The 60,948-nt window shown below is 36.8% G+C and overlaps 1 protein-coding gene across 1 annotated transcript; it reads left to right on the plus strand.

Annotated features, from left to right (window-relative positions):
• The first annotated feature begins 29,096 nt into the window (after positions 1–29,096).
• LOC122055942 (methionine aminopeptidase 1A-like) lies at positions 29,097–60,009 on the plus strand. The gene is made up of 17 exons (XM_042617638.1): positions 29,097–29,202; positions 29,572–29,658; positions 30,263–30,313; positions 30,553–30,726; positions 31,511–31,586; positions 47,446–47,493; positions 47,591–47,635; positions 53,429–53,528; positions 54,114–54,165; positions 54,255–54,296; positions 55,666–55,727; positions 55,806–55,904; positions 56,065–56,138; positions 56,215–56,284; positions 56,530–56,595; positions 56,676–56,764; positions 59,693–60,009. The coding sequence occupies exons 2-17, from the start codon at positions 29,585–29,587 to the stop codon at positions 59,768–59,770; spliced, it is 1,200 nt and encodes a 399-aa protein (XP_042473572.1). The 5' UTR covers positions 29,097–29,202; positions 29,572–29,584; the 3' UTR covers positions 59,771–60,009.
• Positions 60,010–60,948: the final 939 nt, after the last annotated feature.

Raw genomic sequence — 60,948 nt, forward strand, 5'->3', positions numbered from 1 at the left:
TCAGGATGTACGGGGTTCTTAGCACACGTAGTCAGCACCAGTCAGGACAAGGACCAACAGCTAGCAGAGGTCCGAGTCGTATGTGACTACCCAGCAGTTACCAGGCCTAGCACCAGACAGGGAGATCGAATTTGAGATAGAGCTCATTCCCGGTACAAATCCTATCTCCAAAGCACCTTACCGCATGGCTCCAGTAGAACTGAAGGAACTTCATGAGCAACTACAGCAGCTGCTTGACAAGGGCTTCATCCGTCCTAGTCACTCACCATGGGGAGCACCTGTATTGTTCGTGAAGAAGAAAGACGGGAGCATGCGCTTGTGTATAGACTACCGAGCACTGAACCAAGTCACAATCAAGAACAGATATCCTCTTCCCAGAATAGATGACCTGTTTGATCAGCTAAAGAGAGCAGCAGTGTTCTCTAAAATAGACCTCAGATCAGGTTATCATCAGGTGAAGGTTAAAGAAGGGGACATACCCAAAACAGCATTCAGGACTAGATACGGACATTACGAGTTCGTAGTCATGCCCTTTGGCATGACAAATGCTCCAGCTACTTTCATGGACCTTATGAACAGGATATTCAGAGAATATTTAGATAGGTTCGTTATCGTGTTCATCGATGACATCCTTATCTATTCCAGAACTCAGGAAGAACACGTAGAGCACCTGAAAACAGTATTGCAGACCCTTCAGCAGAATCAGCTGTACGCCAAGTTCACCAAATGTGAATTTTGGCTAGATCAGGTGTCCTTCCTAGGTCACATCATCTCAAAGGATGGTATCATGGTAGACCCCAGTAAGATAGAAGCTGTGAGCAACTGGAAAAGACCCAAGAACGCTAGTGAGATCAGAAGCTTTCTGGGATTAGAATGTTACTACAGGAAATTCGTAGAGGACTTCTCCAGGATAGCCTCCCCACTGACAGCTCTTACCAGAAAGAATAGAAAATTTCAGCGGACAGAGGACTGCGAGAACAGTTTCAGCGAGCTGAAAAGGAGATTAACCAGTGCACCTATTCTGACTCTACCAGAGAACGCAGATAGCTTTGACATATATAGTGATGCCTCGAAGTTGGGACTAGGAGCAGTGCTGATGCAAGATGGCAAGGTGATCGCCTATGCCTCCAGACAACTTAAGGATTATGAGAAGAACTATCCTACTCATGACCTTGAGCTTGCAGCAGTGGTGTTCGCTCTCAAGATTTGGAGACATTACTTGTATGGAGCTCAGTGCAGAGTGTATACACAGAGTCTGAAGTACTTCTTCACTCGGAAGGATCCGAATATGCGACAGCAGATGGCTAGAACCGGTCAAAGACTACGATATAGATATCCTCTATACCACCCAGGAAAAGCGAATGACGCCCTTAGCAGGAAGTCCAGCGCTACCCTATTATCTCTAGCGGCCATGTCACCGCCCCTACGAAAGGAGATCTCAGATTTCGGTCTCGAGCTCATAGTTGGACAGCTCTACTATGACATTAGAGTCTACCTTGCTCGGTGACATCCAGACATGAGCAGGATCACGAAATTCAGAGAATCAAGCAAGGTTTAGCGGAATCGGAAGGTGGAGAGTTAGAATATCGATAGCGGGGTGTTGTATTTTGGTGACGGACTATGTGTTCCGGATCGGGAGGAACTACGGAGGAAAATCCTAGACGAGGCTCACAAGACTCCCTGTCGATGCATCCGGCTCCACCAAAATGTACAGGACATGAAGAAACGCGTTTTGGTGGCACAGGATGAAGAGACATCGCTCGATATATGCCTAACTGTCGGAGGGTTAAGGCGAACATCGAGACGAGGGAGTTTTGCGGCCCGGATACAGAATGGAAGTGGGAAGACATTTCTATGGATTTTATAGTGAGATTACCGAACCACGAATGGTTTGATACCATCCGGGTAATAGTCGATAGATTGACTAAATCAGCCCACTTCTTAGCTATCGGGCTATCCTACTCCATGGAACAGCTAGCTCGATTGTATCTCAAGGAGATCGTTAGATTATATGGAGTCCCACGAACCATTATTTCGAGAGACAAGAGTTCACGTCACACTTAGGGTGTGTACGACTTTGGGCACGGTTAAAGTTTATGACCTTCCATCCAGACGGATGGGCGGAGCGAGTAAATCAGGTACTCGAGGATATGCTCCGAGCATGTGCCCTAGATTTCAAGGGAAGTTGGTGCAAATATCTGAGTTTAGCAGAATTTGCATACAACAACAGCTATCAGGTCACTATCGGTATAGCACCTTATGAGGCTCTCTATGGGCGGAGGTGTAGATCTCCAATCTGCTGGTATGAGAGTGGTGAACAGAAAGAGCTAGAACTTCAGACAGATCTAGTGGCAGATACCACAGCAGCTATACAGCAGCTCCGCCAGAGGATAGAGACAGCTCAGAGCCGCCAGAAAAGCTATGCTAATATACGGCGCAGACCTTTGGAGTTTTCAGTTGGCGATTCAGTGTTCCTTAGAGTAGCTCCCATGAAGGGAGTAATGCGTTTTGGGAAGAAGGGCAAGCTAAGTCCCAGATATGTGGGACCATACCTCATCAGCAGAAGAGTGGGCAAGGTAGCATATGAGCTAGAGCTACCCCAGGAAATGTCAGCTGCCCACAATATATTTCATGTCTCTATGTTGAAGAAGCATACCCCAGATGCCACCCAGGTGATTGAGCTCCAGTCAATACAGATCCGCGAAGACCTCAGCTATGACAGTCAGCCTCTTCAGATAATAGACCGAGCAGTTAAGAAATTGCGGAACAAGGAAGTACCATTAGTCAAAATTATTTGGCACAGTCACACAGCAGAAGAGGCAACTTGGGAGACAGAGGCCAGCATGAGACAGAAGTACCCAGAGTTATTCTAAGTTCGAGGGCGAACTTTTTATAAGGTATGGGGGATTGTAACGCCCGAAAATTCTCAAAACTATTTTAGAAATATTCTATGATTTTTCTGGAATTTTAGGATATTTTTACAGAATTTTTAGAGTAGCGGAAGTAGCAAAAATAAATAGAAAACGAAAATGGCCTAAGCGGGAATTGAACCCGAGACCTATGGTTTACGGATAATGTTAGTAACCAGTTGAACCCAGCAGGGCCGTACTGAAAGGAAAGGGAGGCAATTAAATTTATATTAGAGTTGGGCTGAAATTACCCACTTAATATAAATAGAAAATTTAAGTGGGGTTTGGTTTATTTTTAATTGGTTCGGCAATTTCTCCTCCTCACCCTAACCTCACGCCGCACCTCTCCCTCTTCTTCTTCCTCTCGGTGCCAATCCTAGGGTTCCCTCCCTAGGGCCCCAAGGTCATCTTCCGGTGACAACTCCGGCACGAGGACGCTCTTCTTCACGAGAGGAACGCATAGACGTGAGAAAATTGTCGAAGGGGTCGTCTCCACCAGAATTCTAGCGAATAGAATTGTAAGGAAATTAGCATACGAGGTAAGAAACCCCTCACCTGCAGTATAAGTAGCTTCCGTGTGAATTCCATGTTTTAGTTTAGTAATATGTAGACTTTCGGCACAAGGATGCGAATTAGTGCATACTAAGTGTTCGATTAAATTATTTAGCACAGAAAAATGCAACTTAGGCATTTTAATAGCTCAGTAAATGCAATAGAAGCATTTAAATAGTTTAGTTAGCCTTGCCACAGCATATATGGGACTACGGTCCAATGGGTGGGCACCCACATTCGCCTCTAGGTTCAGATAACCTAGTAGAAGCAAGGTAAATTAATTAGCTATGATTCAGTATTTTATTTTCAGTAGTGGCACTGTACAGGATTAGATATCCATTGGGTTGGGCTCCCATAGTCGGTCCCTAGGTTTAGATAACCTAGTAAACCTTACTAAAATTCGGGATTTGCAACCCCGGGTCTAGTTAAGGATGCGCGCATAGCATGTACAGTTGTCGGGCCCATTAGCGGTATGATTATGTATTTTAATCTATTATATTATAGTTTTTCAAAACTCACAAAGATCAGTTATGTTACTTGAGTTTGAATTCAGTTCCAGACTAGTTTAATTCATGTTCAGCTCAGTTTCCTTGTAGTTACACATTATAGTTATGGTTAGCTTTGTATGTCATGCTTTGGTGTTCATGTTCAGCTTTTATTACACATGTTTAGATGATAGTATGCCATGACTAGCTTTGATTTCTATGTATGATAACATGCCATGTTTCAGTCTAATCAGTGCACTTTCAAACAGCATGTTTTAAAAGCATATTGCATCGAATGCATGTTTTAGTGAGGTAGATGGTTTCTTACTAAGCGAAAGATTATAGATACTTTCTTTTCCTTATACTGCAGATAAAGGTAAAGGAAAGATGGACTAGCGGAGGCTGGAGGACAATGCTACGAAGATGTGTGTGGGCAGGAACTTGGAAAGAAGATCTTAGGGAACTCTAGCAAGCTTTGTTTAAACATTAGTACTTTTTAGTGTTTTAGCAATTTGCACTTTAGTATGTTGATTGCTATGAATTAGTTAACCATGCACTCTATTATGCTTAGAACATTGTTCTTTATGATGTTAGAATGTTAGTTGTGGTTGTTAGAGTGTTTCCTAGCCATCTTAGAACATGTAATGTGATTGAGGCACGAAATAGTGCTGAAATCAGGGGTTCTGGTTCGAAATCAGAAACCCAGATCGATCTACAGATCGATCAGAATTGGGTTGTGCCACTGGATCGGTCAGTTGACCGGATCGGTCAGCCGACCGATCAGTGAGCCACTGGATCGGTCAAGCCGACCGATCAGTGTACTCCTGGATCGGTCGGTACCGATCCAGCCGCATACAGAAGCAATATAGCTTATGGATCGGTCAGCCGACCGATCCAGAGTTTTTCTCCGTGCCGGTATCAAGCTGGATCGATCACTGGATCGATCCGACAGCCCAATCGATTCATGGATCGATTGAAATGCCTGATTACAGCTAGCAGGACATCCGAGAGGCATAGATTATCTTCCCTAGCATGTGTACAACTCCTAGGTACACCTAGAATATTAAGTTCAGATTTTACAGTAATCAGTTTAGTAAAATTTTAATCAATCCAGATTTCCGCAATAGTAATTTAGCACAGCATAATGTAACGATCGGCCTCACAGCCTAGTCAGTAGAAGGCGGGTCATTACAGAGTGGTATCAGAGCAGTTTCCATACTTCCTACACACACATCAGAAGGATAAGGAAAGGAGCAAGAATCCAGCTCGACCCAAACACAACCTAAAGGCCACGTGGGATGATTCGTCGTCCTCCGAATAAGAAGTCGAAGAATTCGCGGGGATCGCATTGATGGCCAACCATCAGCTAGAAAAAACGTCTAGCTCAGAGATGAGCATCGATGAAGGGAGAGGAACATCAGAAGAAGAAAGCAGCAGTGAAGGGGGAGCGTCACAAGATCAGGTAAGTAAGGTACGCAATCTAACCCCGACTCAGTCTTTTAAATTTATCAAGTCTCTGTCCAAAGAATTAGATCAATTAGAAAAAGAAAATGTTGAATTAAATAATATCTTAGATAAATTTAAATCAGAAAATGAAAGTTTAAAATTTGAAATTGAAAAATTGAAATCTGCTGCATGCTTAAATCATTTTCCAAAATCAAGGATTTATGGTAGATTTAATTGGTACATTAGAAACCATCAGGGTCAATTTAGAAAAGTGCCCAAGTATTATGTACCCCCTAAACTTTTGACTAATCCTGTAGGAAGGAACCTTTATTAGGTTCCAAAATTTTTGCTGGTTTAAATTTCTCTTTTAGTTAAAAGCTTACAGTGAGAAAATTAAACATTGAAATTCTTTATGGAAGCTTTGTCTAAGGAAGCGGTTGTTGCTCCAATAACCAAGAAGGCCTAGTGTCTCGCCACGACCTGAAAGCTAAAATATTGAAAAAAAATGTTTAATTAACTTTTTGAAAAAACATTAAACAAGAATTAAATAATGCTTTGAAAGTTTTTCAAACATTTTTGAAAAATTCAAAAAAATCGATTTTGACTTAGAAATTATTATAAAAAAGTCATAGATTTTTTGTTTCTTAGAATTTTCTTTAAATCTCAGTTATTTTAACTAAGAATTATTTTTAAAAAATTAATTTTTCCTTGGAAAATTCAAAAATTCATTTGACTTGAAATTTTTTTACTTAGAAAATCTTTTCAAAAACCTCATTCTTACTTAGAAATTTTTTTTCTGAGATATCATTTTTATTAAATAGAAATTTTATATAAAGTTAAAAAAAAATTTAAAATATTTTTTGAGTTATCACACCGTTTTTTCTGTGATCAAAGGGGGAGAGAAATGTTACAAGTTAAGGAGATAGGGACAAGTTAAGGGGGAGTTAGAAAGTTTAAAATTTTAATATTTTTCTAAAATGTGTTGCAATTTTATTTATTGCAAAACTTATGCTTAACATGCTAGTTTAGTAATTTTTCTTTAAAATTACTTTTTCTGTCTATTTTTACCCTAACTTGAACTTGGGTTGATGCACATCAAAAAGGGGGAGATTGTTGGTCCCCGTGGGTGTTTTGATGTGATCAACCAAGTTGGTTAGGTCCTGCTGTGTTTGATCCCTGTGTCTGAGTGTGCAGGAGCTTAGTGTTAGCTAGAGCCCTAGAGCCAATCATTTGATGATTGTATTTTGGACTTATTGTATCATATTCTATATAAATAAAGGCATTTTGATTTTGGTTATTATACTTACTTGTATTGGTGTCAAATAAACTAAGTATAATAATGTCCTTGAGTCGAGGGTCTCACCTATATCAATCGGTTAGTTGAACCGATAGTGAGATGATATAGGGAACACTGCTCTTAATCATTCCTAGTCGAGTATTAACATTCAGGGACAATGTTAATGCAATAAGACTAGCATGTAGGTCAACTCGATGACTTGATCTCACAAGTCATGAATATAGAGATATCAAGTTGACACATGGGTATACATTAGAGAATGTATAATGAATGACCCGCCATGAGAAAGTATCATGGATCGTTATATGAGTGTCATATACTTTCTCTTGTGGCTATTAGTATGACTACTAGTCCTTAGACCTGAAGTCACCATAGATCCCTACATAAGGAGTTATGTACTTTGGTTTCGTCAAACGTCACCCGTAACTGGGTGGACTATAAAGGCGATTACTGGGTATATAACAAATTATGCAGAGGGATGTGAGTGATGTAGATGAGATCTATCCCTCCCATATGACGGGAGTGACATCGGTATTCTTGATAGAGTTAGACCACGAAGTGCATGGCCATGCCCAAATGAGTCAACATGAGATATTGAGCTCATTTGATCGAGTGAGTCTACTTGGAGTTCAAGATTTAGATTGATTAGAGGATGACACGGTCTATGCCTCACATTGATCAATCTAGATGTCTAGGATAGAAGGACACTTGTCATATATTGTGAGGAGTCATAATTAGTAGTCACAAGGTGATGTTGGATCTCAACATTCTTGTAACTTGGGTAGTAATGATGTGTTGCTATATACCGCTCATTACTTATGCTCCTAAATGGGTTTAGGGCATTGCCAACGTTACAAGAACCTATAGGGTCACACATTAAGGACAATTAGATGGAGATTAGGTTCATATGATGAACCAAGAGTATTAGATTCATTTGATGAATCAAATTGGATTAAGAGTAATCCTAATTGGGCTAACTTGAGTTGGACTCAAGTGGATTCATGTATTCAATGAGTCTAATTTTGATTATGACTCATTAAATCAACTTAATTTAATGAATTAGATTCATTATATTAAGTTGGCTTGAATCAAATGGTTAGATTAGATCAACCATGGAAGAGATTTGGTCAAGTTTGACTTGACTTGAGAGGAAGATTAAAAGTCAAGTTTGACTTAACTTTATGTCACCTCATTGTGAGTTGGCATTGATGTGGACCAATGATGTTACTCCACATCATCATGGGTGCCGCCTCATGGAAGTTACAAAGCCATTTTCTTTAATAGCTTCACATTAATTGCACTTAATGCAATTTTTTGGGAGTTACACAACTTGAAAGTGGCCGGCCACTTTTGAATGGGAATCAAATTGATTTTCCTCATTCAAGTGCATTATTCCTTCTTCTTCCTCTTGGAGCTCTCTTCCTCTCCCTCTCCTCTTCTTGCCGTGACCTATCAAGGTGCTAGCACACCTTTGTTTAGGTCTTCTCCACCTAAGTTGTCTGTGTGGATACTTCTAGAGGAGTATCTATCTTGATACTCTTGAGATCTGGCACCGTTTGGACGAGCGGGAACGCGAAGGGCTTCGCTTCAAAGGTATAACTCTTTTCATGTAGATCTAGGAGTAGATCTAAGGAGAAACTCATACTCGTAATTTTTGTTTTAAATCTTTTCTTCGCACGAGATCTGTTGGCTAGGGTGATTCGGGGTTTTCGCGGCCCGAAAAACCCAACACTTAGGAGCGCAGGAAGTCGAGCGGAAGACGCAGCTAGCGAGAAGGACGACACGGGAAGGGAGCCGACGGGCTCGGTGCGTCCGAAGGACGAGAGAGATATGGAAGAGTACACCGGTGGGCGAGAAGAACGTGCGCGGCGTTCGAGGGACGTTAAGCCGGGGAGGAAGACTGCTCGAGGAGAAGGCCGGGAATTGGGTTCGGGTGAGCCCTATTCCGGTTGGCCGAAATCACCCAAAGGAATGGAGCGTCGAAAGCTGAAGAAAGCAAGCTGGAATTTGAGCTGCCAGCTTGGAGGCGCCTCCATCAGGCTTGGAGGCCCCTCCAGCTTGAAGGCACCTTCAGCCTTGTTGAAGGCGCCTTCAACAGGTCAAACTGATCGTTTCGAGCTGCGGATAAAGTTTTATCCGCTCACCCCTTGGAGGCGCCTTGGACCCCTATTGGAGGCCCCTTGGACCCTCGAGATCAGATTTCCAGAGGCTATTTAAAGGCCCCTGGAGCTAGGAATTCAATACAACTCAAGCAATCAATTGTGTAGTCATTCCTAGCAATAGTTCTAAGCTTCCAAAGTGTAAAAGGCTTCTCCGCCTTCAGTAAAGGAGATTCTTTTTAGTGCGCTTCTCATTGCCCTGGATTAATAACCTCCTTGGTTGTAACCAGATTAAATTCCTGTTTCTTTTTCTGTTTACTGCTTTATTATTTTACTGTTTTATTTACTATTACACTAATTGAGTTGAAAGTACGAGGAGGGTATAGTTTATTTTTGTTTTCAACAATTCACCCCCTCTTGTCGGCCTTCGCTGCACCTACAGAAATTTGTACGTGCCATGTGAAATGATAGAAATATATTATTTTGATAGATCATCGAAACTTAATATCTCTCAATAGTAAGGTTAAAATCTTGAGTCATGTTATAATTTCATATTTGATTGAAAAGGATTGTTCCAATATCATGTTCCATTATCATGCTGATGCTCCGATGCATGGTGTCCATGATAAAATAACGGTTGAAGGAGGAAGCAGATGAAGCAAAAGTAGATATTGTGCTTAACTGATACCGAATTTCGATAATTTACTATAATGATCTCTTTCAACTATTTCATGAGGGATGATACAAGATTTAAAATATACTTGGCACAAACTCATTCCTATGTTTCATCTGCCTCCTTTAACTCCAATATATTATCTGCATCATGCATCAAAATATCGACATGATATTAAAATAGTCTGGTTCCAATTAAAGACTGAAACTTCGACACAACTCAAAATTTTAAACCTTAGAGAAGACTAACTTTTCCTATCTGCTTACTTTCATTTTTATGCATTTTGATCACATTTACCATTTTGTGACCGAATGGATTATGTGACTTGCATGATATTCTTTAGGTAGGGGTAGTTTATGATTTTGATGAATGTGTTGGTTCTGCTATAATAGTTATTGTCCTTTGTAACTTGATTATGCGAAATGATTACAACTGTACTAAGTTTATAGAAATGTATCAATTTTCTGAATAGGCTAGAGAGAAAAGTATTAATACACTTTCTAATATGAATGCCATTGGGTTTGTAGAGATGTTTTGACCATGGTTTTATCACATTCAGGATCAATATTTGCTAGAGATTTGAAATTTTTTTGTTGGAAATAAACTCTAGCTTTAGAAGTTAATGGGAAAAATTATTAAGGTATCTCTATATCATTTGTGTTCATCTCGGTATGTTTAAATTAAACCCAATTCTTTTGCACTTCAACATTCTCTTTCAAGCAGTATTGTAAATCCTACAAATGCACTAAATTCTAGGACTTTATAAAAGATATAATGAGTAAATTTGCTAGTTAATTAGGATCTCCTTCTATTGCAATTTTTTGTCGTGTGCTTTATTCATCCTCATGAAAGATTAGATTGAAAGCAATCTGCAGGATAACATGATATTCATAATAATACTTTATTAATATGGTCATGGCATAAGACACATTTTTCTTTTATTTACTCTTGAAATATCATATAATATTTAAGGTTGCTTCCTATTAGTTATAATTTGAAGTCTCAAGAAATTGACTAATCAAAGTTTAAAAATAGTGATTTCTGGGCTAGTACTATATACTTCACCTTTTCAATTAGTCTTGTGTACTTCTTTGAATCAAATAATAATTACTCTTTTTTTTTTTACTTCAACTTGACATTAAAATCACATTATTCTTAACACATCAATCTCATGGAGCATGCCAAGCACTTACTTTGAGAGATATAGATTTCTCCCTATGCCAAGATAGTATTTTATGTTGCCAAGATTCTTAGTTTGGACATGCTTATATTGTTGGTGCAGGTATGCTTGAGTGTTTTGGATTTAAACCGTCATAATCAATGATAATATTATTTACATAAACAATAACAAATTAAAAGTGAGTTCCTATACTTTTGATTATCCCTGTGCAGGTACACTTTGATTTTTTTTTTAAATTAAAATAGTCATAATCAATGATGATATCATTTACATATACAATAATGAATTAAGTGAGTATATATTATAGTTTAAAATTTTGAACCGTGCTAGAATTTCAGTCCTGAAACAATACGATTTTGATATCGTATTACATTGTACCGATACAATTTCAGTAGTCTTTAATTCTTAAATATAAATATTAGACAAAAATAAATAAATATATTTTTCTTTAAATAAAATTTATACATTAATAATTCGAATTAAAATTGATACATCATAATAACCGTTCTAATACTAAAAGGAGTAAATGAATTAAGAGTAACTTGAATCAAATAGGAACATTGGCTCTTATAGTTAAATCAATTCACAAGTTTTTCAATACCTAATATAAATATTGATTTAGATATTTATATAGAGAATAATTAATAGATAAAAATTACTATGAATTAGTTAATAAATAAAAAAATTAAATTATTATTCAATTCATAAACAATTTAACAATTCTCCTCGTAAAATTTCTTAATATAACACTAATTAAATTATTTAAGTAAACATGTAATAAAAATTTTTCATATTTATATAGAGAATAATTAATAAATCAAATGTACTATTCCATTACTAGTTTCATAATAAGCTCATAGAATTTTTTTTCTTAGTTTTTTACTTTACTTTATATTTATTTAATCTACAAATATAATTTATACTATTTTAATTTATACAATTAATTTAAGATTTAATTTTGAATAAATTATCAATATGAATTCAAAATTTTCAATTTAAATATTTTTATTTTTATATTTTTAATAAAAATAATAAAATACAAATTTATATATCATAATTACATTAGTTAATTATAATTTATATAATAATTAATTATAAATTATATATATTTTAAATAATATATTACATATATATGCATATAATTTTAATTTGATTTTTAATAAATTAAAAATATGAATTTAAAATTTAAATATTTTAATTTTTTAAATATTTTATATTTATATATTATAATTATATTAGTTAATTAATAATTTATTGATTTATTTAATTATTAATTTATATTATATGTATAATTACCGTTTATATATATATATATAATACATTATATATTTTTATATATAAACAATATATTTTATAATAATTTAATATAACACTGTTATAATAATTTTAACGTTAACAGTAATAAGTTATAACATATAAATATATATTTTATTTAAATATAACGATTTTAATTAAAACATTTAGAATGAATATTTTAATAAAATCTTATTCATTTCTCTCGTGAATAGCGATTCTCCTTTCCCGATTTTGCCGTCCACTCTCCTCCTTTGCTCTCGCGATTCCGATCTCAACATTTCTTATCTACTTAAACTGACTAAGAAGTGTGATCGTCGCCTCATCGACTCGCCGCCTCTCGCGATCGATCGCCTTCACTGAGACACTGACCTAATCTGTGATTAATCGTTGTTGATGCTCTCAGGTAAGTATTCATCGTTTATATAGTTTACTAATCAATTGATTATTAATGTGGAAGGTGATTGTGATGGATTAGTCGCCTATTGATGGACGACAAACAACAAAAGATGTCTAAAGATTGAAGACTATACTCAATCGAGCTTAAAGGTGTTGGTTGAACATATTAGAAGACTTATCCGAGCCTTATTTTTTGTAATTCCTTATAATCCTTACACTTGTAAGAAGTTTCTCCACCTTTGATTGTGGACCAAAAGGGAGAAAATTAGTAGCTTTATGGGAGCGGTCCACTGATAGATCATAGGCCTATTTGACTATAAAGGTAAATAATGAAACCTTTCAATTATAGGTTTGGGGTGCCAGACTGCCAGTTGTTCAGGTTCGTAAAGTGTTATAATTCACGGCTAAAATAGGCAAAGCCATAAATATACAAAACGATAGAAAGGTGGGGGAAACAGTCTTTCTTTTCAGTGCAACAATGTAAGTTCTTATTATCATCATGGAGTAGGAGTCCAAGGACTACTGAACCATGTAAACACCCATGTTAGCTTTTTGATATGTCTATTTATATGTTTGTTTTATTTTCATTGTGCTAATTGTGTTCGACCTTAATAGTTCTATAGCAAGAGTGTTAGAATATATTTGTAGGTATCAATCCCAATCTAGCTCCTAGCACACCTTACCATTTCAACAAAATCACTATCTTTCTCTTCGTTGATAACCTCCGAAGGTTAAAAAATCTCTTACAACATGAATTACAAAAAGCTTAAGAGAGGAAGTCTTAAGAGATTACAATGTAAGAGACTTAGTATGATCTAACCCATCTATGTTTTTCCAACATTCAAATATTCACCTTGCTCTCATTTATATAGCCTTCAACTTCTATATTCTTTACTTGTTGATCAGCTAATTTATCATTGATCAATTAAATCCACCCTTAGTTGATTGCCTTCTTTGGTCGTTTCGACTTGAGTCTACCCATGGTTACCTAAATCGTTTGGATTTTATCATCAGTCAACATCAGTTGACTGACCACTATAGGTTGTAGTATAACTTTATCATATCAAATACTCCTTCTGGTCTTACTATAACATTAATTATTTATAATTCTTCCTCGATCGATTGATCATAGATCAATCTACTATCCAGCAAATTTTATTTGCTAATTGATAACTTTAAGTCAATTTCTTAGTTAACTCAGCTCTCCAACCAACTAGATTAAGTTCTAGTAAATTGGAACTCTAACTATGACTAAGATGCATACTTTATAGATTTAAGATGCTTTAACATTTTAGCACGAGAGTGGATGATCCCGTTTTCTCAACATTAGAACCATAAGGCCCACGACCTTTGTAACTACGACTTTCTATTATATTATATATGCTATTAAAATATTTAAAAGTATTGATATTTATTTATAACAAATAATATTTTTGATAAAAAGTATTAATAAAAATTAAATTTTAGCTTATTAGAAGAAATAGTCAAAATGATATGCTTATAATTTAATTGGCGCTCCTTAAGAATTTATAATGATAGGGAGAGATTCATTTAGGAAGATCGCTCAGTTAAAGCTGAATAAATTCTCATGATTTATCCTTTCTAGAATATGAGGGGCTGGTCATCTTAGAGGGATCGTTAAGGTGATAACTTCACCTTTTGCCACTAGGAGATATTATTATAATAAAAATAATGATAATTTTTCAAAGGGTGCACCTAAGATTTCTGAATGACCAAAAGACGCATTAAGATTTCATTCTTCCTACTAATTCCCATTTTATCCCTCCTGCCAACAACTGACGCAACTGACTCTTCTATTTCCTCTAGCCTTTGAAGGTAACACTCTCTCTTCTCTTGCTCTTTTCTTTGCATGTAACATCTTCTCTTCTTTGCATGAAGGGTCGCTAATGTGGCGGATCGATATATATTTTTTTTCCCTCTCCTTTGTATGTAACATCTTCTGTCCTTTGCCCTTAGGCAGTGGCGTAGCCAGAATTTACAATCAGGGGGTGGGGGCGAATTCAAGCTAACCATGGTACGCTGTTGAGGTCATGCCTGATCTCGCCACCTCGCTGCAAGGCCGTAGCCCAGGCAAAACCTCACAGCGAGGTCGCGGCCAAAGCGAGATCTCTCCCTATGACGTCGCTGCCAAGCTATCGCTAAGAGAGGAGAGGGAAGGGGAGAAGATCGAGCATACCGATGGGACGATGTATACTGGTGCTAGAGATCGAAGAGGAGAGGAGAGGAACATGCTAGAGATTGGAGAGGTGGTCGATCAGAAAGGAAGATTTTAGGGCGCTGGGAAGAAAAATCGAGAATAAAAATCTTAATTAGAAAATTAATTAATGATGGAAATGTAATTCAATCACTAAAATAGCAACGGAAACTTAGTTTGTTGTTAAATTAGTGACCATAATTTATTTCAATTTCTAATTAGCTAGGGAAATTAAATTTCATCGCTAATTGTGAGTTTCCTTGTAGTGAATTATATGATGAGTTACAATAAATGATATGATTTAATTGATCAAATTTTTGAAGGCTCGCCATGAAATTAATCACCTTCATATAACAAATCAAACAATGCTTGACTAGCAAATAAAAATATAAATATATGAAAAATTAACATTATATGTTTTTCCAACACTTAAATTCGTAATCGAAAGAAATAAAGCAAGAAAACTTTACCTTAATAAAAAAACGTTTGCTATGGAGTATCGGCGAAGCGACGATGACAACGCTGGCAGCAAACGATATCAGTGCTAGTGATAGCGGCGTTCGGCGATAACAACATGGACGACAACGACATCAATGTGCGGCGGAGGATTTTGAGGGTAAAATTAGGATTAGGGAAAGAGAAAGAATAAAAGGGGATTATAAGAGGAAGACGACCACGGGAGTGAAAAAAGGAAAGGGGATTAGAAGGAAGAAGAAAATACGGGAAGGGAGAGGGGAAAAAGTACAGGCAATGGGAAAGAAAAAAAAATATCGAGAGAAAGAAAAAAGTTGGCTGAGAGAAGAAAAAAAAGTTTGGATTCTCTTATTTGTTTTAATTGAACAATTTGTAAAAAAAATCTTGATATTTTTAGAATTTATAATTAAATTATTTTTAAATAATTTCACTGTATTAATTTTTTTCCTAAATTTCAGGGGGGGCGGCCGCACCCCCTTAGCCCTATGTAGCTACGCCCCTGCCCTTAGGCTTGGCACAACTGGTCAGCGTGTGGTACTCTATCCGCATTGGGCAGGGGTCGATTCCGGGTGGGATTTCATCTCCTGCCTAAGGCCCCACCATCGTTTGGCTACTGTGCTCCTGATTTACCTCCCTCCTAAAAGTGTGGCCAGTCATAAGGGGGCCGCTAATGTGGTAGATCCACATTTTTTCTTTCCTTTGCATTCTGTACGCCCCTAGGGCGTAGCGTAGTTGGTAACTAAGAGGCATAATTGCTTCCTTGGGCATGAGTTTGAATCGCAAGACAGCTACAGAATACCCTCCCTCCTAGGGGCCTGTTGTGTACCTAATTTACCTGCTTGTATTTTGTTGTGGGGCTGACAATACTAGACCACTTAAGGGAGCGAAATCACTTTTTGCTTCCTTCTCTCCTTTGCATGTAACATTTTTTCCTTTCTTATATTTTTTATTCCCCGATGATGCTAATTTTTAAACACTAACATCGCTGCACCATGACTTAAACACCGTACAATCGGTAGTTTTTTTTTTTAAAAAAATAGTAAGGAAAGACATATTTGGATTAGAAACCCACAGAAGTTGAAATGAGTTCAATCGGAACTCTTTAGGTCCATTAATAAATGAGTTTTGACTGAAATTTATTGATGGACCTAGGAGATTTAAATTTTCTGAAAAGTTGACATGTAATGGAAGAGGGCAATGCAGTGAAGGTATTTATGGTGTACATGTTCGATTCTGACATCCCTACAATAACAATTGCCTTAAAGTTGTAAACTTTGAAAACTTTTTCTTATCACTGCTGTTAATAATTTCAAGTTGATATCTCTGGGTATATATAGATTTCGGAGCACTTCAAATGGATCCGATCAAAACTCTCTAGGTCCATCATTAGTTTTGTCCAAAATCTTTTGATGGACCTAGGAGATTTGAATTTATGAAAAATTGATATGGAAGAGTTGAGTGTGGAGAAGGGAGATATGGTGTACAAGTCTCATCCCGAGCCTCATAAACGAAATTATGATCGTGTGCCAATTAACACACACTCTAGTGCTGATTTCGGAAGATCAACACTATAGCAACGCTCTTTCGCAACAAAGTGTTATATTCTTCTTGTCACGCCCCAGAGGAGTCCCTGTCCGAAGAAATTTCGGCAACATCTCCCCTGTACGGCGGACAATCTGAAACTTCTACATAACTCATATACCTCAGCCACAGGCGGCTGTAATAATAACAGTAAATAAAATCAATCACCACGCAGTTTATAATAAGTATTCAGCCTCTGGCTGTCACAACCACGCAGTTAATAAAATAAACAACATAGTAATACTCTGACTCGAAATCAACCCTACTCAACTACACTCGTAAAGCCCAAATCCGATTTTTCTTACCTCTTCTACCGTCCAGGCAGGCATGTAGTAGTATAAAATCGAATACAAATCCATCAACGAGACAACTTATATAATATCTAAGTATTCAACATCCAAATCCAAATATAGTCAAGTGAGAATCAAAAATAATACAAACGATAGCAAATAGCTGGAGGTCTGCAGGGGACTAGCAACTGGAACTCCCTCCTGACAGCATCAACCTGAAAATAACAACATTGGATGCGGGGTGAGTCCAACACTCAGCAGGTACAATTGATATGCAAAGTAAGGAAATAACACCTAGCACTAATCATGCGTACAGTCTCCTGATGAATAAAGATAAATACCAAACTGAAGTAAGCAGGAGAGAAACTGTACTAAGCAGGACCCGGTAAAAGGACAAACAGTCCGAAAGGTATAGAAGACCTGTATGCATGTCAATCAAGGTATCCAAGCAAAGTGCAGCATATAAGTGCAACAAACACAAATACAAACAATAAATGCATCATGCATATGATGCCAATGTCATGGTCACCCCTGACGCCAGTCAGCCGACTCACAACAACAGTGGGACCAAGTGGGTAGGGCTGTGACAACCGTGCACTCTGCATCACTACTCCTGATGAGTGATCGAGTGGACGGGATGCTGTCGGAGTACATACATACTCCTACCCCAAATCATAAATGGGGGAGCGCAATGCTCTCATCTCCCGGTACACTATGACGGAGAGGAATCTCTAACGTGCTACACGCTGCGTCACACTACCCATGAGCGGATCAACGGAGCACCGGAAGAGTCAAACTGACGTGCTACCACGCTGTGTCCCGCTACCCATGAGCGTCACAACGGAGCACCGAACAGTGATGAAACTGGCAAAGTGCTCGACAATAAAGGAGCAATCAATCACTCAGCATGCAATCATGCGAATGGTGCATGTCACTAAACATGGTAATATACTAAACCAATCTCTGGACATATCATAATGTGCACCAAACTGAATGAATCATATCAAGGTATCTGATCCTATAAGGTATCAAACCTAGGTCCTGACATGGTAAAATATGGTTATATCACTACCCATGAGCATGTGGAATCAGGTATATATCCATACAAGATGTAAACAAACAATCAATCAACAGGTAGCATGTATTGGGCAGTGATTAACCGAAACAAGTAAGAAACACAATTAATGCATCTTGTTAATTTAATTACTAAGCATATCAAAGACAATAAGTCAAAAGTACCCGCCTCCGAAAATAGAAAGGTTCAAATCTGACTCCGAGATACTCGTCTCGCGTCAAAGTCCTGTATCCAATAAATAAATATTTTATTTAGCTACACTCAAATGCATGACCAAATAAAAAAAATCCTTGAGGCTCAATTAGGGTAAAACCCTAATAAATCTAACCATCTAGTAATCCAATTTATCCATAATTCGATACATAAACCATACCTCAAGCTCAGCCAAAACGTGTACTGCCTGAAGGAGGTCCTTGGATTAATCCAAGGTACTGCTGGATCAAAGAGAAGTCCACAACACATAACCTTTCAACTCCACATGGCACAATACCTATACCTCACAGCCGTGTTTATTGCTCCACAACCCTCAGCTAGTTGCTCTTCCTCTCCATTGGTAAGAGGTGATGAACGATCTGGCAAAGATGGCAGATGATCCAGAATAGGGCACAACGTGACTGAACTAGATCAAATGGCTGGAACAGTGAGGTGCAGAGGTGTGGCAGCAGCAAAACTAGGGCACCGGCAGAAGAAAGCTTGCGGTCGCCAATCAGAATGATGGTCCAGAGCTAGTCCTAGGGCACAACGAGGATAGCATCGACACTGCCCTGGCGTCGGCCCACAATAGCTGTCAGCGGTGCATGAGTGCCGGCGAGGAGAAAACATTGGCGTCGGGGAGAAGAGAAGAAACTTGGGGCTCGTCACAGAACCTCTCCTTGGCCGAGGGTGACTCCGAGGGAGGAAGAAGCTTGCCCGACTAACATTGGCCCTTTCCTTCCAACGATCGGGAGGCATAATCCGACGATCGGACAAAGTGGTGAAATCGGGGAAAAGAAAAGGCGACGCTCTGAATAGTTAGGGTTCGGTCTCAAACTGCGTCGACTGTCGTGATTCCCCGGTGGTCGGCGGCGACTTGTGCAACGAAGATCGGCGCGTCAGAGAAGAGGATCGGGCAGTGGCGAGGGAAGAAGGAAAGAGGAGAAGAGGATCGGCTCGGCACCGGCTGTGGCTCGCGGGATCGCCCTGCTAGGGGCGGCTGTCGGCAGGGGAGAGTGGAGATCGGCTCGGGATAGGAGAAGAGACGCCGGTTAGGGCGGTTAGGGCAGGCGTCGGGAGCGAGCTTCGGCAGAGAAGAAGAAGAGTGGCACGGGGAAAGGTTTGGGGCACGGCGACATAAGAGGAGAAAAAGAAAATAAAGAAAAAGAAAATAAAAAGGAAAAAAATGAAACTTTTCCTCACTTAATTTGGGTAACCTAAACAGGCTTTCCCCCGGCTCCGTTTCTATCCCTGTAAACTCGTCCGTACGAGCTCCGAACAATTCCTGAAAAATTTTCAAAAATTTTGGAAAATTCCCTTATTAATATTCGTCTATTTTCGGTATTTTACATTCTCCCCCACTAATAAAAATTTGGTCCCCAAATTTCGTTATCTACCATCAGCAAGTGCTAACAGGTAAAACATATAAAGGCTGAATGGTAAATCAAATCACATACCTCATGTGAAAAGATGGGGATATCGAGCTCGGATCGTATCCTCGAGCTCCCAAGTAGCCTCCTCGTCCGAATGATGCTGTCATCCGACTTTAACCAGCCGGATAGTCTTATTCCGCAACTGACGCTCTTTCCGGTCTAGAATCCATACCGAAACCTCCTCATAGGTGACGTCGGGCTGAAAGGAGAACTGAGATTATCTATCAACATGTGAGCTGGGCCTGCTATGTATCTCCTCAACACAGATACACGAAATATGTCGTGAACACTTGTCCGGAACGGTGGTAGTGCCAGACGGTAAGCTACTGCTCCAATTTTTTTTTTTTTTTCTCGAGATCCAGAAAAAAAGTCCAATGTATCGCGGAGCTAGCTTACCTCGGAGGCCAATCTCTTCACCCCTTTCTTGGGTGAAGCTCGCAAAAATACATGGTCACAAATGGAGAACTCTAAGAGTCTCCGACTCCGGTCAGCATAACACTTCCAGCAATCTTATGCCTCTGACATCCTCCGTCTGATAGTAAGGACCACTCTGCCTCACGCTGAGCTCTATGAGGTCCTAACAACTGGGCCTCTCGGATTCTCATCCTGATCGACGACTGAGCAATTATGGTAACAAGAATACCCTGCTCTGTCTGTCTCTGCTCCTCAAGGTCTAACTCGGAGAAACCCTGAATCAAGTCTGTGACCACAACTCGGTGGCAAGCTAAAGTCCCTCTGGACCTCTAGCTAAGTGCATCGGCAACCACATTAGCTTTTCCCACATGATAGCTAATGGTACAATCAAAATCCTTCAGGAACTCCATCTAACTCCTCTGTCGAAGATTAAGTTCCCTCTGAGTGAATAGATATTTGAGACTCTGATAGTCAGTGAGAATTTTAATGTAATATCATACAGGTAATGACAAAAATAATAGCGGCCAACTTCAGATCATGAACTGGGTATTTCTTCTCATGCTCCTTCAACTATCGATAAGCATATAAGAATACTCTACCGTGCTACATCAGAACAGCACTCATACCCTGTAGAGACGCGTCGGTGTAGAGGACAAATTCGTCCTCTCCAGAAGGTAAAAGCCAAAAATCAAAGCCGACACTAGTCTCTGCTTCAGCTCTTAGAAGCTGGTCTTATAATCCTCAGTCCAAGTGAACTTCACGCCTTTCATGGTCAGGCGTGTAAGTAGCGTGGCAATCCATGAGAAACCCTCAACGTATCTCTGGAAATATTGAGTCAAACAAAGGAAGTTGCGAGCCTCCTCTATACACCCCGTCTACTTCCAACGGTAACAACCTCTATCTCCTGTGGAACCACGGTATACTCCTACTGGTAACCGTGTGTCTCAAACATCTCATAGAAGACAAACCCAAAACACACTACTGAACTTTGCATATAGACGTTCCCATCGAAACATCTCTAGACTATGCAAAGATGATGTACGTGACTCACCGCGGATCCGAAATAGATCACAACATCGTCCACAAAGATAATGGAAACCGATCCAAACATCCTCAACATACCAGGATCATCGAGTCCCTGAAAACATCTAAGGCACTGAAAGCCTATATAGAAAAAACCAAGACACATAATGTCCGTACCACAGACATTCCCATCCATAAGATCTCCGATAATAAATCGAAAAATCTTATCATCAACAACATAAATCACCAAAAAAAATAAATCCTCCAGTGTGAGAGCAACGCTCCATCACAGGAAACACCACATATATGGGAGCAACGCTCTACCACATGAAATCCTCAATATGTGGGAGCAACACTCCACCACAAATAATCTGAAATATGTATCTGCAATAAATATAGGAGCAATGCTCCGCTACCAGTAATCCGTGATATGTGGGAGCAACGTTCCACCACAAAACTATACCTAAGTACCCCAAGGCACCTAACTATCCAGCTAGAGACTGTACAAGATCTCTCTACCACAATTCGCTGTGGTTAGCCTAGGATATAACAACCTAGTAACTAATCAAATCCATCATCAACTCTATCAGCATCCTAGTGGGTCATCCACTGATAGGAAAATTAGTTGATGGGTTAATCCAACAAATGACATAATGCAGTCACTCCACATTCTGCATTCAGTATAAGTAGAATCATCATACTACTACCAATGTATACACCTAGCACACATGCTCACACAACATATGTATGATCAACAAAATCCTCCAATTATTATACACCAAACATACTCACAACTCAGGTATATTCAGTATGATACCTCCAACAATACATACCGAACACGTGTGCAAAATCAATGTAGGTAAAATCAACAATACACCTCAAACAACACTCACATGCCATATCTTCACCTATGCCAAGAGTATAACCAACATATACTTCCAATAAAGCATACAAAACCCAGGTGCACTCACATATCAAACATAATCAAAAAGATACCTCAGATACCACACCAAACACATATGTACATATCACAACTCAGATTAAATCGACAAAATACCTCCATCAAAACACCACCGATGTACTTATACTACATATCGGATTTAATCAACAAGCTATCTTCAATAATACCTCCAGATACATACACCGAAGTACATATCTATGATCCACAAGGAACCTTCAAACCATATCAGAACATGGATACATATACTACTTGCAAATGGACAGTCTACCACAGGACTCCTACAACCCAAAACAATCATGATATACATGCAAAATCAGCATACCAGCTCAATCAAAGAGACCAACCTTATGCTACTAACACTCATGGGTTACCGGTATATCTAAACAAAATTCATGCATATGTATCAAGCATGAATACATCAATCAAAGGCAACCCAAAATAAAGCAGCCTAATCATCCAGTAACAACCCTGCTATAGGTTCAAAGGAACTAGTATCGGACAAGAAAGATATACACACCATGGTATAACATTGCAAGTCAATGTCATACACTACCAAGACTATATCTAATGGGGAGAATTTTATCATCATAAATCCAAAAGTACTCTTCCAGTATACACTAGTAACGATTATATCCCATAAGTGTTAAGCAATTAGCTCTACAGTTCCTTACATCAGCGGGGTCACATATCCCAAAGCATCCTCTAAGTTATCCCACGAGGTATATACAATCCACGGTCAAAGTCTTCATGGAATATGATACATCGATCCTTTATAACCTATCCAAGCCGACAATGATATATGACTAAATCAGTCCTTTCCACGTCAGTACAAAACATGTACTCAAATGTGCTCTAGATACATAACTAAGCACAAATAACCTACAGATTCGAACCTCCAAAAATAGAATATGGCAATCCTTTACTGATCAACCAACAAAACTAAATCATTCATCTACTAACTAATCAAGAATACCTTAATCCTCCACAAGCAACTAAGGTATATCCAACCACATAATATCATATGTATAAATGTGTGCGACTCGAAAGAAAAAGTCAGAATTTAAGAACATCAAAACACTCTCATCTTCATCCTCAAAAATATCAGCCCACACTATATCAGATGAATAAGTCTCTACTCCCCATGAGGGCAAGTTAGCATTCAAAATATCAAATCATTATTTATCCACATAGTCCAATATCAGATGAAACAAATATCAATTTTTATCATCCTGTTAATTAACCACAACTAACCAGATTTATTAAAATCTCATAGGTACTCTAAACCATAACTCTCTAGCACCCAATTTATAATCTGATCACGTATTATAATCATCAAACCTGTAAATATCATATATGACACTCACTATGTCACCATCAACAACAACCCTAATAATAGATCATCAAAATAGTTGACACCCACTATGTCACCATCAACGACAACCCAAATAATAGATCATCAAAATAGTTATCCACTAATAGATCATCAAAACAAATATCCAGTAATAGATCATCAGACAACCACATAACATTTACTCTCACAAACCATTAGAAATCAACATATCACAATATCTGATCTCCCAATATCCCTCAACCTCAAATCATTCTCAACAATGATCAAACATGATAACTCTCCAATGCCCAATTTTCATCGTATCGGATACCCTATTATCCAAAAGATACGAGTATAAAAACTCTACTGGCTAAGTCCACAGGAATATATAGGTATCATCTATTACCCAGCTAACAATAGCAGAGGCTGATATGTGCCTCCATCTCCTATTAGTAGTAACAGAAACTAAAACTACTGATGGTATGATATGAAAAATCACCAGAGACTATAATCCTTGATCTCTATGAGGGTCGACCCAGATCAGCGGCTAACCCATCACATGTAATATGGCTACAACAACCAGACAGGTACTAAAGATAAAGTGCTAATACATGTCATAACTATCATAAAATAAACATCATACCTATTTGTCGTCTAGATGTTGTCCTGTCCCCAACCTTTGACCTCAAACTCCGAACGAGAAACATCGCGAAATCCAAATAAATCCAAACGGAAATCCAAACATAACCATATCGAAAATCCGAAAATGCCCTTTGACTCAAACCCGCTAACCCAAATATCCGAATACTAACAATGTATCCGATAAATCTCAAACACCAAAAGCGTGTATCCATAAGCTCCGATACCAATAAATTGGTATCGGATAAATCCAAAATTCAAAATACAAAATCCAACAAGTATTGCCAAACTTGGCGCTCGATACCAAGTAAATAAATTGGTATCAGGTTATCCCAAACATCAAAAATACGAAAACAAAAGATCGTATACCTGTGCTCGATACCACTAAATTGTCACGCCCAGAGAGTCCCTGTCCAAGAAATTTCGCAACATCTCCCCTGTACGGCGGACAATCTGAAACTTCTACATAACTCATATACCTCAGCCACAGGCGGCTGGAATAATAACAGTAAATAAAACCAATCACCACGCAGTTTATAATAAGTATTGCTGTCACAACCACGCAGTTAATAAAATAAACAACATAGTAATACTCTGACTCGAAATCAACCCTACTCAACTACACTCGTAAAGCCCAAATCCGATTTTTCTTACCTCTTCTGCCGTCCAGGCAGGCATGTAGTAGTATAAAATCGAATACAAATCCATCAACGAGACAACTTATATAATATCTAAGTATTCAACATCCAAATCCAAATATAGTCAAGTGAGAATCAAAAATAATACAAACGATAGCAAATAGCTGGAGGTCTGCAGGGGACTAGCAACTGGAACTCCCTCCTGACAGCATCAACCTGAAAATAACAACATTGGAGGCGGGGTGAGTCCAACACTCAGCAGGTACAATTGATATGCAAAGTAAGGAAATAACACCTAGCACTAATCATGCGTACAGTCTCCTGATGAATAAAGATAAATACCAAACTGAAGTAAGCAGGAGAGAAATTGTACTAACCAGGACCCGGTAAAAGGACAAACAGTCCGAAAGGTATAGAAGACCTGTATGCATGTCAATCAAGGTATCCAAGCAAAGTGCAGCATATAAGTGCAACAAACACAAATACAAACAATAAATGCATCATGCATATGATGCCAATGTCATGGTCACCCCTGACGCCAGTCAGCCGACTCACAACAACAGTGGGACCAAGTGGGTAGGGCTGTGACAACCGTGCACTCTGCATCACTACTCCTGATGAGTGATCGAGTGGACGGGTTGCTGTCGGAGTACATACATACTCCTACCCCAAATCATAAATGGGGGAGCGCAATGCTCTCATCTCCCAGTACACTATGACGGAGAGGAATCTCTAACGTGCTACACGCTGCGTCACACTACCCATGAGCGGATCAACGGAGCATCGGAAGAGTCAAACTGACGTGCTACCACGCTGTGTCCCGCTACCCATGAGCGTCACAACGGAGCATCGAACAGTGATGAAACTGGCAAAGTGCTCGACAATAAAGGAGCAATCAATCACTCAGCATGCAATCATGCGAATGGTGCATGTCACTAAACATGGTAATATACTAAACCAATCTCTGGACATATCATAATGTGCACCAAACTGAATGAATCATATCAAGGTATCTGATCCTATAAGGTATCAAACCTAGGTCCTGACATGGTAAAATATGGTTATATCACTACCCATGAGCATGTGGAATCAGGTATATATCCATACAAGATGTAAACAAACAATCAATCAACAGGTAGCATGTATTGGGCAGTGATTAACCGAAACAAGTAAGAAACACAATTAATGCATCTTGTTAATTTAATTACTAAGCATATCAAAGACAATAAGTCAAAAGTACCCGCCTCCGAAAATAGAAAGGTCCAAATCTGACTCCGAGATACTCGTCTCGCGTCAAAGTCCTGTATCCAATAAATAAATATTTTATTTAGCTACACTCAAATGCATGACCAAATAAAAAAAAATCCTTGAGGCTCAATTAGGGTAAAACCCTAATAAATCTAACCATCTAGTAATCCAATTTATCCATAATTCGATACATAAACCATACCTCAAGCTCAGCCAAAACGTGTACTGCCTGAAGGAGGTCCTTGGATTAATCCAAGGTACTGCTGGATCAAAGAGAAGTCCACAACACATAACCTTTCAACTCCACATGACACAATACCTATACCTCACAGCCGTGTTTATTGCTCCACAACCCTCAGCTAGTTGCTCTTCCTCTCCATTGGTCAGAGGTGATGAACGATCTGGCAAAGATGGCAGATGATCCAGAATAGGGCACAACGTGACTGAACTATATCCAATGGCTGGAACAGTGAGGTGCAGAGGTGTGGCAGCAGCAAAACTAGGGCACCGGCAGAAGAAAGCTTGCGGTCGCCAATCAGAATGATGGTCCAGCGCTAGTCCTAGGGCACAACGAGGACAGCATCGACACTGCTCTGGCGTCGGCCCACAATAGCTGTCAGCGGTGCATGAGTGCCGGCGAGGAGAAAACATTGGCGTCGGGGAGAAGAGAAGAAACTTGGGGCTCGGCACAGAACCTCTCCTTGGCCGAGGGTGACTCCGAGGGAGGAAGAAGCTTGCCCGACTAACATTGGCCCTTTCCTTCCAACGATCGGGAGGCATAATCCGACGATCGGACAAAGTGGTGAAATCGGGGAAAAGAAAAGGCGACGCTCTGAACAGTTAGGGTTCGGTCTCAAACTGCGTCGACTGTCGTGATTCCCCGGTGGTCGGCGGCGACTTGTGCAACGAAGATCGGCGCGTCAGAGAAGAGGATCGGGCAGTGGCGAGGGAAGAAGGAAAGAGGAGAAGAGGATCGGCTCGACACCGGCTGTGGCTCGCGGGATCGCCCTGCTAGGGGCGGCTGTCGGCAGGGGAGAGTGGAGATCGGCTCGGGATAGGAGAAGAGACGCCGGTTAGGGCGGTTAGGGCAGGCGTCGGGAGCGAGCTTCGGCAGAGAAGAAGAAGAGTGGCACGGGGAAAGGTTTGGGGCACGGCGACATAAGAGGAGAAAAAGAAAATAAAGAAAAAGAAAATAAAAAGGAAAAAAATGAAACTTTTCCTCACTTAAATTGGGTAACCTAAACAGGCTTTCCCCCGGCTCCGTTTCTATCCCTGTAAACTCGTCCGTACGAGCTCCGAACAATTCCTGAAAAATTTTCAAAAATTTCAGAAAATTCCCTTATTAATATTCGTCTATTTTCGGTATTTTACACTTCTTACAAGGGTGATATTAGTTTCGGAAGATCAACACCATAGTGGTGTTAATCATTCGAAATCAACACCCGAGTGTTATATTCTTCTCAAGGGGGGATCAACACCATTGTGGTGCTCTTCTTGAAACACCAAGACCATAATTTAATAAAAATATTTGGAGCTTCCAAAAAGACCCTAAACAATATTTTTTGGACATAAGACTAACATGTTATAAGTTCCACCATGTAATAAATATAGATCTCTGAACGAATTTCGATTTGGCGTATAGAACGTCTCGTTCTGATATCCAAGTCAAAAGTTATGACCTCTAGGAGTTTGCTCTACTATTCTCGTATCAATAAGTAAGGTGTTTGTGCCAATTGCCTTAAAGTCAAAATTTTTGAAAACTTTTGATCACTGTTGTTAATGACTTTAAGATGATATCTCTGGGTACATGATCCGGGGCACTTCAGAAACTTGAAACACTTTAAATGGATCCCATTAGAACTCTCTAGGTCTATCAATAACTTCGATCAAAATCTATTGATGGACCTATAGAGATATAATCGGACCCATTCCAACTCCGGTGGAATTTTACAATACACTAGAGTCCAAATATGCCCTCCTTTATTGTTTGAAAGTCTTTCTAACAGTGCTCAAAAGATTTTAAAACTTTCAGAATATTATGGTGCTGGTTTTGGAAGATCACACCACACTATCTTTGTGAGAAGAACATAACACTCAAGTGTCGGTTTCAAAAAATCAGTACCATTGTGGTGCTGAACTTCCAAAACTAGCACTAGAGTGTGTGTCAATTAACATACAATTATAATTTCTTTTACGAGGTTTAGGATGAGGTTTACACACCATCTGTATGTTCTGTACACTCAGCTTTTCCATTTCATGCCAATTTTTCATAAATTCAAATCTCTTAGGTCCATCAATGAGTTTCAGTTAAAACTCATTAATGGACCTAAAGAGCTCTGATCGGACTCATTCCAAGTGCTACAAGTTTCTGAAGTGTCTCACCGTCTATAAATGCCTAGAGATACCAACTTGAAGTCATTAATAACAGTGATTAACAAATTTTCAAACTTTATGACTTTAAAACAATTGATACATATGTATAATTTATTGTAGAGATGTCAGAACCAGACATGAACGCTATTAATACCTTCACTGTATTATCCTCTTCTATTATATGCCAACTTTTTTTAAATCTAAATCTCTTAGATTTATCAATAGATTTTGATCAAAACTCATTAATGAATCTAGAGAATTCTCATTATACCCATTTTAACTATTATCAATTTTTAAGTGTTTCAGAGTCTAAATATGTCATTCTTTATTATTTTTGAAAAATATTATTGATAGTATTGATGTATAAGTTGGGGTGCTAATGTTTAAAATTTAGTATAATAAAAAAAAAAAATAGAAGAGAGATAAGTTGGGGTTGCTGTTTAAAAATCAGTATGATTAAAAAATAAAAAAACTAGAAGTGAGATTTAAGTTGTGCTATTTTCATCATGATAAAAAAAACAAAAGAAAATAGAAGAGAGAAAAGAGGAGAGGAAATAAAAAAGAGAATTTTACCTGCAAAGGACAGAGAAGAAAAGAGTGAATTAAGAGCAGTCGTTTTACACCGCTAGTCATCATATTTAATATTAAATAAAACAAAATTATAACAAGAGCCGTCGTTTTACACCGCCAGTCATCATATTTAATATTAAATGAAACAAAATTATAAAATTTGAGGTGAATATATCTTTATTTTGATAAACCTAATTTTTAATTTTCAATTTTCAATTTTTAATTTTAAGATAAGGAAAAAATATTTTCAAATTTGATTTTCCCCTGAGGGTATAAAAGTCCAATTACCTTTTTTGTTTAAAAGGCCCTGTCCATTTCCGGTCGTCGTTTCTTCCTCGCCAAAACCCTAGTCCCTCGATCCGCCATATCGCTCTCCTTCCTCCAGGGCTACTAATTAGTATCCGAATACTCCAGTAAGATACCTCTTTTTACTTTATTGTTTCCCTTCATTTTTACCTTGGTCCAGCTAAATTCGTGATTTGCTCTCCATCTTTGAATAAGATGATTCAGTTTCTGGTGTTTTCTTGTTGTTTTGGACTGCAAGTTTGGAATCTTCTTGATGGAAAAAAGTCTTTAATTCTAAGTTGGTTACCGAATTGAATATTTCATTTTGAATTCGGACCTTTTCTCGTGTTTCTGCTGAAGTGCTCTATTGTAATGTTTTCTATGCCTAAGTTCGAGATTCAATCTCTTTGTAGGAATTGAAAATTTTGAATTATATTTCATTTTTTTCTTTTTGAATATGATGTGGAATTCATATGAATTTCTTGTTGATGATACAGAACTCTTTCCCTGATGGACAAGGATTCGAGCTCACCAACTGAATCATCTCTTTCCTGTGTTCGTTGTGGCAAACCCGCTTTTCTTCAGTAAGTGTTTTGATCAATTTCAACATTATGGATTAATGAATCGATGAATTTATTTGTGAAGGTTGTTGCATATGCTGGTCACTAGTGTTTCAAAAATTAAATTCTGATTCCAACTTTTATTAACTCAAGTTTATTTGTTCTATCTTTCTAATGGGATTGAAGAGATATGTGGGTTAATCAGCAGGTTCTTTGAGTCAACTAGAAATTACTGAATATTTGAGGAATATTTGGTTATAATACTTTGCAATCAATCTCATAATATGTGATGATGGCACAATATGTCTTGTTTGCATATTGTGAAATTAAGCTTGTATGTATTTGTGAGTATATTGTATTCTTTGACACTATCTTTACACTTTAGAATTGATAAGAAAAAAAATGAAAATTTGAGTGATGATGAATTCCTATGAATGACATGAGGGATTACAGTAGGAAAAAACATATAATTAACAACCATGTTGATTTCTAATTCGTACTTCATTGTATTGCATATTTGGATATGTTATTTTCAATTTTTAAAATTTTGTCACATGTAATCTTTGAATATACCCTGTTCCTTGTAAGTACTTTATTTATGATATGTCATTTTGTGATTTCTATGTAGATGCCCCAAATGTGTGGAGCTAAAGCTACCTCGACAAGGTGCTGCATTCTGGTTTGTCACATTTTCTGCCTTATTTATTATGTTTTAAATCTTGTTACTATATTTGGAGGGTCCTCATTTCATTATAAAGGGACATCTTTGATAAAAGAAAAAGAGAATTCTAAGCTCTGGTTCCAGGATTGGTTGAATCTCTGACTTGCTTTTAAGTTCTTATACTATCTGTTTCCCTTCTGATCTGGTAGATTATATGTTATATATCTATTAAGTTCGAAACATCAATTTACTTGCAGCACACAAGATTGTTTTAAAGCTTCTTGGAGCTTTCATAAGTCCGTACATGTTGGATCAAACTTGGGACATGTTAGTGGAAGTGTTCCATCCAACCAGTCTTCTGATGGTTGGCTATATTGCTTAAGGAAAGGCCAAACTCGAACATCTCAACTTCCCCATTTTGATTGGACAGGGTATTCTTTTGTTTCCATCTTAATTCATGTTTGTACCTAGAAGGAATTACCTTAGCTTGATATCCATGAATTTATGGACAACTATATATATAGATATATATGTATGTGTGTCTATATATATGCACACACACTCACACGCATATATTTATGCATGTACATATATATGTATGCACACACACACATATATATGTATGCACACACACATATATATGTATATGTATATATATACACGTACATACATATATATGTGTGTATGCATGTATATGTATGTATGTGTGTGCAATCTTGTCCAGTCCTACTTCTGAGCAAGTTGGTTGAATACTGTGTTGCATGAACTTGGAACCACAAGGAATACTTTATCGCCCTCATGAGTGGTAGATATGAATACAAAAATACTCTTCAAGCTTCCTCTAATTGATGTAGTTTGAGGCGTAACTAACTATAAATGTTATTTGTTATTGTGGTCACCTCTTTTGGTTCCGCAATCAATTGATAGTATTTCAATTGCACTGTACTACATTTTATCCCATTGAACTTTCTCAAGAGTGTCTTATTTGTTAGCTTTGCATTACAGCTCTTGTCAGGCTATAAAATTACTAAAGTTATTGATCATTAAGATCATATTGGTTCCATTTGTTGGAGCTTTCTCTATTAGCTGCAAATGCTACCATTTTGACATTGTTTTTTGAGCTAAGCTCTGAAATCTAAATGACTCTTTCTGATGGGTCTAAATTATTCTTTTATTTTTTGGTTTTTGTGGAACTCACATTTTCCAATTTTACAGAACATTAAGGCCATATCCAATATCCAAGCAGCGTTTGGTACCAGAGGGAATTGAAAAACCAGATTGGGCAGATAGTGTAAGTCTAATCATTTCTCTTCTTTTCATACTTCATTGTTTCCATACTTCTAATTACTGTTGGGATGTAAAAAAAGAGGACCATGGTTTGAAATCTTGTGTGCTGGGCGAAACGGTTGAAATGTATTGTTTCGGTAAATCATCGAAATTCAATACCAATAGGGGTGGGCATAATTCGGTTCAAACTGGAAAAACCGACCGAACCGAAAAATTTCGTTTTTTTTTGTTCGGTTTTTTCGGTGTTTCGGCCGGTTTCGGTTTAAGTTTTTTAAATTTTGATTATTCGGTTCGGTTTACGGTTTTGACTCCCAAAAAACCAAAGAAAATCGAACCGACCGTATTATACTTAAAACATTATTTTTATGGATATTAGATCATACAAGTGGATTAGTTTCTAATCATTTATAATATAATAGCATAATCAAATTATATATTTATATTTATTTATTGTTACCGGATAATAAAATTTTAGTATTACTTTAAATTCATAATTATTTTAATAAATTGATACTTTTTCTTTGTCTCTAAACTAATATTTGTAGTAGCATAAAATCAATTTAATTCATTGTATAAACCGTATATAACCGACCGTATAAACCGGACCGTATTACAATAAAAACCGGACCGAACCGTAATAAAATGGTTTGGTTTTGGATCAAAAATCTTTAAAACCGAAACCGAAAACATAAAACCGTAGTAGGGTAAAACTAGACCAAACCGGCCGATGCCACCCCTAAATACCACTTGATATCAAGATCATGCTGTAGTTTCGGTATTTGATCGGAAAAATATTGTTTCAGTATTAGGTAGTATTAGGTTCCACTATCATGCTGACGTTCTAATGTAGGGTGTCAGTGATAGAATTGAGATTGAACGAGGAAGGAGATGAAGCAAAAGGAGATATTGTGCTTATTGGTATTGAGTTTCGGTAATTTACTAGAATGATATCTTTCAACTATTTCATGAGACAGGTACAAGATTTAAAATCTGCTCGGTACAAACTCATTCCTATGTTTCATCTGCTTCCTTCAACTCCAATCTATTATCTGCAGCATGCATCGAAACATCGACATGATATTGAAACAGTATGGTTCCAATCAAAGACCGAAACTTTGGCACGATTCGAGATTTTTGAACCTTGAAGAGGACTAACTTTTCCTATCTACTTTCATTTTTATGCATTTTGATCACATTTACCATTTTGTGACTGAATGGATTCTGTGACTTGCGTGATATTCTTTAGGTAGGGGGGCAGTTTATGATTTTGATGAGGGTGTGGGTTCTGCTATAATAGCTCTTGTATTATGTAACTTAATTATATGAAATGATTAAAACTGTACTCAAGCTTATAGAAATGTATCAGTTTTATGGCTAGGCTGAAGACAAAAGTATGAATACACTTTCTAATATGAATGCCATTGGGTTTGTAGAGATGTTTTAACCATGGTTTCATCTTACTGATTTTTACCACATTCAGGATCAATATTTGCTCGAGATTTGAAATTTTTTTGTTGGAAATAAACTCTAGCTTTAGAAGCTAATGGGAAAAATTATTAAGGTATCTCATCTCTAGGTAGTCCCCTTTACCCCTGATACAGAATATCATTTTTGTTCTTTTATATTTACTCCCCTCATCTCGGTATGTTTAAATTAAACCCAATTCTTTTGCACCTCAACATTCCCTTTCAAGCTACATTACTGATATTGTAAATCCTACTAATACGCTCAATTCTAGGACTTTATAAAAGATATAATGAGTAAATTTGCTAGTTAATTAGGATCTCCTTCTATTGCTTTTTTTGCTGGTATACTTTATTCATCCTCATGAAAGATAAGATTGGAAGCAATATGTAGGACAACATGATATTCATAATAATACTTTATTAATTTATTAGAACATCATTCTAGCTTAGTCATTAATGGTTTGAGTTAGATAAGCTTATATAACAAGAGTTATGATTTTTGAACTTACTTTGCCCCTTGGTTAACGTGGATATAATGATTGCCTTTTTAGTTTTCCAAGGTGTAAGATCGTCTTTAAGAATAACATAATATTCTAAAGTGGATTTCCTACTTGCGGGAGACATTTTTCTTTTATTTACTCTTGAAATATCATATAATATTTTAGGTTGCTTCCTATTTGTTATGATTTAAAGTCTCAAGAAATTGACGAATCAAAGTAAAAAAAGAGATTTCAGGGCTAGTACTATATATTTCACCCATAGTTGTCAAAAGCGAGCATTGCGCTTTGCTTACTTAAGTGCAAAGCGATGCAAGGCGCAAGCCCTGTGCTTGAGAGACCTCGGAAGCGCACGAGGTCTCTGAAGCGTGCGCTTCATTGCGCTTCTCGTTAAAGTTCGAGGTGTGCACTTTTGTGCTTTAAAGAAGTCAATTTTTTGTTCTTTTTAAGTTTAGCAGAGTTATTAATTTTTTTTTTTTAAAGGGAAAGGCTTAAAAGCCTTAAACCCATCGATATTCTCATGAGTCTCGCCTCTGGCCCTCCGCCTCCCGTCCGTCTTTCGCCACCTCCCGTTTGCCTAGCTGCCACCAAGGTGAAAGGCTTAAAGCCCTAAACCCATCTTCTCTCACCTCTAGTTGCCTCTTGTTTGCATTTCGCCACTTCCTGCCTCCACTGCCAAGGTGAAAGACTTGAAACCTTAAACCCTCATTAAATCAATCGATCTTCTCTCGCCTCTAGCCCTCTACCTCCCATAGTTTGCCTGGTCGTCATCGCCCATCCGCCTTGTCGCCGCCTCATCTTCTTCCATTTTCCTTTGCTATTTGCTTTCTCAATATTGGTAAGAATCTTATTTTTTACTGTTTTGTATTATTTATTTATTATTATTGATTTCAGTTGTGATTATTATTGATTTGAGTTGTAGTTGTGATTATTATTGATTTCAGTTGCCTTAATCCATGTTAATTTATTTTCTATTAATTTTTTTTACTGTTTTGTATTTTTTTTATCCAAATAAAATATATTAAAGATGAATGTAACAGGGTACTAGTAAACGATAGAGAAATAAAAGAGCGGTGAAAGAGGTATTTTCATCAACTTTTTAATGAAGGTTTAGGTGACTAACTTAACTTAGGTAATTTAGATAGGTCAAATGAGTATAGAAATTTAAATTTTTATCGTAGAATTCAAACTTTAGAAGTAAACAGGCTTTAAATGGGATGTACAATGGGTATTGAATGACTTACAAAATTATGTAACATGATATTGAAAACAAAAAAATGTCTGATCAATAAAGGATAAGTACTCTAGTTCCCTTGTATAAAAATAAGGGAGACGTATAAAATTATGCAAACTATAGGGGTATTAAACTAATGAGTCATGTCATGAAACTTTGAGAAAAAGTAATAGAAAAAAGATTAAGCAAGGAGACCACAATGACCGAAAATCAATTTGAGTTCATGCTTGGAAGGTCGACAATAGAAGTTATACATCTTCATAAATAACTAATTGAAAAATATCGAGAGTGAAAACAAGATCTACACATGATATTCATTGATTTAGAAAAAGCTTATGATAGAGTTCCAAGAAAAATTATAGGGAGAATTCTAAAAAAGAGAGGTGTTAGCGTAACATATATTAAATTAATTAAGAATATGTACAAGGATGTAACGGTCCTAGTAAAGACTTCGGGCAAAGTAACTGAAACATTTCCAATAAAGATAGGGTTACATCAATGATCAACTATAAGTCTCTATCTTTTTATACTAATTATAGACAAACTCACTACACATATTCAAGACACAGTACCGTGGTGCATGTTGTTGGCAGATGATATTATTTTGGTAGATGAAATACGTGAAGGAGTAAATGCTAAACTATAATCTTGGCAGGAAACACTAAATATATAGAATTTTAGTTTAATGAGATAATTATTAAAATAGGAAATGATGAGTTGTTCGAAATCGAGAACTTTAAACATTTAGGATTATTTTTGCAAAACGATGGAGGGATTGTAAAGAGGATGGTTGAAATAGAGGAGGGTGCCGGGTGTTTTATGTAACCGTAAAGTACATCTAAAACTTTAAGGAAAGTTCTACAACATCGCAGTTAGATCTGCTATATTATATGGAGCTGAATGTTGGGCTATAACTCAAGCATATGAGTAGAAGATGAGAGTTGTAGAGATAAGGATGTTAAGGTGGATGTGTGGACATACGAGGATGGACAAAATAAGAAATAAGAGCATTAGAGAGAGAAAGCTTGAGCTGCATCTATTGAGGGAAACTCTTAGAGATACCTTTAAGATGGTACAACGACAAATAAATGCTCCAGTTAGGCGATAGGTGATGTGAAATTATGACAAGCACACATATCAAACGAGAAAGAGGAAAATCAAAAAAGACTTGGTTAGTAATAATAAAACATGATAAAATTTATTTAAGTATAGATGATGATATTATAGGAGATAGAGTTAAATGACGTAAAAGGATCCATATAGTCGATCCCACCTAGTGAGATAAAACTTGGTTATTGTTATTTTATATTTTTTTATTGATTGATTATTATTGATTTCAGATGTCTTAACCATGCCAAATATTACAACTCCATCATATTTTCAAAAACTTTTGATTTATTTTTAGTTTTTTAAAATATTTTGTTTATTGCATTTTTTTTTCTGTAAAGTGTGTTCTTCACTTTGTGCCCCTAGACCCTAGAGTGCTTTTTTGCACCTCACACTTTTGACAAGTGGTGACTTCACCTTTTCAATTAATCTTGTGTACTTCTATAAATCAAATAATAATTACTCTTGTTTTTTTACTTCAACTTGACATTAAAATCACTTTACTCTTAACACATCAATCTCATCGAGCATGCCAAACACTTACTTTCCTTGAGAGATATAGATTTCTCCCTATGCCAAGATAGTATTTTATGTTGCCAAGATTGTTAGGTTGGGCATGCAATATTGCTGGTGCAGGTATGCTTTGAGTTTTTTTTATTTAAATAGTCATAATCAATGATGATATCATTTACATAAACAATAACGAACTGAAAGTGAGCTTGTATACTTTTGATTATCCCAACTAAAGAAGAGCAAAGCTGATTTACTAAACCATCCTTAGAAAATTATTTTAGGTCATAGAAAACTTCTTTAGTTTATGCAATAGACCTTTCTACCCTCCAAGTACTAAATCTAGGAGGATACTCTTTCTATACCTCATCATATAGATTACCTTAAAGGAAATCATTCTTAATGTCTAATTGATATGATGCTCACTTAGATATAACTACCAATGTAAGAAAAAGGTTAGCTGATGTTTTTTTAGCTGTAGAAAAAAATGTATGAAGGCTCATCTTTTTTAAAATTAATGTTAATCTTTTAGCTATCAAGTGAATCTTCAATTGATTGATAATATCTTTATAGGTGTGAGCTTAATAGTGAATATCCACTTATGTCCAACTGTAAAGATTTGTAAGGTGGAAGAGAACTAACTCTTAAGTGTCGTTAGGATGTAAGACCGTCATCTCATCAACCATAGCCTATCACATACCTAATTAGATAGTGCCTCTAAAGCAATCTTAGAATGCAACGTGAAGTTAAATGAAATGAAGGCAAAATAACAAGGTGATAGAGAAGCATAAGAGATATCTAAAAGAATATGTAAAGTAGTACCATAAGAGGGACCTTTTTGAAAAGCAATGGGGAGATGCAAATAAAATTTTAGATTTGGGACGGTTCTGGAAGAGAAATATAATCTCAAGGGGCAGCATTCATTGGTTCAATTTGGAGTTTATGTTTATTAGTCATCAATGTTACTGGAGTTGGTGCTAAAATTTTGAATTGTGCTCTAGTTTAGGGCTGACCGGAACGATATGATTTCCATATCATATTATAACATACTGGTACAATTTTGATACATATTTATATACATGCGTAACAATATATATAATTGCGTAAGGCAGAGTAAAGCATGCCACCCACCATAAATGATGTCACTGCAACTTTATGACCAGAAAGGGACGCCTTTGGCTCAAAAGTGTCATTTATTGAATCAATTTCCCATGTCAGTTTTTCTATCTTGCAGCAAGAAATATAGGGATGCAAATTTGACTATTAGAAAGAGAAATATGAAGCATAAATAAACATACTAAACAAGCACATGGAATGCCTGAAATGCCAACACATAGGAGCACTGTATTGGCAATAGTCAGAGAACGGAGGTTAAGGAGGATGAGGAGGAGAAAGAAGAAGAGGAAGAAGTGAAGAAGCTTAAGCTGGAGGTTGAAGGTATCAACGATGCTGGAGGAAAAGGAGGCATTGTTTCTTCTGATAGTTGGAGGCGTGGTTGATGCTGGAGGAGGTATTGTTTGTCTGGAGGAGGAAGCACTATCCATTGGGATGTTGGGGGAAGGAGGTGCTGCTCTGTTGGGAGGTTATAATCGTCACCCATGCTAAATGAGATGCTAACGTGTGGAGAACTAGTTAAATTAGGGTTTCACCCTCATGTGATTCAGGAGATTGTGTGGACAGATAGTGAGGTTGAGGACATTAATTGTCAAGGAGATCACGAGGAGATGCATGGAAGATGGATCGAGAGGTCAAGATAGTGGTGCTAGTTTCTTCCGTGTCTCGGTGCGGGAGCAAAATGAAAAATCTCGTCTATGCCGACCGACACAGGTTGAAATTTTATTCCATGGGTGCATATACTCAAAATCTTGTGAAGCTAGAATCCAAGTGATCAACTTTGTAACATGTTATGCTGGCTATAGGGTTACCACTCTCTGTGAACCAAAGCTGAAATACCCTGTGTAGTCTGCCATTTCAGAAAGCATTGATGCTCTTTTATTAATAGTTGATCTAGCAGTGAAGAGCTTCTGCCAAGAATCCCATCATGAAAAATGTCCTCAGATGAATCACTAGTAAAGGTGGTGATAAGCATCACAGTTCAGTAGGAAACAAACTTTGGTCAGAGATGTTCTCTATAAATGAAAAGAGAACAAGAAAACTAATTTGGAATTTTGTTCTGGGAAGAAATTGGAAGATAACCTGATAAGTTCAATAAAATATGCAGAAAACAAAATTTTGCCGATGAGATCTGATATTTAATGACGCAAGAAGAAATACATTGGAATAAGATGAAGATTGTTCAAGGGGTAGCTAGATCATAGATTTCCTAGAACTGTGGAGCAAGGAGCAAATTTAGATTGCAAAAGCTGCTATCACTAGCATTGAAGGAAGATCTGCAGGAAGATGAGGACCAGAGCACACCTTGGCTGAAGATGAGACCACAATGGCTTGCATACTTTTTATTTTTTTCTCCTCACAAATGATCTCCTGTCGTGGAAGTCTTGGGTTGAAGAAAAGAAGCAATTGACATTCAAGCAGAACAAGAGGCAGTGGGCTTTTGGGGGTGGGGAGGAGGGTGGGGTGTTAGTGTGGTCTAACTAACTTTGTGACATCTTACAGTATGCGGTTGCAATACCATTTTGAAGTTAATGGGGAGAACTATTAGGATACCTCATTCTCTAGGTGATCTTTTTTTACCTTGATTTGATTATGAATATTGATTTTATATTTTTACATTATTGAGGCTAGTAATTTTAGTATTGGCATATTTTATTTACAATTAGATGTGGATTATTCCAAAAACTGGTTGACCATGCCAACTTTACGAAAATCAAGTGACTGCATCACTAATATTGTGTGTATCGCTTGCTTAAAGTTCTCAATTGGTGTTCTCGTGTTCTAGAGGTAGACCAAAAGACAGCTGCAGACGATGCAAAATGCAAATGCCTTTGCTAATGCGGCTAATAAGATATTATTACTGTTATGTTATTGAACATTAACTCATAGTTTAATATTAATAAATATTATATTACTAAAATATATATGTTACCTTTGTTAATATTCTGCATGGATACACTAATATTGCTTATACAGAAAGCTTCTTTATTTTGGATGGTTTCTATCAACATGATCAACACATATCATTTTGGTTGATCGAATCGATATAATGTCATCATAGAAAAGTGTAACTGTTTGCCTACATACGAGAGAGGTGGTAGATGGATCTAGTTACAACGTAAGGTTTAGAGAGCAAAAGAGGGTGATAAAAGTGCTGCCAAGGAAGCTTTTGTGTGTAGCGAAGGGGGTGAAGCCTCTAGTAGTAGAAGATTCTACGAGCTTGGGATGAAGATGATTACACAAAGGGCAAGGCGAAACTGGGTGGTGGATGAGTCTACATGAGAATGAGCAGTATTCATAGGTTGTAGAGAAGCTTTTTTTTAGCTAGTACCAGGAATCCAGCCATTCAGGCCAACTAATCCTAGGATGACCGACTCAACTCCACAGAAGTTTCCGCCATCAGGGTAAATACAGAAGTGCTTGCAACAGGCGGCACAACAACCCAACATCTCAGGTTTGTCATCCCACTAGAGGAAAATGCCTTGCAGTGCGTCATAGCTAGGAATTGAACTGTGGGTGCTTGGAAGACTGCACGGGCACCTTGCCATTGCACCATAGCTCGAGGGGTGATTGTAGGGAAGCTTTTGTGCCAGTAGTGAAGGAGGGTGATAAATGTGTTGGTTGGAAAGCTTTTGTGTGGTGTAGGGGTTGGAACCTCTAGTAGTAGAATATTCTACGAGCTAGGGACGAAGAGGGATTACACAACATGCAGGGTGAAGCTCAAGGAAGGTGGATGAGTCTACATGTGAGAATGGATAGCAGTCATGGGCGGTGTGGGATTAAGTAATGCTTAATAATTTATATCTTGTTACGTTGAAGGCAATTAATATTTACATCTTAATGATTTAATTATTAAGTTATGGAGCATATTTGTATTGAAAATTGCATCTTAAATTTGTAATTAAAATATTTTAAACATAGGCTTTTAGGCCTTCCACAAGGTTTGCCTAATACATAGTTCTATGTACCACATAATTACTTTTTACTTGCCATGTGTGAAAGAGGTGGGTGAGGCCATGCTATACTTAGCTTGGTTTTATTGTATAAGTCGAATTGACTTCGTTTCTATGGAAAAGAGAAAATCTCTCTATCTTATCATTAATATGTTTACATATAGGTATTTATATACATAAAGAGAGAGAAGAAATATCAATCTCAATCCCTACCGTCAAGGAAATACAATCAAGATCCATCTCAATTCTAATAATCAAGGGAATCCAAATCAATCATAATTCCTACAATCAAGGGAATCTTCAGAAGTATTCAACACTCCCCCTCAAGCTGGAGAATATAGATCATATACACAAAACTTGTTACATATGTAGTCAATTTGGGAATCTCTTAGTGACTTAGTGAATATATCTGCTAGTTGATCATATGAATTGACAAAGCTATAGATATTTCTCCAGATATGACTTTCTCTTTGACAAAGTGACAGTCAACTTCAATATGTTTTATCCTCTCATAAAAAATTGGGTTCGAGGCGATACGCATGGCGGCCTGGCTGTCACATATAAGTGATACTTGTGTAACGTCTCCAAATCTTAGTTCCCGAAGCAACTATTTTAGCAATATAAGCTCTTGACTGGCTATGGTCATAACTCGATACTCTGCCTCTGCATAGGATCTTGCCACAACATTCTGCTTTTTGCTTTTCCAAGAAACAAGGTTATCTCCTATAAATATACAAAATCCAGAAGTGGATCTTCTATCATGGGAGATCCTACCAATCTACATCAAAATATCCTACAACTTGAGTATGTCCTTTGTCTTCATACAAAAGACCATTTCCTGTTGCGCCTCTGATATATCGAATAATGCGAGTCACAACATCCCAATGTTCCTTGCATGGAAAGTTGAGAAACTGACTTACTACACTTACTGCAAACAAGATATTCGGACAAGTAACAGTAAGGTAACTTAGTTTCCCTACTAATCGTCTGTACCGTTCAGGATCTGGAAGAGGCTCCCCTGATTTGGCAGGAGCTTGACATTAGGATCCATGGGGTTGTGACTGTCTTTGAGTTTAACATTCCTGTTTCTTCCAGAATATCCATTGCATACTTCCTTTGGGATATGATGATCCCATCTTTAGATTGTGCTACTTCTATCCCGAAGAAATATTTGAGTTTGTCGAGGTGAAATGTTTGAAAAGATGTCGTTTTACTTGAGAAATCCTGAGATGATCACTACCTGTGATGATAATATCATCAACATAAACCTTTAAGTAGATGCAACCAGTAGATGAGTGGTGATAAAAGACAGAATAGTCAGTCGAAGTCATGAGTCTAAGAACCCAAGGACCCGAAGAGCGAGATATGCCAACAAAGGAATTACTAGCGTGTGCGACGGCAGCAGTGGAATCTGAAGCCCGATGATCCTTATACCATTTCAAAAAGTTATCATAGGAAGGTGGTGGGGTCAGATCCGGTGGCAATTGTGCACCGGAAGCTGAAGAAGCGATAGAACCCTGAGTGATCTAAGTAGCGCGAGGTGGTCAACCATGGAGACTCCAACACTTATCAATCGTGTGTCCTTGTCGGTGGCAGTGATCACACCAAGGATGCCCTTTGCCACCCTTACGAGGTGGAGGTCACTGTTGTTGTTTCGAGAGATCAAAGTTGACGAGTCAACATAAACGGAAGGAGGCAACGACAAGACTTTGATAGGTACACGGAGGAGAGTTGCCCAGGTACTGTATATGATAGCATGGTAGCTTCTGTAGGGCTGCCCAGGATTTGATCGTGAACATGAGAATAATTTGTGGGCAGACCATATAAAGGCAGAGATATAAAAAATTTCTTTCGATTTTCAAACTCCGCAACAGGAGTGTCCGCAAATGGAAGTAGTTCATTGAAGTCACAAAGAAGGCTAAAGATTGAACCTAGATAGGTAGACATTGAATTCTTAACATGGTCATGAGATCTTCACAAACCTGATAGAGTCGCGGAGAGGTGTTTGTAAAGAGTTGTTGAGCCTATGCCCAAATAGAGTTACAGGTTTTGTGAGTGATGAAGACATCCCTAAGAGATGGATAGATGGTGGCTCGGATAATGCAACACAACTGGGCGTCAACCTTTTTCCATAGAGGACGATCGACGATTTGGACATCCTCTTCGGCGTGAGTGAGATGTGTCTCATAACCCTGTCCAACAAGTCAAAGCTCAATGTGAGAGATCCAAGAAGAGTAGTTCTTACCATCTAACTGCTCGAAAGAGAGTGGTGCAGTGATGTGGTTGGTAAACATTGAAATATCCGACTTTGGAGTACCGTAGAAAACCATTGATCAGCTCAGTGAAAGAGGGCACACAGCGAAGAAAGGCTCAAGCGATGAAGAAGATAGGTGAGGACGGTGGAATTGCAGGAAGAATAATCCCTGTCGTCGCTAAACTGCTGATCTCCCTTAACTTCTCTCCGTTGCCGGACTGCAAGAGAGGTTGAAGGATGGCGTGCTCACGACGTAGGAAAATGCCGGCGTTAGTTCTCAAAGAGGAGAAGGGCGGCATCGTTGGGCGATGCTGCGGCGCAAGGAACGGTGGTGCAGAAAAAAAAGGCGTTGCCTTTCAACCTCGCTCTGATACCATGTAGAAAAGAGAAAATATCTCTATCTTATCATTAGTATGTTTACATGTAGGTATTTATATACATAAGGAGAGAAAAGAAAAATCAATCTCAATCCCTACGGTCAAGGGAATACAATCAAGATCAATCTCAACCCCAATAATCAAGGGAATCCAAATCACTCATAATCCCTACAATCAAGGGAATCTTAGAAGTATTCAACAGTTTCTATGTATCCAACCAATCCTTGAGACGTGTACAACTACAAGGTTTCTTTCATTAACAAGTCTTTTTAGTCTTTCAACGCATAATTACTGCACTAGACTAGTGTAGATATTAAAATGATTAGTATATCATGAGCTATGGTGGCTAAGATACAATATATAGAAGAATATTTTTGTGGAAGTCAAGCAAAAGTATAATTGGTTCATCTCATTTTGAAGTTCAATGTGCAAGACTATTTGTTTGAGTTGGATGAGCACTAATATGACTAAATGTCTATATGAATATTTTGCTTCGATTTTCACAAAAGGATGGTATCAGAGGTTGTAGGGCTTGTCCATGATCATACTTCTTTTGGTAAATTGAATACATTTTATTTTTATGTAATTGTAATTTTAATAATTTTGTTGTACATTTTTAATTTTAAATTTCATAATATTATGTTATAGTATTACAAAAATCCAAATATTTAATTTAGGATTGAAAATTATATCTACACAAATAACATCAAAATATTAAGATAATATTTTTGAAAATTTTCTTAAATAAGTTATTATATTTATAATTTTACAATAAATCACTAATAGTAAAAAGAGTGAAACATTAGGTGTGACGTTAGGGGTACATATATTTGAAAATTCATTTGCATTCTCGATATACATAACTAATCTTGATCGTTTTATGAGTTGCAAATTTATTTTTCGTATAAGATGGCAAAGGGTTCTACTCAAATTGTAAGACTTATTTTAGTGTTAGGGTGAGATCCACCTACAGGTACATTAGAGAGTATTGTCTTAGTGAGACATTTGTCTTAATTACTTTAAGTTTACCTTGTGACTAAAGCGTTAAGACGTGACAAATACAATGAATATAAAATAATTTACCTAATATTTTTTTTGTTTTAAATTATTTATCAAAAAACATCTTTATTAGATGCATCATTAAATGTCATTGAAAAAATTGTTATGAATTCTATAAAATAAGCAGCATTATAAAGATGACTAGATGAGAAATAACACTCACAACAATATGCGGAAATTTAAAATCTAAATATTAATTGTTCTTTTTTTTTATGGATAAGCTAACTATCATCTATCCAATATGTAAAGCAACATATATTATTATATATAACGACTACTACTCCAAACATTAAAAGATAAAGCTATTCTATATTTATGAGATATGAAAATATTAATTAAATTTCTTATTCATTCAATATTATTATTGTATTTAAATGCATTATGTTTCTAAATATTTTTTGAATTTACCTTGGAGATAAATTCTCACAAAATATTTATAATCGCTTAAGTCAACTATAAAAATAGTGATTTAGATCTCAGAATTGAACCTTTGGTTCCTACTAAAGGGCAGCCCGATGCACGAAGCTTCTGCCATGCGGGGTCCTGAGAAGGATCCATTATACGCAGCCTTACCCTGCTTTTTACAAGAGGCTGTTTCCAGGATTCAACCCGTGACCTTTTGGTCACAAAGCATGAACTTTACCTTTGGTTCTTACTCTACGACCTAAATATCCATTTGGTGGATAAGCTTACAATTCTCTCTAATAAAATCTACTTCTTAAGTGGAGAAATCTATTACAAGAGCAATATCTTCTCTACAAGAATATACAAGGAGTGTTTATGGGAGAAGATTACTAAATCCTATACAAGTAATCTTCCAACAATCCATCCTTGGTCGTGGTTATCTTAGCTCAATGTAGCAACAATATGGGTTGAATGTATGTGCACAAATGTCACAAATGAATCTGTCCATTGTTGATGTAGCCGAGCCTCCCATGACTTTCCAATGACCATTTTTTGATTATCACAGTCCGTTGGAATCAATTCTAGTTGATTGGAATTCAAATTAATGAGTTATTAACATGATCATATCTGGAAATCGGCTGACTCAAAGTGTCTCCACTTACTCAAATAATGAGTTAATTAGACACGTTTTTCAATTGCCTCATGCTAATGGAGAGCATTCCCTATTTGATTAGGGGTCTTAGTCAATGCAAGCCATCAGTTGATTGAAAGTACCTCCAATCGACTCAACCTATCAGAGATCTCGACTTTACTTGTTTACGCCTCTGTAAAACTTCGAGATTGAGCTCGGTCACCGTAAACAACTAGGAATCCTTATTCATAGGTTCAAGGCTCTACACAAGCTATACAATCTTGTAGCTCATTCCCCTTATGCCTTCAAGTTGTCGCAACATTATGTTGCTTAAGAGCACACCTCTCATCAGGTCCACACATCCTATTTTCGCTATGTCATCTATGTAGTACTCCTCTTGCCATTATGGTCAAAGCTGCCAAACCAACTCAAAGCTCCTTGTTTGACGGTTATTCAAATGTCCTAAACCATCCTTCGCTATTGAGTTAAACTAGCTTGTCCATGCCAAGTCAACAACCATGAATCAACCTTATTAAATCATAAGCTTCTCAAGTTTCATTAAATTTGCCTCGCACTAACATATGAAACATAACTTAAATCTTTTTTCTAAACACATCTAAGCATCTTTGTTGAATACAACCACCTAGGGAAAGATTGCACTAACAATTGACAATCCATTCAAGTTAGAAAAAAAAAAGCATGCTCCCTTCACCTAAACTCCCCTAGTTAGGGTTTTGTTGGTAGGAGATGAGTCTTACTAACTGTGATTGGAACTAAAAATTATTAGCTTTATCTACCAACACGACTTGAGATTTTAATCTATGGGATGTAGTTTGTATTTAAAATTTATTTAAAATTTTAAAATAGGTCATGTAATTCGACCCGACTATGACCCATTTAATTAAATAGGTTGTCTCATGACTCATTAATGACCGGTCTAATCTGTTTAATTAAGTGGGTCATTAGTGAGTTTACTTATTTATAAATGGGGTTGTATGCTGGTTGGAGATTTTGATAAATTTATTAAATAAGTCAGCTTTGGGTTCGGAACTATTGTTACTCAACTATTGTTTAAGCCAAAATTAATGGTAATTACTTTCTTGCTCCTAGATGAGAAACTTGACTAGTAACTTTCTTGCTCAACTATTGTTTCAAAATGTTTAAGCCAAAATTAATGGTAATTACTCATTGACAACTTAAAATCTCCTTAATTAGCAATAAGTTGGCATTTAATGTTAAATTAGGGTGTTAGTCTCCCACTTTGGCTTAATGCCCTTGTAAAAACTCAAAGTCCAACTTATAACTTAGAATTTTCATATTAGATGATGTGTGAGGTCAAATAGTGGTCCATCACTACATACAATTCTCTTCAAAATCCTTATCTTGCAATTATGGCTGCTCTAAGACCCAAATATTACCATAATCTACCTAGATGAGACATATGACCCAATAATTTTGTTAGATCTAATCACTCACCCAAAATAGTTAACTAGATAGTAATTAATCATCTAGCCTATGAACTTTGTGACTTCGAAGTCTTAAATTAGTGTATAAAATGAAGTACTATCAAAATCCACCTAGATGAGAGAATTAACTTAATCTTTGTTAGGTCTATCCACTTGTTTCCAAAATGCTTAACTCTAAGTTATAGGGGTCTTGTGATTTCTCTTGCTTTAGACATGGTGCGCACGTCAAGATCAAAAGACCATCTTGTATTTTGAATCATTTTTAATTACTGACATGCGGTTTAATGGCTTTGCCGTCCTTTTTAAACATTCCAACTTAAGATCTATGTTATAGGGACTTTGGTACGAGTATCCAAAATGGGTGCTGACCTAAGTCTCTAATATGGTTGTCTAAAATTATACATGTGATAAATGAAGTTGTCCAATGTCAACTCAAACTGTGTTGAAATCTAAGTAGCAATAACTAAGATGGTGCAGTGTTTACTATGTCATAACCTACCTAGGTAAGAGAATTGACGCATTAACTACTGATCCAAAATTCTTAAGCGTAAATTAATATATTGTACATCTTAGTTGATTAGCTCTGAATTTGCTATGTAGAACTAACATGTGAAGTCATGAGATGGTTAAAGTGATTAAAGAAGTTACAGGTATTAAAATGGTTATTGAAACTTGATGTTAACGGCAAGATGAGAGCTGTAATTTGCGTTTAGAACTATCTTCTTCGATGGTTTTATATAATTTGTTTCTATAAAGATACAATGTATCTCATTTATGTAAATTTTGGCAGGGTATCCCAAAGATTGAACCCAGCAGTGACCTCCAGAATATAGTGGAGGTGAGCAAGATACTGTCTTTAGAGCCTATACTAGTTTTTGATTAATTACTCCTTATCTTCAAATTATCTGATAATTTCTTTGTCCTAATTGTTAAAGATCAAGACGCCTGAGCAAATTGAGCGAATGAGAGAAACATGCCGGGTAATTCAATCAATCCAATATTTGCATGTGGTTTCTTATTTCTGTCTACGTATTATTGTGTACCCTTGGAGCAAACAGAGCTTAGGTTCCATAAATTTGAGTATTATATAGTCATGTTGGGTTTTTTTTTGTTCTTGATTTCAGAATTTGGCATTGAAATATAAGAAGATATTGGTCCTACCAGAAAAAGTACAGAAAATTATAAAAGAAATATTTAATTTCCAAAATGTTTCAATTTAGTTCTGTGAGAGATTGAAAAACATGATGCAATTTGCATGATTTAACCTGGATTTGATATTAAATGAAATGTCTATAAAACCCATATGTTGATAATTCATGGGAATACAAATTTGAAATTTAATCACCTCATTGTTGGTGTGGTGGTGATTTCTTTCCCATAAACTTGCTTGTGTAGAACATTCAGGTCCACTGAATTCTTTTTCCATATCTGCTTGACACATTACACTTATAATCATCGAAAGGAATGCTGTGAAAAATGACATTTTCCCATATCTACTCAGCATTCAGGTTGTCACTTAATGGATAAGATATAAAGGGATATTGTGAATTATACTTGGCAAATTCTCTAGGAAGGCAATTGTGCAGTCAGAATTTAAAAACATAGGAAAGGCTTGGCATTGGCTACAAAGGGTGAAACTCAGGTGGGCTATAAGGAGGAATATGAGAACTCGAAATACTTTCATATGGTTGCTAATGACCGAAAGCAGAGGAATGTTATCTCCACTTTCAAGGGTTCAAACTCATGGATTACTTGTGCATTCTTGCAGCCTTCAGGCATTTTTCTATGTTGTGTGGGTATCCCCATCCCTCTTTCCTGGTCGTGGCAAGTCTCCAAATTCTCTGATTTTCCCCATTCAGTGAAGAGGAGATTTTTTTTATGCCATTCGAAGTATGGGGAAGCTTTAGAGCCCTAAGCCTGATGGTTTCAATATTGAATTTTATTGGCTCTTGGGAGATAATCAAGGAGGATTTGTTACTATTAAAAGTTTGCTATTATGGTCAGGCTCCCCGTATTTCCATGAATAACAACAAAAGCTTTTCTCTGACCTAATAGTGGGTTTTCAACTTGCCTTTGTTAGAGACGAGCACAATTGATTGTTACATGCATGCCATTGATGTGGTGAGCTGGCGCCTAACCAAATTAGTAGCGATCATCCTACTTGGCTATGAAATGGTCTTAATAATATTACTTGGCATACGCTTAAACAAGTCCTCTCTCAGGGGTTTTCTTAATGTAGTTCTCATGGGTGATGAATCTTGTTTTGTCCATTAAGGGAGTAATGATCATCCTCAACCAAGAATTCTAGTAGTTCATATGTTAATATAGCTTACAATGGGGTTGTGGGAGCTGGTTGCACTTGGCTGTACTTTGTCCTCGTCTTGGAAATGCATTTGGTCTGTTTGTGATTTCTTTTCAGTTAGTATCTTCATCGATGCTCATAGGTTGGCAACTCTTTGTGGCTTCGTAGATGTTTCGTTGGGTCCTTACTGAAGTGGAAGCTTCATGTCCTTTTTCTTTACTCTTTTGTGAGCTGGATATTCCCCTACATCAGCTCCATTTTGATTAGATCTCTCTTGGTTCCTCATTTGTGAAGCCTATCCCCATTGAAGAATTTTTAGAATTTAGACAGGTGGTCTGTGGCATTCCAATTGACCCGATCTCTAGTGGGCTGATTTAGTGATGATCCTTGCTCAACCTCTTGTCCAATTGCTCAAACAGGGGCAACCTTTCTCACTGCATTGTGGATGATGTCTGCTCTTGACTTGTTTAGTCATCCCACATGGCCATTTGGGTCATGGTTTTATCCAAGGTTTAAAATTTCGACCCGTGCCGAGGTTTCGATCTCAGACCGGAACGATACGATTTCGGTATCGTATCGTGCCGTGCCGATACAGTTTCGGTAATTTTTATTTATCTATAGTAATTATAAGATAAATATGTTTATTATGTATATAAAAATAAGTTGTATATTGATTTATTATAAGTTCTCAATTATTGAATAATTTAATATTGTTAGAAAAAATAATTAAAAATAATTTTATTTAAATAGAATTGATATATTAATAATTCAAATTAAAATAGAAGTATCTATAATAATAATAACAATAATACAAGATATTACTTTATATTAATAATAATTAATTAACTATTTATTCATTTAATTAATTATTAATTAAATAATATATATTTTAAATAGTAAAAAATATCAAGTAAAAAAATTTTAAAAAATAAAACAAATCAGAATATAAATATAATTTATTAGATTTTTTTAAATTTTTTTTTAGAATTTTTTAAAAAATTTAAATGAAATTTAAAATAATAAAAAATACATTAGAATATAAATAAGAATTATTATATATTTTTTAAAATTTTTAAATGAAATTTAAAATATTATTTTTTTCAGAATATTAATTAATAAAATTTATTTAATTTATTTTAATTTTAAATATATTTTTTATATATTTTATTAGGATAATTTAATTAAGGTTTATAAAAGCCTCTTCTTTGAACTATCCCACATCCTCCACACATCCTTGGGAATTTTTTAAATTAATTTAATTAAATAAAAAATTATTAAAAATAGAAAAAAAATCGCGGCGGCAGAACGCGAGATCGCGCTGCGATGATCACGGGCGATCCCGCGAGGGGCATCCGGCGGCGCCGGAAGCTCCGACGACCCTACCAGACGCTTCCGGCGTCCCGCGTCTCCTCCGACGCCGCCGAGACGGGGACCCCTCCCATGCCGGTTTCGGCCGCCCGGCGGAACGGTAAAAATCGTCCGTGCCGGGCGGCACGAAACGACATTTCAAAGGTTTTATCATGCTAGTTTGCATGCAAGTTTAATACACTGGTTCTTTGGTGGAAACATGCTCCGTTACTAGGCTTCTTTTGTTCAAAGGTAGTAGATTCATCGAGCATTCTTTATTTTTTTACATGCCCTAGTTCAAGTGGCAGTTGACATTTACTTTATGTTATGTTTTCTATGCCTTGGTCATGGTCTTGCTCAATTGATTTCTAGTTGTAGTTGGCCAGTTCCCTTTCTAGTAGACTGTATAATGTTTTTATGAAAAATCTGAGTGTTTCATTAATCACATTCAGATTAATGGCAAGAGAATGGAAGACATTAATCACATTAAGACATTAATGGGAAAAGATGGATCACCACTATTTATTTCTAAGAAGGAAACTTCCTGCCTTTCCCCTACCTCTATGCTCTAATATGGATAAATTGGACCATACACCCACCCATTCCCTCATTAGTAAGCAAATCCAATCGTCCATTCACAAATGATTTCCTTTTCTTTTGTTCTTGTCGGGTATTTTGTCCTCTGTGACAACCAGCAAAGAAGCTTCTTGAGTGCGCCATTATATCTGGACTTTGCCTATCTTGGTGGCACTAACTTGAAGAAAGCAAGCAGATGAACGCTAAATCATCCTTTGAAGTTTGAACACACATGTAGCCAGCCTTTGGTGGATCCATAATACTTCCATTAACTGGAGCATTGTCATGGATGGAGCTCAGCAGTGCTCATGGGTAAAGAAGGCCCAGTAGGTAGCGTTTGAGGAGATCCTTGATGAGTTGGCAATTGGAGAGAGGTGGTACCAGCGATTGGTCCGATCACTAACGAGAGAGTGGAATGGGATCTTGTTGTTAGGTCTCCTCCAAGTTAGAGTCTGACAAAGTGTCTCTAGCAAAAGTCACGCGAGGATGTCAGACCATGTCATAGTGATCCAAAGGCAATGTTGATCACTGTAGTGGCTTGCCAAGATCTGCAAAAAATTTACTTGGTATTATTGTCTTCATCTTCCTACTGTATCCTGTTGTTGGTCTTAGCAGTCGCAGAATGGGTAGGCCCTCTGAGTCTTGATACATCCATTTGCCCATTGCTGAGAATTACTAGCTTCTGTCAAGTGTGGTGCATCCATGGCAGAGGACGGTAGGTAAGGAAAAGAAGGACGAAACCACATCTCTGCAGGAAAGAAATTGTTTTGATACAAGGAGTTTGGTGATAAGGTTTATTTAAGATTTGTGATACCAGTAGAAATTACATTAGAATGAAGTCAGGCTATCCTACCTATTTCAATTGTAACTTTTCTATATATAAAAATCTAACCTTTTGCACCTTTTAAGCAATTATACTATTCTCTTATGTTTTTGAGTTTTAAATGATCTTATTTTTTGAATATCTACAAAATTGTATATTATAAACATATAAGCTAGAAATATTTTTATGATAATCAACCAATTATCTAATGATTCATATGTTATTGATATTTGTTTACTTAGAGTTTATAGCGATATAAGTTGTAATGATATTTTTATTTAGATAAATAAAATTTATGATTATATATGACTCCCAATTCATGTCTGAGGGCATGGTCATGAAGTTGTACGGAATGCAATGAGCTTGGTTTGAAGTGTTTCTGAGATGCCTAAGGCCATCAATAAGTTTTGGTCAAAACTCACTGATGGCAAAAAAAATATCCTGAATTTTAAAATCTTGAGATGGTCGATTAGGGGAGTTCTAAGAAACCTTTTATTGGTGTTGGTGAGTGAGTTTGAGAGGCCTAGATCTTCTAATGAGCTCGTGATAAAACATCTCAAGGTTCAGAAACCAGCGGCTCTTTAACTAGGTTGTGAAATTCATGTCGAAGGGCAATCATACTCACTCACTAACACTATTAAAGGGTTCCTAAGACTACCATGTCAAGATTTTGAACTTCTAGATATTGTAAGTCTTTTAATGGCTAAAACTCACTGATGACCTTAGATCTAAATTTCACAACCTATATTGAGAGTTATGGGTTTTTAAAATCTTCACAATCTTGAGTCAATTTGACACAAACTCATTAAAGGGCTTAGGTCTGTCAAACTCACTCACCAACACCACCAAAGAGTTCGTAGAACTTCCCTAATTCAGATCATGTCAAGATTTTGAAATTCCGAACATTGAAGGTCCATTACCGAGTTCTTGTTAAAATGCGTTGATAGCCTTAAGCACCTCAGACATACTTCAAATCAAGTTCATTTCACTCCTTGCATCCTCCTGAATGAGCTATGCTCTCATACTTGAATTTCACAGCTTAAATAGAGAGCTATGAGTTTCTGAAATTGGCACAACCTTGAGATGTTTCTCATGAGCTCATTAGAGGAGTTAGGTCTGTCATACTCACCAACACCACCAAGGGGTTCTTAGGATTCTCCTGGTTTAGACAATCTCAAGATTTTGAAATTCCATTAGTGAATTTTGGTCAAAACTCGTTGATAGCCTTAGGCACCTCAGAAACACTTCAAGCCAAGAAATATTTCACTCCTTGCAGCTTCCTGAGTATAATCATATCCTCAGATATGGAGTGAAGTATTAAGATTGAGATATTAAGTTGGTCAGCTGATGGTTCAAGACCAGTCAACTACCGGTGATAGGTTTGTGACAGTCTGACAGAAAGTTTTGTAGTCAATTAGCATAGTCAACTAGAGTTCACAGATGGAGGAAAGTTCCCTAATCAACTAGGGCAGTCAGTTGGATATATAACAGTCAACTGATGAGTCAAGATGGACGATTGCTGATGATTATAGTCCACACATGGAGTGTAGGAGGGGTATAATGAGAATTAGGTATGTGTTTTGATAAATATGAAACTTGGATATATAATTTGGGTATTAGGGAAAGTTATGCTGTTGAGTAAATTGCTATTTTTTTTATTTTGTTTAGTTGGTTTGTCCACATGAATCATTTATTGTCCTTTTATTGTCACTTTATGATTATCAGATTGCAAGAGAGGTTTTAGATGCCGCTGCTCGTATAATTCGACCTGGAATTACAACAGACGAAATTGATGACGTAGTTCATCAGGCTACAATTGCTGCCGGTAATGTGTCTTTTTCCAATAAATGAAGAGAAGTTTTGGGTTCACTATTTCATTGTGTGCTATATGTAAATATTATTAGCAAATAGTTCAATATTGTTTCAGGAATTCTTAGGCATGGTCTTATTGATTAGCTTTCCTTTTTGTTCCATGCACATTCACTTATTGCCAAGTGTATGCACCTCTTCTGTGCACATAGGAGTGCTCCTATTTGGAAGGAAGCACAACAGGGCATATCAAGACAATTGACTTCTTATTGGTGTAAATTTAAGATCGTGCTGCTTTAGAAGCTAAGTCTCTGAAGTCAAACCCAATGATTCTGTTTTTATGTTATTTTCTCTCTTGTAATTCCCCAAATACATTGAAGAGTTGTTTTATAAGTCCAATTGTTGATTCCCATCTAGGTTTGCTGCATCTGTGGCATTTATGCAAGTTGAAGTCACACTGAGTTCTTGTAATTGTTATGTATTCTAGTTATTCACTTAATCTTATAAATTATTTATGCTTCTTGCATGCAAAGATATACTTGCTCAATTATGTTTAAAATAATATTAACATGGTTTTTAACTTCTTTTATTCTTTTTCTAGGAGGGTATCCGTCTCCATTGAATTATCATTTCTTTCCAAAATCTTGCTGCACGTAGGTTGTTTTTCCAATACACCATATATTAGAATGTTTCCAAAATGTCTTTGTTGAACTGTAGCATTCTACATTTTGAAAATCTACAGATCTGTTAATGAAGTCATCTGCCATGGGATTCCGGACGCAAGGTGCAATCTTTTTCTGACAATTGTTTCACTTAATCATCTGATTTCCATTATGTAGCGTTGTTAACTTCTTCATAAGAAGAATCTTATAAAACATCTATCATTTAGTTTCTATTGTTCAAGAAATTTTTGAAACATTTGATGTGGGACTAACTTGTAATTTATTAATATCCACAAGCTATATTATAGAATGTAGCTTCCTTCATTGATGATGCAATGGAAAAATGATTTGCATGATGAGATATGCATGGATATTTGTTTGCATTATTATCTCAATGATTACCTTTTCTATTTTCTTATTTCTTTTGGTTGCTTGGCGTTTAAAGTAATACTTTAGTAGTTAAAATATAATCGTCAGGAAATTCAAGACAAAAAGGCTTTGAAGCCAAAATAAGTTGCCCTTGGTGGTTTGATCTGTCCTGTAGTAGAACAACCAACATAACATACCAAAGTCCTAACACTGCAAAAACAGAGAAGGTACAGGAACACACAAGGACTTATATAGAAACCTCAAAAGATGGGAGAGAAAATCACAAGCGAGGATGAAGATGAAGATCACTAATGATGCAGATGTACAGAAGTTACATAATGATTACACAATGCAGAACACAAAAAGCCCAACTGTTACCCTATAGATCATTTTGATATCTGGATTCACCACTCTACTATTATTCCATTTAGGTTAGATGCTGCAGAAAGCACAATTGCACTATTATAAAGGGCAATTGTGTCAAACATCACGTGTTGGACAGAGATACTGTACATTTTGTTAGCATAAAATCCATGTTGATTTCCTTTGACCTCCTAGATCCTAGGGTTCTTAAGTTAGCAAACTAGATTAAATATCCAACGGTATCAGTTCAATTCAGATCTGATATGCTAGATCCAAATGGTTGGTTCCTGGCAGGTATGCTCCTAAATCTGTGTATCCATAGTTTGGCATAGATTGTGGCTCAACATTTCTAAAGGTTGATTGTTGTGGCCTTTAAATATATAATGGTAGGACAGATTTGAGTCACGCTTAACAATAGTTCTCTTTTAGATGAGTAATTTGATGAATGCTACACCTTTAGCTGAGATTAGGAATAATGGATTGTGTCAATCATTTGACTTGGAAATTCTCTGAGCTCAGTTGTTTGATTTTTGTTACTAAGGGTGGTTCTTATGGACTCCTAAATTTGATGTAAGTAACACTGATTTTAGATAGAGATTACATTCTTCCAAGATGAATTGATTGGAGAATGTGTAATCCAGTAATGTCTGTTCACTTAATCTTAAATTTTTACTACTCAAGCTGATTTTTTTACTAGATATATATTTGTTTAGCACATACAATTTGAACCACACATGATTCTCAGTTGTGATTCTATAGGAGGCTCGAGGATGGTGACATTGTCAATGTTGATGTAACTGTATATTATAAAGGTGTCCATGGTGAGTCAACCTTAAATCCACTCCAAACTTTCTTCTTGCGTACACTGTAAATATAAGTCTCAAGTTTTGATTTTATAGGTGATCTAAATGAGACTTTTTTTGTTGGAGAAGTGGATGAAGCTTCTCGGCATCTTGTCCGTTGCACCTATGAATGTTTGGAGAAAGCCATTTCTATAGGTTATCCTTTTAATACTCATTGACAGTTGATGATGGCTTAGTTGCTAGTAGATTTCTTTAAGATTACATCATGTACATGCTTTCTGTCCAGCAGACTATTCCATTACTAAAATTTCTCATCAATTTGAGTTGATTCTGACTTATTTTACATCAAGTTCAGTTAAACCTGGCATTCGATTCCGTGATGTGGGTGAAGTTATTAATCGTCATGCAACAATGTCTGGGCTAGCAGTGGTATGCTATTTCACAACACTCCAATTTAAATATATGCTGCCATCAACTTATTTTAGCATATAATTGTTTGATGCAGGTGAAATCATATTGTGGACATGGTATTGGAGAGTTGTTTCACTGTGCACCGAATATTCCTCATTATGGGAGTATCCTAGCTAACCAATTTTAGATGATTGATCTATTCTACTATATTTGGTTTTTTGTTTCCAATCTTACGTTTAGAAGGAAAAAAAAAATCCCATCTACGAATGAGGCACATGGACTTGTTATGCTACTCATATCCAATGATAGTTGATGACCCACTAGATATCTAGATCTGAGCTAAAAAACTCCATAATACTTTTTTATCAAGTTGCTGTGGATGCAATTGTTGCCTTGACACCTGAAATAGGAAACAAAGCTGTTGGTATCATGAAAGCTGGGCAGACATTTACAATTGAACCTATGATCAATGCAGGTAATTTTTTTTGGATTTGATTAGTATTTCTGTGTTTATATCACCATTTATTTATATTGTTTAAGTGTTTTTATCTTCAGGAATCTGGCGTGATCGGTTATGGCCAGATGGATGGACTGCAGTTACTGCAGATGGTAAACGAAGTGCTCAATTTGAGCACACTCTTTTGGTAAGTAGCACCTTTATATTATTGAATGTTTTAGATGGTAAACGAGGTGCTCAATTTGAGCACACTCTTTTGGTGAGTAACACCTTTATATTATTTAATGTTTTAAATGGAAATTAGAAATTTTCTGTTGGAGCCAACTGTTTATGCTTCTATAAAAATTGATTGCTCTCTGATAGTTAAATATTTATAACGACTGTAATAATTCATAAACATATTCTTGGGTTGTTAGTTGTAATCACTTCGTTTGTTCAAAATTTCAAAGTTTAGATGCTTAGTTATCATCATCTTAAGCATCATACTAACAGAATAGTTTTTGGTCAGGAATGGAGATTTCCATAGGAAAGTAGGGCACAAATGTAGTTGTGAGTCTCACTTACGTGAATGTCACAGCACAATTGTAGTTTTTGGTCCATGATTCTTTCCTGGAACTTGATATTCACGTTCATTGCAGCTCAAGTAATACGATGCTGCCTTTTTAGTTAGTTAGTTTGTTTTGTTTTTTTGTTTTTCTGTAACGGTGAGTTATTATCACTATTTTTTAATTTACAGAAAAGTAGAATTTCCCAGTCAGCCCACTCTTTTATATAAGTAGAGATGAAATCCCTAAAAGGTTCATTTGATCAGTCCCATTCACCCTAAATGGATACCCCACAGTTCCTATCTGAGTACAGAGGTGGGTAAACGTATTCTATACAGTATATTGTTTTATATTGTTAAAAGTGATTGGCAAGCCAATTATCTCAAAAGCATGAGCCCTTAGGAAAGTGCAATTATATATTTAACCTTCGATACTTTCCCTTCACATGTGAGTGACTATACCGATACTTGGCCTCCTTGTGTGATTATCCTTTCACTTTGACTTGGCATAAATCTAACATTGGATGTTCTCTAATACTATATTAAAGTTCAAGGGTTAACCACTTATCTTAAAAACTAGAGCTATTAGGAAAGACACCAATTATATATTTATTTCCTTAATATTATACATAATTCATGATAGAGAAGTATCTTTTGTTCTAAGTCTAATTTTCAACTACTACTAGATCTTCCAGGGCACCAACATGAGTTGAGTCTTCAGGTGTAGGTTTCTTGGTGCATTCAAAAGTAGTTAATTCAATTTCAACACATCACCAGTTTCACAGATTCAGTTATCATCTCCCATTAACAGAAGCACAATTTTCAGATCCAAAACCATTCCAAAAGAAAGATTCATTTTCCAATATCAAGCTCTGCCTGACACCTACAACTCAGTTTACAGGTTCTAAAAATCAGAATCTGAGATTGTTGATTTCCAGTTCAGAACTCTGAAAAATCAGTAAGAGTACATTGGTCAATCTAGCATTTTGAATGTTTTTCAGAATCTGAGATTTGTGATTTCCTGTTCAGAATTCTAAAAATCAGCAAGGTTACATTGGTTCAATCTCAGCCTTCATCTCCTTGAATCAGCTCTGAAATTACATAGTTGTAGCATTGTGAACTATTTTCAGCATTCTTCAACCCTACTTAATAATGACTTCCGCATTCTTTCAACACTGCTTAACACCAATAAGGTTGTATATAGCTTCAGCATTCTGAATATCTACACTGCTAACTCCAGCCAACTTCCCCTATTAGTATGCTTTTGTCTAATTGCTGCTAACTATCAAACTGATTTCTGCATGAACGTTTGACATCCCCTTTGAAAGTGGTGTGAATGGCCTTACACTGGTTTTATTTGATTTGTTCTGGATGATGGAAAAACTGCCAGCAAGTAACAAGCATAGACTCCTTAAGATGCTTGACGCTGGGTCGAAGTTTGGTGAACCAATAGGTCACTCCTTTAGCTTTTGTATATTGCATAAATAAATAGATGATATGTAAAGAGAACACAATAATCTTCTTTGTCCCATAAAAATCAACCACAATAAGATAAGCTAACCCCTATTTTCTGAACACTGCTTTTGGAAGATTCTTCTATTCCTTTCTTTCAAGCCAGTGTGGGTGTACTGTTGTGGTAAAAACAAAATAAGCATCTTACCAGATCCACAATCAGTGAACCAACAAAAATGCTGCACTACTCTGTCCCCAAGATTTAAATTGCCCAGTCGAGCTGCCTTTTCCAATTGCGATTCTCATGTGAATTTGTGTTTTTGTTACATGATAAAATTTGGTCAGGTTCAACCATTGAACATCAGTGAAATTAAGGACTCTATTCATGATATTGTTATTAATGATAATGCACATGATCTCAAGTTTTGAAGCTTCGAATTTTCAGACTGTTAAAGCTTTTGTCACTGCAAGAACATGCTAATGGTGCCAAATTAGCTTGTTTCATTCAGTTGACTGAATAGGTCCATTGCTGGTTGAAAATTAATCAGAGCTACTCCAGTTCACCCAAGTCATTGCATCCATATTTTCATGGCATTCTGTTTTTGTTTGTATGAACTATAGTTCTGATTTCTTTTTAGAATCTACACTGCTGATCAATGGGTAAAATCGCTTGGAGTAACTTGTGATAGGGTTTTACTTGTTATAAATAATTATTTAGCTGACAAAGTGAAGCCGATTCTTTTTTGATAGCAGTGTTCTGGGTGTAAAGTTTTCTGATACATCAAGTCTGCAATGAATTCGACCACTTTCAACCTTTTTTATATTGGTTTGCTAGACCAAATTTCAAGTTGATGTAGCCTAGGTGCTATTATCGGGCAACTTATGCCAGTCAGGTTGACAATATAACGAGCTTTATTGGCACATTTCTTATAAGAGGTTACAAATTCTTAAATAACATTAATACAAATTCTGAAATGGTGAATACATCCCCTTTTCTTTGAAATGACAATAATACAACCTCATGCATCTCCGATAATCTAATTAATTTTCTTGGACTGAATCATTCAATTTGTTGATGCTGTTTGGGAATCATCTTGAGGTGTTAATTATCATGTGCAGGTAACAGAGACAGGGGTTGAGGTTCTAACTGCAAGGTTGCCACAATCACCTAATGTCTTTCCGTGGTTGAACTCCTAATTTTGTTTTGCAATTTGTGACCAAGTTTTTGATTAAGCTTTGTCAGTCGTTCAATTTGGTAACGTAGGGCGCTTTATTCGAATGTATACAATGGCGGCCCCATATGCTTTCTATCATTTACTGGTGGTGATCCTCGCCGGAGGGAAACTTCTGTACAACTTTAAATGCTGAGATATTTAGTTGCGTCTTAATTTGGCTTGCCACATTGAAAAAGGAAATTAGCCTATCTTTGTATCTGATGACGATATTCAAATTGAATTACCTTCGTAGTTTGTTTCTAATTCGGCTGAGTACTTCCACTAAATGTCTAAATAATTTCCCAGGATTTTTCCGTCTTTATACTACCGATATAACTTGAACCTGATCGGAAAAAAAAATTAAGGGACAGATACAAAATCCTAATTTACTATTCCTTTCTTTCCATTTACTTCCTCCTCTCATCCCTTTGCTCAAGTTAGTTGAACCTGAAATGCCATGGCAGCTACTTGGTGAGTTCAGCTAAAGCTAATAGCTCTGTCAAATGCAACAAGGAGCGAGGCTAGCAATAAGGTCACTACTCTCTAGGATCAATAGATATCCAAGATGTCAGAGTTTTTAGATTGAAAAGTCACCAAATGGCTAAATCACCAGAACGAAGACAGCCAATCTTTGCACAATCACGATTGTAGGAAAGTTTTGTTGATACATTTTGTTCACTTTATTAACCTACACATTCCAATCTGACAATCAAACGCTGCCCCAGCTACTATTGCATCCAATGGAAGCTGAGACAAGATCCCAAGAGTTTCAACTGGGCAGTCATTGTACAAGACAAAAAAGGATCAATTAAGTATTTGCTAGGTCCGATCATGTTGAGTTGCTACAGCCATGGTCTACACTTGAGAGTGACTGTAGCTTTTACATTTACTTATCCTGTTTTCTTCATATCACCGGTCCATTTGCGGAAGCCGGCTGGATCTCTGAACTTTCTTCATGGTGATTCAATTGTCAAATTCTAAGTAAAGATATGAACATTAATGAGTTGAGTTTAAGATGTCAAGAATGAACGTAAGTCCCATATATATAGCTTTCAACTTAGTCTTGTTCCATCCTAAAAGCAGCTAATTTACACGAGAACAATTTACTCCAACTTTATCAAGTAAATTGATTCCATTTGTATGTTAGTCTTTTATGCAACA

The sequence above is a fragment of the Zingiber officinale genome, chromosome 3B (genome assembly GCF_018446385.1).
Source record: "Zingiber officinale cultivar Zhangliang chromosome 3B, Zo_v1.1, whole genome shotgun sequence".
Classification (NCBI taxonomy): domain Eukaryota; kingdom Viridiplantae; phylum Streptophyta; class Magnoliopsida; order Zingiberales; family Zingiberaceae; genus Zingiber; species Zingiber officinale.

Excerpts from the sequence above, each read along its gene's own strand:
- LOC122055942 (XM_042617638.1), top strand. The coding sequence starts at position 29,585 with ATGGACAAGGATTCGAGCTCACCAACTGAATCATCTCTTTCCTGTGTT. Across the intron at positions 29,659-30,262 it reads GGCAAACCCGCTTTTCTTCA|ATGCCCCAAATGTGTGGAGC; the intron begins GTAAGTGTTTTG and ends ATTTCTATGTAG. Across the intron at positions 54,297-55,665 it reads CATGGGATTCCGGACGCAAG|GAGGCTCGAGGATGGTGACA; the intron begins GTGCAATCTTTT and ends GTGATTCTATAG.